General features: G+C 41.1%; 2 protein-coding genes across 2 annotated transcripts in view; both read right to left on the bottom strand.

The window, feature by feature from the left end:
* Window positions 1–15298: 15298 nt before the first annotated feature.
* Window positions 15299–33701, bottom strand: LOC131900443 (zinc finger protein OZF-like). The gene is made up of 4 exons (XM_059251655.1): window positions 33618–33701; window positions 17662–17788; window positions 17403–17463; window positions 15299–16871 (listed from the first exon to the last, which is right to left on the bottom strand). The coding sequence occupies exons 1-4, from the start codon at window positions 33699–33701 to the stop codon at window positions 15647–15649; spliced, it is 1497 nt and encodes a 498-aa protein (XP_059107638.1). The 3' UTR covers window positions 15299–15646.
* Window positions 33702–61852: 28151 nt separating this feature from the next.
* Window positions 61853–72089, bottom strand: part of LOC131900548 (zinc finger protein 431-like) — a 20854-nt gene continuing 10617 nt past the window's right edge. Inside the window, exons 2-4 of the mRNA XM_059251820.1 lie at window positions 64908–65034; window positions 64642–64702; window positions 61853–64074 (exon numbers count right to left, since the gene is read on the bottom strand). Of these exons, the coding sequence (XP_059107803.1) occupies window positions 62517–64074; window positions 64642–64702; window positions 64908–65034 (1746 nt within the window). The 3' untranslated portion in view covers window positions 61853–62516. The remainder of the gene's footprint in view (window positions 64075–64641; window positions 64703–64907; window positions 65035–72089) is intronic.

The raw sequence follows: 72089 nt of genomic DNA, 5'->3' as shown, positions 1-72089 counted from the left end.
TTAGGTATAGAACCCACCCTCATGATGACATGTACTTTGTAAAAACTCTCTATGTAATCACATCTTAAGCATTATTGTGCACTGGGAATTGGATGATTGTTGCCTGGAAACCTTTTCCCAAATTTTACTATGTTTTAAATATGCCAGCAATGACCATTTGCTAATAGTCTCCCCAATATCTGTTCCAGGTTGAAGAAGTCAGTTAACACCGGGTTTTCCTTCTTATCCTGCAGGGACCCCACAACTGGTGCCCAATGTGGGGCACATGACCCTTGGAAAAGGTAAGAAGAGTTTACCATGAATAGAAATAAGAGGTCCTCTCACTGATAAGGGGTTGTGACCTTAAAGTGAGAGAGTGGAGCTAAATATGGGCTTTGGGCAGTTATCTGCGACAAAGCATTTTGTGCAATTATTGAAATATTTCTTAAGATCCAGAGGAATGAAATATTCAGAGCTACAGGTCTACAAACTTTAGAATACATAGGAACTAAAGAGAGCCCATGAAAAGGGGGATAATAGAAAATGGAAAGATCTCCCATGCTCATGGATAGGTAGGATTAACATAGTAAAAATGGCAATCTTACCAAAAGCAATCTACAGATTCAATGCAATCCCCATCAAAATCCCAACACAATTCTTCACAGACCTGGAAAGAACAATACTCAACTTCATATAAAAAAGGAAAAAAACCAGGATAGCCAAAAGAATCCTGTACAATAAAACAACCTCTAGAGGCATCATGATCCCAGACTTCAAGCTCTACTATAGAGCTATAGTAATAAAAACAGCTTGGTACTGGCATAAAAACTGGCATGTGGACCAATGGAACTGAACTGAAGACCCTGACATTAATCCACACACCTATGAACAGAAGATTTTCGACAAAGAAGCCAAAATTATACAATGGGGGGAAAAGTATCTTCAACAAATGGTGCTGGCATAACTGGATGCCAACATGTAGAAGACTGCAAATAGATTCATATTTGTCACTGTGCACAAAACTTAAGTCCAAGTGGATCAAAGATCTCAACATAAATCCAGTTTCTCTGAACCTGATAGAAGAGAAAGTAGGAAGTAGTCTTGAATGCATTGGCACAGGAGATCACTTCCTAAATATAACACCAGTAGCACAGACACTGAGAGAAACAATTAATAAATAGGACCTCTTGAAAATGAGAAGCTTTTGTAGGGCAAAGGACATGGTCAACAAGACAAAACGACGGCCTACAGAAAGGGAAAAGATCTTCACCAACCCCACATCTGACAGAGGGCTGATATAAAGAACATATAAAGAACTCAAGAAATTAGACATCAAAATACCCAACAGTCAATTAAAAAATGGGCTATAGAGCTAAACAGAGAATTCTCAACAGAAGAAACTTAATTGGCTAAAAGACATTTAAGGAATTGCTCAACATCCTTAGTCATCAGGGAAATACAAATCAAAATGACTCTGAGATACCATCTTATACCTGTCAGAATGGCTAAGATCAAAAACACTGAAGACAGCTTATGTTGAAGAGGATGTGGAGCAAGGGGAACAATCCTACACTGTTGGTGGGAATGCAAACTTGTACAGCCACTTTGGAAATCAATATGGTGCTTTCTTAGAAAATTGGGAATCAACCTCCCTCAAGACCCAGCTATACCACTCTTGGGCATATACCCAAGGAACGCTCAATCATACCACAAGGACACATGCTCAACTATGTTCAGAGCAGCATTATTTGTAATAGCCAGAACCTGGAAACAACCTAGATGTCCTTCAACTGAAGAATGGATAAAGAAAATGTGGTACATATACACAATAGAGTACTAATCAGCAGAGAAAAACAATGACATCATGAGGTTTGCAGGCAAATGGATAGAACTAGAAAAAAATCATCCTGAATGAGGTAACCCAGACTCAGAAAGACAAGCATGGTATGTACTCACTCATAAGTGGATACTAGATGTAAAGCAAAGAATAACCAGACTGCAACTCACAATTACAGGGAAGCTACCTAGTAAAGAGGACCCTAAGAAAGACACAGTGATTGCCCAATGACAGAGAAATGGTTGAGATCTACATGAGCAAACTGGGGGTGTCGGGGCAATGGAGGACAAGGGTCGGGGAAAAGAAAGCTTAGGGGAGCAGGAGATCCCAGCTGGATCAGGAGCAGAGTGGGAGAATGGGGAGGGAGATACCACAACGAATGAAGACCCCAGGGGAATAGGAAGAAGCAGAGTGCTAGAGAGGTCCCCAGAATTCCACAAAGATACCTCCTCTGTAGACTACTGGCAATGGTCAAGAGAGTGACTGAGCTGACCTGCTCTGGTGATTGGATGGCCAAACACCCTGGCTGTCATGATAGAACTCTCATCCAGTGTCTGATGGAAGCGGATGCAGAGATCCATGGCCAAGCCCCAGGTGGAGCTCCGGGAGTCCAATCAGCAAGAGAGAGGAAGGATTGTATGAGCAAGAGATATTGAGACCATGATTGGAAAAAGCACAGGGACAAATAGCCAAACTAGTGGAAATGCATGAACTGTCATCCAATGGCTGAGGAGCCCCCAAGGAACTGGACCAGGCCCTCTGGATAAGTGAGACAGTTGATAAGCTTAAACTGTTTGGGAGGCCCCCAGGCAGTGGAACCGGGACCTGCCCTTGGTGCATGGGCTGGCTTTTTGGAGCCCGGGGCCTATGCTGGGACACTTTGCTCAGCCTTGGTGTAGGGAGGAGGAGACTGGGCCTGCCTTGGCTGAGTCTACCAGGCTGGGCTGATGCCCAGGGGAGACCTAGCTTTGGAGGAGGTGGGAATGGGGGGTAGATTTGGGGAGAGAAGATCAGGGAATCCGTGGCTGATATGTAAAATTAAGTTAATTATAAAATAAAAATATTAAGGGGTTGGAGATTTAGCTCAGTGGTAGAGCGTTTGCCTAGCAAGTACAAGGCCCTGGGTTCAGTCCTCAGCTCCGGAAAAAAATAAAAATAAAAATAAATAAAATATTAAATAAAAAATTATGAACTTAAAAATGAAAAAAGTGCTTTCAGAAAAAGAAATAAATATTCCCAGTAACAATCTTGACACAAATAAGTAGCAACTTTGTTTAAAAATAATAAAGTTATTTTAAAAATTAAGCTATTAAAAAAAAAAAAGAAAAGAAAAGAGGGATAATAATATGGCCTAGACCACTGCTGCTTGACAGAGTTCCAGCATTTTGACATCGTGGATCACAATTCTCCAGCACCTTTTGGTTTTCATTTTCAATAATTCTCACTGTGTGTTATGGAAGTTCCCTTATGCTTTTTCCTTTGGTAAATTTTGGGTGGGCTTCGGTGGAGGATGAAGATATATACAATGGGAGCATCTTTAAACAAAATAATTACTTGAAAAAAAAAAAAACCCTGCCACTGTGAAACCATATACCATGATAACTCTGCCTACAAGTTAACATCAAGCTGCTAGAAAAGTTAGATGCTTGATACATAATATTTACTTGATAAATAAGGTATTTTTGATAATCGAGGTCTATAAATAGCTAAGGTCTACTCAGTTCACAGTAATGTTTGTCTAGTTTTGTCCATGCTACCGTTAAGCATTAGCTATTGGATAAACTAGGAAATAATCTCTAATAGAGGGTCTGGTTCCCTGAGAAAGTCCTTTTCCCAAGGTCAGACATTTAAACAAAAGCTGACATTTCCACAAGGGCTGGGAGAAAGTTCCTGCTTGCTATAAAGGGAGCCATTCTCCTTATCTCTGGCAAGAGGAACTGGCTGCCCTTCCATTAACACATGACTGTGGTGTCTATTAACTCCTCATGGTCCATGCTAGCTCCCTCAATCCCTGCTCACAAACCCCAACCCAGCACACAAGCCCCCTTCCTCCTATTCCCATTTAATCCTTTGTGCAATTGTAGAGTATGAAAGTGTAACCTTCTTTAATAAAGCAGCAGCTGTTCAGATTCCCCCTCAGATCCTGTCAGTCTCCTGCCCTCACCTACCCCACACCTCCACTTTTGGACCTGAACCTTGACAGAGCGTCAGGACTCTGGCAATAAAGTCCCGGTCAAATGGTTTTTATGAAGTGGAAAGAGAATTTTTCTGCTGGACACATCTTGGCCTCAAAGGCAGAATGGACTCCAGACCTTTAGGCTTCCAGGCCAGCCATGTAACCTTAGAGATTTGTCCTCTCTCAGGATCTGACTGGAACCCAGATGTCCTCTCCTGACCCTTTAGTTAATGCTTAAATGAATGCTTAATTTCCATGGTAAATAAACTAACAGAGCAAACTTCATAATTTTTAACTGTATCTATCATTGGGTGTACTTCAATAAAAAATGAAATGCAAAGGACATGAGTGCTCCTAAGTATGGTGGAGGAGAAAGTTTATTGTAGTTGTGTGGGAGAGCATAGTCAGAGGGAGGGATATCTGGGAGAGTCCAAAGTGGACAAGACCAGAATGAGCTGGGTCATGTGGGGAGAATGGGAGGAAAAGGGAAGAGATGGGAACCAGGTGGAGCAGTCAGGAGGCCAAAGACACAAAACGGGCAGGAGACCAAAATGTCTGAACTGCATAAGGAAGAGCCTCTGGGGGAAGGATAGCCCAGCCCCTGGGCAGGAGAGTTCAGGGTGGGGGGTTCAGTATGCCAGCCATTCCCTGTAACAGGTAGAGACTAAGGGATTCTGGGAGAAACTAGTTGCTAAGTCCAGACTTGTTACGCTAAACTGACACCTCAGCCATTTGTTTCAGGCTTGAAACTTAACATCCCAGACTTTTGTTGATAATTAATGATAAGGCTAAAGTAATTGTCTTAGTAATGGTTTCTGTTTCTTTGAAGAGAAACCATGACCACAGCACCTCTCATAAAGAAAACCATTTAACTGAGTTCAGAGGTTCAGTCCATTATCATCATTGTGCGCACAGTGCTGGCTACATCTTGATCAGAAGTCAATAGGAAATGGTATCAGACAATGGACTGCATCTTGAGTATAGATGAGATCTCAAGCCTGCTTCCACAGCTATACATTTCCTCCACCAACACCACACCGATTCCAAAAAAGCAATACCTCCTAATAGTGTCACTCCCTTTGGGGTTAATTTCTTTCAAACTACCACAGTTATCACTTATGAATACTTCCTTCTGGCATTGGGGCATCATAAGTGTGGACCCAAAAATCTGGAATGCTGGCGGAATCTGGGAAGAGCAGGCTGTTTCACTCACTGTCCAGGCACTGCCGGACCATCTGTGGCTACAGACATGCAGGCGGCAGTTAGAGCAGTCTGCAGCCCTTAATCGCTTTGGAAATCTGCTGGAAGAGATAAATATTAGCAACAGAAGATAAATCTGAGGAGGTTAGGAGAAAATTTTTTCCTTAGGTCTCCCTTTGAAACATTTAGGCCCATGGCCCTGGTCATCTGAGAAAGCGGCCTCTGGTCCAAAGGGGAAGGGGAAGATTCTACACTCAGGAATAGTCAGGTGGGGAAACAGGTTGTGATTGACAGGAATATATATCTGGAATCCGTTTAACCTGTAAGAGGTGCACCAAAGTCAATGGCATGAAGCTTACAAGATAATTTAAGTTTATAAAAAGAAGTATAAGTTTTAGATAGTTAGCATTACCATTGTTTGTAATCTGTACTGAAATCCACATTGCAGGAAAAGCTGTAGACTTATGCCTTTGTCACAGTAAAAGCTTGAAGATCCAAAAATGATTCTGGGTTAAAAGCATGAACGGTCTTTAAGGCAAGCCTAGAGAGAACAGAAACATTCTGTGGAGCAGAAGGGCAATAGCTCAATTGGTCTTGATTTTAAATATGAAAAAAAGGCAGGGCCTCTTCTCTCTATTTAGAAGACTGGGTGTATATAGATTATTCTGGTGTTTTAGCTCAATAAGAAGAACTTTTAAGTCTATACTTACTAAACAACCAAATGGATTTTAAAATCTCGAGCTTGTGACTATGACATCAGAAGCAAAGCTTTCCCAGAGCTAGATTAATAGCTTATCAGAACTGCATTGATTAATAAGACTTTGAGCTTTCAAGTCTTAACATAAATATAGCATGGTGAGAGACAGAAATTTGAAGCATTATTCATTCTTTTTATATACCTAAAATCAATATCTTATCACAACTTAAACTTTGATGTCCTCAGACCTTACATAAACTTGCACTTACACAACTCAAAACCCCTTTTCTTGGACCTTAAAACATTTCAAAGATCCTCAGAGCTTAAGCTTTAAATGTTACACCTTTTTCTACCCAAACATTCACAAGAAGAAACAGATCATTATAAAGTGATTTTCTTTATTTAAAAAAAAAAAAGGAATGATAAAAAGTTACACTGAAGTCTGTCTTGTGAGTTTTATCTCTAATTTTGGAGGCTGGTAACAAACTAAACCATGTCTAGATCCAGTAGTAGCTCCAGGAAAGTGAGGCCTGTGGCCAGATTTTTACATATGAAGAGAACTGAGAAGGCAGCTGAAGTGTTGGGAAAGCAGCTGGGTGTTTGCTGCTGATAAAGCTACAGTCAGTCAATATCCTCAGAGATCTGAGAAGGATATATAAGTGGAAATATGATCCAAATGGTCTATGTATCAATTAAAATTAGAGTGATGATTGGACCAAGAGGTGAGTGACTCTTCTCTGACCCAGAGAGTACTGCCTCTAGGACCTAGGCCCTGGTACACAATCAGTCCCTGGGAACCCCCACCCATCTCTACCCTAGTTGCTGGCCAACAGAGAAGACTCCTGTGGGCAGGCTCCCCCACCAAAAACCCTCAGGAGACCCAGCAATCTACAAAACCCATGCCCTACCCCAATACCCATCCACCTGCAATACCAGTGGCTTCCTGAGACACAGAATCCACCAGCTCTGACTGGACCAAGAACCCTGATAAGACCAAGAGTGGTTCTCTGAGCCACAGAATCAGCTAACTTGGATTGGACCAAGAGCAGCTCCCTGAGATACAGAATCTGCCAGCTCCAATTAGACCAAGAACTAAGATGGGACCCAGAAGGGCCCTCTGACACACAGACACAGCAAGCACAAATTGGACCAATAGCTCACTCACATACAGGCACCTCTTGCACCTACTGGAGGAATTAAGGGGTAGATGCCAGAGCAAAAATACATGCACTTAGGGACTGACTTGAAATTCCTCCAAAGAGTTAAACATTCACTCAAGCTCTATACCTGCCTGGAGTGACTCTGTTTGAACTGTAAGGCTAATATGATAGTCATCCAAAGAATTGCATTTTTAATGAGGTACTGAATGATAGATTAAAATAGTCTAAAACAAATTAATAAAATTAATGTTGATCCAACAAAACAAAACAAAAAATCCCCAGAGTATGAAGACTGATCTACAGTTAAGATCAGAAGTTGCTTTTGTAGAGGATGTGGATCAATCCACAGCACTCACTTGAAGGCGCATAAACATTCATAACACCAGGTCAGGGGAAACCAAAGCTCCCTTCTGATTTCCGTGGAGACCTGGCACGCATCCATATGTAGAGGCAAGACTCAGGCGCATGATTTAAATTGACTTTTAAATGGTCCTTCTATCCTGGTGATGTCAGCAGCTACAATGGAGGGGAGCCACATGGTGGCTAAAACTATCTTTATTTTTTTTTAATTAGAATTGAATTTAACTTACATATACAGTAAGTGGATCAATTTTTTTAACAAGAGTTGAATCACATATATACTAAGTTGTAGTAAACTAAAACTACTTATGTATAAATTTTCTTAAGCTATAAGCCTTTTGGTATAAGTTTAAAGGTAAATTGTTTTACATATTTTACAGATATTTAACCTTACCCTTTGAACTTACAAATACTGAGATAAGAGTTTATAGCATAGACTTAGGAGATACTTTGAGAACAAAGCACAGAGAAATTGTAGAGATAAAAGAATTTTAAGAGTGTGAAGTAAGCTAGGTGGTGGCGGCCCACGCCTTCAATCCCAGCCCTTGAGAGGCAGATGCTGGTGGGTCTCTGTGAGTTTGAGGCCAGCCTGTCTACAATGTGAGTTCCAGGACAGCCAGGGCTACACAGAGAAACCCTGTCTCCAAAATCCAAAAAGTGTGAAGTAGACAAAGGTAAGAGGTTTTGGAAGTGTAGAGCAAAGCAAAGTCAGATATAAGAGATTGAGGACAAGCTTCTCGTAAACCAAGGAGGAGAGAAAGAGGTCACAAAATGGGACTTCACAAGAGGGAGTTCCTATCATTTCCAAGAGGGAATTCAGAGAGAGACACAGAGAGAAAGAAAGAGACAGGGTGGGGGGAGAAGCCCCGGAGGGCAGAAAGAAGCTCCAGGAAGATGTTGAGAGCTCTGGGACTACAGGCAGGAACTGAGAAATCATAGTAGCCCAATGGGCCTAGTGTAGCTATGGAACTCAGGAAGCTCCTGGGAAGAGAAGATGAAGAAAGTGTCACATTGGTCCAGCCAGACTCAAGGAAGTTTCAGAATTGCAGGGGGAAGTTAAAAGCAAAGGCATTGTCATGGTGACAAGAATTTCAACCTGGGGCATCTCCAAGCAGAATAAAAGACTTGTCTGAGAAAATTTCCAAAAATCACAAATGCATCCCTTCCCATGTGATCAGAGGCCCTGCAGCCTGAGAGGAGCTTCCTGGCTACTGGTGGCTTTTGTAGTAATAACAAAGGGGGCAGCTCCAGAGTGACACTTGGCCAGTAGAGAGAGCAGCTGAGGATTTTTGGAAAAGGGTGAGGAGGTCTTCAGTAGATGTCTATGTGGGTGTATAGAGATACCCCGACAGGCTTAACAGGCCAGAGGCTAGAGATATGAGATGTATGCTCAGGTGGATCACCCAGGGGTAGGTAGAGAGCTCAGGCTAGAGTGAAGTAGGACACTTATGGAGTCGAGGAAGTGGAGAAAAGTTGATGAGTACTCAGAATCTAGAATGTATAATGAAGCTGGGCTGTGGTGGCACAGTCCTTAAATCCCAACACTCAGAGGCAGGCAGCTCTCTGTGACTTCTCGGCCAACCTGGTCTACAAAGCAAGCTCCAGAGAAGCAAGGGTTGTTACACAGAGAAACCCTGTTTTGAAAAACAAACAAACAAATAAAAAGAATTTATAATTAAATTTGGTGGGTGGCAGAGCAAATGGAAAAAAATATTGCTTTTATTTGTTAATAGGTACCTCAGCCATTTGTTAAAATTTGAGATCACACGATTATTATTGGATCCTGGGTCTCTTCCCGTCCTTCCATGCTAAGCTGATGGAATTCCACCTGAAGGAAGGTTCTATATTCAGACCCTTCTCAAGGAACATTCTGATCTTGCCGTGCACCTCTGATTACTAGCTGTGTGACCACGGACCCATAGTTAAGCCTGTGCCCTGGCATCCTCACTTGGTGGTGCAGGCCTGTTCTCTGGGTACTTGGAAGGATGAGGGAGGAGGGTCAGGATTTCAAGGGCTACATTGTCAGTTCAAGCACAGCCTAGGTAACTAAGAAAGACTTTCTCAAAAACATATACATGATCTGTTTTAACAAAAAATTTCATTTGCAAGGTTTTCTTTGTTGTTGGTTTGTTTGTTGAGACAGGATCTCAGTGTGGACCTGTGTGTCACCAAGAGGGCTATATCAATGTTCTTATTTCAGATATGTCTCCTTGGCTAGAGCACTAGCCCAGCATGCACCAGGCCTCTTCAGAAACAGAGCATGGTATTGAAACCTCTTATGCCAGTAATTGGATGTGGACTCAGAAAGGTCATAATTTCAAGGTCGGCCTGGACTTCATGAGCCTGTTTTAAAAATTAACCCCCCAAAACAATTGATTAACAAAAAGATCATGGCTCAGTGGATGTCATGGGATGTTTCCTCAGGTAAAGGTGCTTGTAGCCAAGCCTGGTAAACATGGTTTGGTCCTTAAGACCCACATGGTAGAGGACTGGGTCCCACAGGTTGTCATCTTACTTTTGAACTATACTCTACATGTGCACACACAAAGACAAGTATAATAAATTAAATCGTAAAAGATACACAAAGGGATTCGAGATGGTTCAGCAGTTTAGCACTTCTTGCAGAAAACACAGTTCTGTTTCCAGCATCCACTTGGTGGCTCACATCTGTAACTCTAAAGTTCCAGGGGGTCCAACCACTTCTTCTTGCCTAATGGACAGTGTGCAGACAGGTGCCCATGATTATGTGGAAATACCTTAAGGAGAGCCTAGTGGTAGGAGCCATTCATGTGGAAGGTCTCAGTCTTTTTCTCTCATGCCTGGAACCAAGCTCTACAAGCTGCCTCTGCAGCCAGGTCATATGATCTGGCAGTGTTCTGCCCAAGTGCTCCAGTACTTTCTGGCCTTGTCTCAGGTAAAGAAAGGCTTGGGGTTAGAATCGCAGCACCTCCCCAAATAGATAATCATTTCTGTAAATGTGTATATAATTATATACTTGCAAAGATTTTTTTTATCACATTTTATTTCTTTGCTGTGTATCTGCAGGTGGGTGCACATATGCCACAGTGCATAGGTGGCAGTCAGAGAATAACTTGAGAATTGGTTCTCTCCTTCCATCATGTGGGGAGCAACTTAGGTCACTAGTGTTGGCATCAGGCCACATTAGTGGCTCCTCCATCTTGCTGACTCTAACATTACATGTTGTGAAATAAGGGAGTATAGGTCTGTGGTATGTATCTGAGAGTGGTATATTTATGTGTAGGGCATGTGTGATACATGTGTCAACATGGTTGCCATCTTTGCATGTGTGTTTGGAGAAGTCTTCATGGGTGTTTGGGTTTGTGGGAATCCTGTGTGGCAGAGGTGTTGTAAATGCACAATTGCCTGTGTAAAGCTCTGGCATGTCAGAGTTGGCCTGTCACTGACAGACTTGGCCAAACTTACCAAGCCCATTCCATTTTTGGTGCTACCCACCCAAGCACTTGTAGTTCCCATTCCTTTCTCTGGCCCAGCCTCTGCCCTGCCCACTGCATGAGTCTCCTTGGATGTAGCCCTGCCCAACCTACGCCTGCCAACACTGGCTCCACCCACTTGTAATGAATGACCCTGTCCCAACCTTCCCTCTAAATTCCCCAAACTACAACCCTCATTCAAGTCTCCAACCCTACCCAGCCTGTTTCTTTCCCCAGCCTGTCTCTGTGTCCACAGTAGCAGCCCAACATTCTGGACCCTCTCTCTGGCCCTAACCCTCCCAGGGCCCACCCACATTCCTCAGCCTATATATATATGTCAATACTTGGCAGCAGAGGGAATTGTAATTGGGCAACTTTCCATGTAACTTGTTTGTGCCTTCAGGACATGCTCGACCAAATCACCAATAATATCACTTCCATTTAATAATAGATAGTTGTTTATGTCTTAACTTATGACTTGATGGGTCAGATAACACCCAGCTCCTGATGGGCAGGCAACTCAGGTTGGATGGTAACATGGAGGCCCATCATCAAATGTTCAATTTCCACTAAGGCTGAATAGCAAACCAACTGCTCTCTTCTATTTGTGTGTAGATGGTAAGGAGCCTTGCTCCAACATCCCAAAGGTCTCTTCTTTGATTCAACTATAGAGGACCAGCAAAGGCTCCTATGAGCATCCCTGTAGCTGGAGTTTTCCTGCCTGGCCCACAGTCAGGGCAAATCTCTTTCACCTGCCAGTCCCACAGCCTCTCAGACCCGACCAAGTAAACACAGAGACTTATGTTGCTTTCAAACTGTATGGCCATGGCAGGCTTCTTGCTAACTGTTCCTGTAGCTTAAATTAATCCATTTCCATTAATCTATGCCTTGCCACATGGCTCGTGGCTTACCGGCATCTTCACATGCTGGTTGTCATGGTGGCGGCTGGCAGTGTCTCTCTAACTCAGCCTTCCACTTCCCAGCTTTATTCTCTTCCTTGCCCCGCCTATACTTCCTGCCTAGCCAACGGCCAATCAGTGTTTTATTGATTAATTAGCAACACATTTGCCATACATCCCACAGCACTTCCCCCTTTTTTTTTTTCAAAAAGGAAGGTTTTAACCTTAACAAAGTAAAATTACATCTAATTTGGGAATTTGGGCGTAGCTTCTCTTACTACTTCCTGCTGGAAGGGGGCACTGTATCTTATGGGGAAACAAAGAAAATTTTAGAATTATGGAATAGTCCATGAGGCTGTATCGTCTGAGCCAGATGCCTTCAAACCATTCTGGATGTTGGATCATCTGGGCCATGGTGTCATCGGAGACCTTCAGGGGGTCTTGGCTGGTCAAACCTGATGTATCTTAATCTGGAACAATTCCATAGCCTTTGGCTTTCTGTGGGAACAAAAGCAGAGTCTCCTTTCCAAAGTAACATATCCTTATATTCAAATTTTGAAGTCAAGGTACCTTTAAAATATACATTTTGGCATAACTCAACAGCTTTTACCATCAAATGTTTTTCTGCAGTTAAAAATCCCAAAGACAACACAATCCAGATTCTCTGTGTAATATCCATTTTTACGTGGCTTATTTTTTATACTACCTTTACTGTCTCTTTAATGACTTTATTTTTTAAAACTATGTATTTGTTTCTATAACTCTATATATCACCTTTTTTGTCTCTTTCAAGCCTACGTATATTTTTACACACATTGTAAACTATTACATCTGAATCTGTCTTATTGTGAATCTCTTGCTTTAAACTGCAGCAGTTGTGGCTGCTGGCTCCACCCACCTCAGCTTCCCAACATGGCTACGTTTACCACCAGCTCTGGGAGCTATCGTGGGTCTATGCTTTTACCCAAGCAGCGTGTAGCCCAAAAACCTCTTTTTTTGTTTTGTACCTGCAAAGGCTAAATCCACCACGCAGCTTAATGTGCCACTTGCAGAGGCCTGATTCCCGCCATACTGCAGGTTGAGCACGCACGCCAGGAACCCACCAGTAGCTGAAACCAGCAGCTGCCGCTCATTTGAGAGAGACAATTAGGAAGCTGTTTTTAGCTCCATTTTAGAATCTTTTTTCTCAGTTTTTAGGTGGAAACTCTTGCCACCACGTTGGACGCCATTTGTAGATGTAACCAACCTTCTTATTAAATAAGAAACACAGAACCAATGCAAAGAAGAAAGCCAAGAGGTCAGAGCTAAGAGCTAAAACCTTACCCTTCCTCCTGCAGTGGTCCTACCTCTCAGAACTCACTACCCCTGTGTTAATGTCTTTATATAGTGTTCCTGTTCTGCCTTCTCATTGGTTGTAAACCCAACCACATGACTGCCTCGTCACGGCCTGTCTGTATAGGCCTCCAGGTTTTCCTTGCTTGGTATTGAGATTAAAAGCATGTGTGTCCAATAATGGCTGTATCCCTGAACACACAGAGACTTACCCAGCTCTGCATACCAAGTGCTGGGATTACAAGTATACGCCACCACTGCCCTGCTTTCCTATGGCTTGCTAATAGCTCTGACCCCCGGGCAACTTTATTTATTAACATACAAATAACATTTTAATACAAATAAAATATCACTATACATCCCTATCTACCACTGCCACTTCAAGTACCATGGAGCCTTAGATCATATGATCCAAGTGATAGAGAAGCCTGCACAGCACCCTGAACCTATTGAAGAGCCTTTTCCTGGTTCCAGGACCTACACAAAACTAGCAGCTTTTCAAGTCACATGATACAAGGGCCAGAATAACACACCCAAGAGAGGAATGTGCTATCTCCAGAATCCAAACAGGCACACTAAGTGCTGTGCTCCTTTCTTGGACGGTGGGAGGGTGATATAACTTGTCCTTCACTTTAGAAGGAATATCTCTGCATGTCACACAGCACTAGACTCCTAAGAATCTCAATGAGGTAGAAGGCCCTTGAATTTTAGTTGGATTTATGTTACATTATATGATGGGCATGTGTGTTACTAATGAGGTCAATGTGGCTACTACCTCCTACTCACTTGGTCCATTCAATATGTCATTACTATAGTGTAGCAATGTGATATTTTCTAGAAGATAACACAGACTATAGAGATCCTATTGGCCAGTTATTTTCTGACCTTTATCCTGCAAATAAATCTATTGCAAAAGTTTATTCTCTTGTGCTATAATACCTGTAGGAGATAGTTTAATGGGAGAAATAAGTAAGTTTCAAGGCAGTGAAGAATCCACGTGACACACAAATGCCTCATTTGTTCAGAACTCATTTGTTCAGAAAAATAAACACCTGTAGTTATTTTTGCCTCTCAGGATAATATGTGAAGACAGTACAATGCCATTTCTCCTTCTATAATTTTAAATAGATTGGTGAGTGCACAATTAGATGTTAAACATTTTGACTTTGATGACATTGGACTGGAAATAACAATTGCAGATCCTGGGGCTAGGAAGGAATTCATAAATCAAATTAGCTTTTTCACAGGCTATCCTAAGTCTTCTTCAAAGGAGTGGGTGCTGAGAATTGAACCTGATTCCTCAGGAAAAGCAGACATCTATCCATATTCCTTTTTTGGGCTTTTTTGAGATAGGATCACTCTATACACCGATAGCCATCCTGGAACTCAGTATCTGAGCCAGACTAGCCTGAAACTCAGAGAGATCCACTGTCTTTCTCTTCCAAGTGCTGGGAAGACATGATCCAGGTTAGAAATGTTTTTAAATAACCTGTCTTTGAATCAGACAATGCAAGAATTATACCAGACTTAAGAAGCATCTTTAAAAAAAAAAACAAAAAACAGTAGTTCTAGGAATTTCTCAATGAATTGATTTCAAATGATAAATCATTCCTGCTTCAAAAAAAATTTAACAGTTGCTGGATGGTGGTGGCATACACCTTTAACCCCTGTACTTGGGAAGCACATGAAGGTGGATATCTCTGAGATTGAGATCAGCCTAGTCTACAGAATAAGTTTCAGGACTACTAGGACTATACAGCTAAACCCTGTCTCCCAAAATTACTATGTATAAACAGCAGTGCCATGGTGTCCATGTACCACTCAGAGGACAACTTACATGTGTCTATTCTCTAGTTTCTCTATGTCAGTAGTAGAGATGAAACCAAGGCAGTCAAGTTTGACAATAAGTGCACTAACCTGGTGAGTGAACTCACTGGCCCTGATTTTAGTTTCAAAAATATTTATGTATGTGCTGGTGTGTGGGTGTGAATACAACCAAAGAATAGTAATCAGAAAAGAAAGCTGTGTGAGAAATGTGGGTCTTCCAGAGAATGAATTCTGGTCATCCTGCTTAGCAGTGACCACATTTAACCACTGATATTATTCTCTGGCATTCATTTGTGTATCTGAGAAAATGTAAAGAACAAATATTTAGTCCCCAGAATAAAATAACATAATCCAAACATAAAGGATGACAGCATAAATATTTTCATTTGCAAATAGGTTTTATTATTCAAATTATCCCATATTCTCATATTCTTGAAATACAATACGTCTAAGAGCTTTACCACATTAACTATATCCATAAAGTTTCTCTCCAGTATGACTTCTTTCATGCCTGTAAAGAGGATACTTCTGTACAAAGGCTTTACTACATTGACTACATTTATAGGGTTTCTCTCTAGTATGAATTCTTTCATGCCTGAGAAGAGCACTTTTACGGATAAAGGCTTTGCCATATTGATCACATTCATAGACTTTCTCTCCAGTATGACTTCTTTCATGTATTTGAATACAATTGTTCTGTGCAAAGGCTTTACCACATTGACTACATTCATAGTTTTTCACAAGTATGACCTCTTTCATGTATTTTACAATCATCTTTACGTAAAAAGGCTTTACCACATTGATTGCATTCATAAGGTCTCTCTCCAGTGTGACTTCTTTCATGCCTGTAAAGATGATACTTCTGTGCAAAGGCTTTACTACATTGACTACATTCATAGGGTTTCTCTCCAGTATGAATTCTTTCATGCCTGAGAAGAGCACCTTTATGGATAAAGGCTTTGCCACACTGATTACATTCATAGGGTCTCTCACCAGTATGACCTCTTTCGTGTATTTTACAATCAACTTTACGTAAAAAGGCTTTACCACAATGATTGCATCCATGACGTTTCTCTCCAGTATGACTTCCTTCATGTATTTTAAGATGACTTTTATATGCAAATGTTTTACCACACTGATTACATCCATAGGGTTTCTCTCCAGTATGATTTCTTTCATGCCTGCGAAGAACACTTTTATATGCAAAAGCTTTACCACACTGATTACATCCATAGGGTTTCTCTCCAGTATGACTTCTTTCATGTATTTGAAGCTCAAGTTTACGTACAAAGGCTTTACCACATTGACTGCATCCATAAGGTTTCTCTCCAGTATGACTTCTTTCATGTATTTGAAGGTAATATTTATATCCAAAGGCTTTATCACACTGTTTACATCCATAGGGTTTCTCTCCAGTATGGCTTCTTTCATGCCTGCGAAGAACACTTTTATATGCAAAGGCTTTACCACAGTGATTACAACCATAAGGTTTCTCTCCAGTATGACTTCTTTCATGTATTTGAAGGTAATATTTATGTCCAAAGGCTTTATCACATTGATTATATTCATAGGGTTTCTCTCCAATATGAATTCTTTCATGTCTGAGAAGATACTTCTTCAGTGCAAAGACTTTACCACATTGATTACATTTATGAGGTAACTCCCCAGTAGGAGTTTTTTCATGTATTAGAAGATAACTGGCATGTGCAATGGTGGTCTCACATTGATGATATCCATGCGTTTTCTCTCTAGTATGAGTTGTACATAATTGATTGAGACTGTGACATGGAAAGACTATAATACTTTGATTATATTCATAGTTTTTTACTTCCAAATGAGTTCTTTGGTGTACTTTTAAAGAGGAATCAGATTCAAATGTTTTATCATGTTGCTTACATTCATAAAGATCCTGTTGAGTATTGGTTATTTTTGTATCTTTGAAAATGATATACCTATAAAAAGAAGAAAAACAAACAAAAGGTTTTCAAATAACATTCACATAGTCTAACTTTTTATGCCTTATACAGATGTGGTGTAGGGATTAGGATTTCTCCATAATAGGGTCTTTGACTCTCATAAACTGCTCCTTTCACTAAACAAGGATTTGAGGAAAACTAGTATTAATAGAGAAGACTTGCTTGTAACAAGTCTTGGTCATAAACTAAACTCCTCATCAATGTGTATACCTTTTATAATAATTGATCGGTATGAAACTAAACAGATGGACAGTTCTACAACTTGCCTCTCATATGGCTATGATTAAAATTGTGACATCTATTTTGGAATTGTTTCCTTGTCTTGTTTCTTAAAGAAATGCCTTCAAAACAATTATTAGCTACCTGACATTAGAGTACATGGTATTGTGAGAATTTAATAATCATCACAAAACTGTGCTTATTTACACTGCTGCTTTTCATTACAAGTTCAGGGTACAATAACATTCTTCAGAGGTACATATGCTTCAGCTTGCACATAAAAATTACCTTCCATGTCTTCTAGAACTTTGACAATGTTCTTCAATATTCTGGTTTTTCCATTTGTAGCCTAAAATACAGTACCAGAAATATAATGATGTATTACCAGAAATTAGGCACAATGTAAATTACTATCTTCAGTGGACTTTAGGACAATGGCTAATTATTCATTGGATCCTTCCTCTTCCACAGTCAAAATCACAGAAGAGCACCAACCTCCAAAAAAGGCTTGTCCCCTTAAAAAGTGACAGAAAGCTCACATTCTTACCTATACAAGTGAGGTTCCAGTAGGTTTCCAGCATCACATCTTTGTAGAGACTCTTCTGGGAAGGATCCAGCAAGGCCCACTCTTCAGGAGTGAAGTTTACATGCACATCCTCATAGGTCACTGCATCCTAAAGTATCCCATATATGTACATAATAGAAATGGTGAGACTGACTGCATTGTAAATATACACTTCATTGAGAATATATTCTCATAATTCTGTATCAATGCATTCTATGACATGGGTCATAGCATTTCAAATGCAATCACCAACTCATTATAGAAGGAAACAGAAAAGGAGGATGCCTTCCATTTCTATGACCACCGAATAGAATATGGCATTGCAGGAGAAATGTCTAGTAATATATACAGAGAGACATGCAAACAGTTAGTAACACTATTTAGTATGCATCAGCAAAATTTTATCAAAATTATTAACTTCAAAGAGAATAGACAATATGGGTGTGATGGTGCATACATATAGCCCAAAACTTCAGGAGGCAGAGACACATGAAACTCTGTGATTTCCAAGCCAGTCTGGTCTATGTAGTGATTGCTATGACAGCCAAAGGTACATAATGAGACCCTGTCTCAAACAAACAAAAAATAGAAAGCACTTAGGGGCTCACTCGAAATTCCTCCATAGAATTAGAACATTCATTCCAGTTCTGTACTTGTCCATCATATACTGGAGTGACCCCTTTTAAACTGTAAGGCTAATAATTCCCAGGAATGAAGGCATTTTTAAGAAGTTACTGACTGACAAATCAAAGTAATCAAAAACATTAGTAAAGTAAATGCTGATCCAAAAGTCATAAAAAAAAAAAACCCTAAAGGGATGGAGTATATAAAGATGGGTCAACAAATAAGATTGTTTTTGTTGCTATTGAGGAGGACCAGAATCAATCCCCAGCACTCACTTGGAGGCTCCCAACCATTCCTAACTTCAGGTCAAGAGAATCCAATGCTCTCTTCTGACTTCAGTAAATACCAGGTAGACAAATAGTACATAGCCATGTATATATGCAAAAGATTCACAAATTTTTAAAATGTAAAAACATACACAATGGAAGGGACAGTGTTACTACACCTGCAATTCAGTGATTTAGGAGATCACTATCAGTTTCATGAATGTATGCATTCTTGGTGTAAAAAATGATACCCTCTACCATAGTTAAAAAGTCATGATGAGGGTAAAGTTCAGCATAAGAACAAATGCTTGAAATGCACAAAAATCTATTTTGATGAGCCAAAAATATAAACATGAAAATACCAGGCAAAAAATGGATTAGCAAGGAAAAGCAATTGCTTCCACTTTGCCTTACATTATTTAGAAATGGAGTTTCTAATGGTGGTGATGATGTAGCCACATGAAAAGGAAGAGGACTGCTCAGTTTCAACCACACAAAGAAGTGTGGTGAGGGTATGAACACTCAAAGCCCAACCCCAGAGACTACATTCCTCCTGAAAGGCTCCTCCTCCTCAGGGTTTCATAAGTCACCAATGAAGGCTACACACCAAAGACAAATGCTAAAATACAACATACTATCTGGAAAATTTTTCATTCAACCTTCCACATTTTGACATAGGTTATGACAGGCTCACAGTCAAACCATGATGCAAAATGCATTTAGTCTAATTTCAAAGATCCTCATATTATATAACAGTCCCAACACTGTTTAAATATCCAAAGTTTCTTCTGACACTCAATGTAACATGAATCTTAAAAGGTCTTATAATAAAAAACCCAGAGTGGGGTGAAAGATGAAAGATCAGAGAAGCAGAACAGCCAGACACTAGCTTACCTCTATGAAATCCTCAGCCTCAAGAGAGCAAGTTCCTTTTTCCTCACACTAATATACCTTTCTGTGTCCTGTCATTTTACTTAAAGACAGGTGTCACCACTGCCTGGTTCTGTTTCTTTCATGTAGCCCAGTGTGGCCTTGAACTCACAGAGATCCAGATGGATCTCTGCCTCCCAAGTGATAGGATTAAAGGTGTGTGCCACTACTGTCTGACCTCTATGTCTAATTTAGTGGTTGGCTCTGTCCTCTGATCACCAGGTAAGCTTTATTGGGGTACAGAATAAATCACCACAACTCAAGGCAATTGTTTGACTGTGACATCTTGTAATATCAAAACACAAACTATATCTCTCCAACACACAATGGCACAGAATACACATTTCTCTTTCAAAGTTTTAAGAAAAGATTGGACCAAAACAAGTCCAAAATCTTGCAGGGCAATCCTAAATCCTGCAGCTCTGTGTCAGACAATGGGATTTTATTTTCAAAGTGCTTACATGGCTCTTTCTCTCTGTAACTTCTCATATATCTCTGTCACTTCCACTTCCTACATGCAGTTGTCTCAAAGTTTTGGTATTTCAACATATTGTTACATCAAAATGGAATTGAGGCTTTATCTCATGGCTTCATGCAAGGAAGTCTCTCAGTCTCTCCATTGGGGCCTAGGAGCTCTAGACACAACACTAAGGCTGCAGGTTATTATTATCATTGAGACAAGGTGCCCTATAGCCCCAGGTGACATTGAATGCCATGTATAATCAAGACAGCCCTGAACTTGATCTTCCTTCCTTAATATCCAAGTCCTAGGACTATAGGCACAATCCAAACTCTGGGCTTTTGGGTTGCAGTTTCTTAGTGGTTACAGCAGAACTTCCTCATTCAATGACAGAAAGAAAATAAGGGACATGTGAGAGTTGACTATTCCTAGCAAAAGGAAAAACAGGTGCAATGTGATAATGTGCTTGACAACCAAAGCACTGAAGTATGGTTTAAGCAGTACCAACAGAGAGCTAGGAAAACCAGTGGACTTGGGAGGGGTTGATTTTGCATGGTCAATTATTACAAGGCTTTCAGTTTTGAGAATAAGCAGGTATACAGGAATATGACCTAAATTGCTGTTTAGATCTCTGGTGCTTTACACATGGCACAGTTAAAGAGCACTGCCTGCTCTTCTAGAGGACCCAGGTTTGATTCCCTGAAATCTCATGGTGAGTTCCAGAGGACTGAATGCCCTCTTCTGGCCTTCTCAGACTACAGATATGCACATGATACATGGACACACATGCAGCCAAACAGTCATACATAAAATAGCAAAAAATATTAATTTAAGGAAAAAAATCTGACTGTTGAGTTAAAACACAAATGTTTAGAGAACTAGAGAAATTAGGGGTAATTAGAATCAGAACAGTTTGGGTCAAAGGAATGCCTCAGTGCTTTTCAATACTTGATGCTCCTCCAAAGGACCTGGTTAGGTTCCCAGCACCCACATAGGGGCTCACAAACACCTTTAACGCCACTTCTAGGGGATCTGACTCTTTTCTGTTCTCTCTGGGCACCAGGGATACACACTATCCACAGGCATATAAGCAAGTAAAACATTCATACATAGAAAAATTATAATTAAATCCCATTTAAAAGAATAAAGGGCCTAAAGATGTAGCTTAGCTGGTAGCATACTTGTCTAGCATGCATGAAGCCCTGTAGATATAACCAACTGTCTTTTTTTTTTTTCTTTTTTTTTTTTTTTGGTTTTTCGAGACAGGGTTTCTCTGTGTAGCTTTGCGCCTTTCCTGGAACTCACTTGGTAGCCCAGGCTGGCCTCAAACTCACAGAGATCCGCCTGGCTCTGCCTCCCGAGTGCTGGGATTAAAGGCATGCACCACCACCGCCTGGCTCAACCGTCTTATTAAATAAGAAACACAGAACCAATGCAAAGAAGAAAGCCAAGAGGTCAGAGCTAAGAGCTAAAACCTTACCCTTCCTCCTGCGGTGATCCTACCTCTCTGAAAGAGAGCTACTTCCTGTGTTAATGTCTTTATATATACTTTCTGTTCTGCCTTCTCATTGGTTGTAAACCCAACCATATGACCGCCTCGTCACTGCCTGTCTGTAGACCTCCAGGTCTTCTATGGTTGGTATTGAGATTAAAGGCATGTATATCCAATGCTGGCTGTATCCCTGAACATACAGAGACTTACCTAGCTCTGCCTACCAAGTGCTGGGATTACAAGCGTATGCCACCACCGCCCAGCTTTCCTATGGCTTGCTAATAGCTCTGACCCCCGGGCAACTTTATTTATTAATATACAAATAACATTTTAGTACAAAATAAAATATCACCATGTTTCCCTTTTCTACTTTAATAAAAAGAAAAAAGGAAAAAGCTTATAACTAACGTAAGAAAAACTATATACAAAAGTACAATAACTATATACAATATATACAAGTAATAAATATCTAAACAATGTCTAGTCCATTTGTATTTGACAAATTCAGAGAAAATAATTCCATTATCTATCCTATTTTGGTAAGTCCAAAATGTATCTAATTCACTTTCTATCCTAATTAATCTTCAACTATAACTAACTAATCTTCAACTCCCTCAGAGACCCAAGAAGGAAATAATATTAGCTAACAAAAATAAAAACAGGAAGTACATGCAAGCAACTTCCAAAAAATTGTGAGTTGACAGAAACAGCCAGCTGCTTGGACAGTCATCTGAGGTTTCTCTGCAGTGTTGGGGCATCATCTTCAGCCTATAGGCTTAGCGTATCTGAAAGACTCACTTGTGAAGTAGGATGTACACAAGGTCAACAGTTCAACCTCACATTGGGTGAGAGCAGTCCATGTACCAGAAACACCTGAATTCCACTAGTGTCATGTCATGATTCAGGATTTTAAATTCTGGAAATTGTTAATGTTTTTTGAATTCAGCTGTCCATTCTTCTTGGCCATGTGTGTATGTGGCTTCATCTCAGCATCCCGTTCTTCTCCACATCCCTCTATTAAATGCCATTCAACTATTGAGAGGCATGAGCTTAATTATTCTTCAAGAATAACTGTTTCAGCTACAGTCCCATTGCACATCAGAAGCCATCGGCCCACTGCCCATTAAGCTGCCTTCGAAGAAAAGGGCACTGTACCTTTCCTGGATTGTGAAGGCCACTTCAGGGATGGTGTCATATTGTCCTGGCCTCAGAAGATGCCTTTTGATAAAGCCATAACCACACTTGTTTTGACAAGAATCAGTAGTCCTTTGTTTCATGTCCTGTCTGTCCTGTTTGTCAGTAGTTGATTCGGGGATACTTTGTTGTTCAGTGGCTAACTTTTGCCACAATGAAAGTTAACTCCAATTGCAGTTTTTTCAATGCCCATATTTTCTCTGAAGTAGATTGGTACTGCCAGGAGCTGACATGTCTCATAGTCATAACAAAAAAGAAAAAATTTTCTAAGTTATTAAAACATTTTAAATGCCATATTCTGTAGATCTCTGAAGGGTTTGAAGATGATCTGTCTATCTAAAATATATCTGCTCAATCTTGAAAACATACCTAATATGACTACAAGTTCTATTATAAGGTCTAACTACTAACTTTCATTTCTTTATATCCTAATAGTTGGTAATAATAACATTCAAGGATCAGAAAATTGCATTACATTGTTAAATGAACAGTATAAGTATAATTAGAAGTATACATATAGCATTTTCTAACAATATTGATTTCAATATATATAATTTGTATACAATATAAAACAATCCAATCCAATATAAAGTATTTACATTTTTCTTTTCTTTTCTTTCTTTTTTTTTCAAACAAGAACCGTAAATCTAATCTCCTTTGCTTAGCCCTTTTCCTAACCCTTGACAACAACTTGTAACCAACCCATAAAATATGGTGATATTTTATTTTGTACTAAAATGTTATTTGTATATTAATAAATAAAGTTGCCCGGGGGTCAGAGCTATTAGCAAGCCATAGGAAAGCTGGGCGGTGGTGGCATACGCTTGTAATCCCAGCACTTGGTAGGCAGAGCTAGGTAAGTCTCTGTATGTTCAGGGATACAGCCAGCATTGGATATACATGCCTTTAATCTCAATACCAACCATAGAAGACCTGGAGGTCTACAGACAGGCAGTGACGAGGCGGTCATGTGGTTGGGTTTACAACCAATGAGAAGGCAGAACAGAAAGTATATATAAAGACATTAACACAGGAAGTAGCTCTCTTTCAGAGAGGTAGGATCACCACAGGAGGAAGGGTAAGGTTTTAGCTCTTAGCTCTGACCTCTTGGCTTTTTTCTTTGCATTGGTTCTGTGTTTCTTATTTAATAAGACAGTTGGTTACATGTACATTTGGCGCCCAATGTGGGGCTCGACCCTGAGATTAAGAGTCTCATGCTCTACCGACTGAGCTAGCCGGGCAACTTTATTTATTAATAAACAAATAACATTTTAGTACAAAATAAAATATCACCATAAAGCCCTCAGTTCAATTCTTATTCCCTAAATGGGACAAGGATCAGGATACGTGTAAGCCTAGTTCTTGAAAGGTGGAGGTAGAAGGATCAGGAGTCTAAGATCATTCTTGGGGACATAGGAAATTTGTGGCCAGCCTGGGCTATATGAGACCCTACCACCTCAAGAAACAAGAGCACAAAAAGAACCACATAAGAATATTCCAGGAGAAAGAAGGGCAAAGGGTTTGGGATACATGTCACAGGAGCGTTTTGAAAGGCCACAAATCTTGACTAGGTATTGATTTCATTCATACTCAAAAGAAATGGCAACCTGGGTATGGGAACTGAATTCTGTCTTCTGCAAGCTCCATATGTGTCTGAGACATCAAACACTTGTGTCTGAGACATCTTTTCAGCCAGTGGAAACTGTTTCAGTGCAGTGCCTTCAATTTGTGAATGTTATTACTAGCATAAGACATGTACATGCTTATCTTAGAGGAAGATGACTTTTAGTATGCCTTAGCAATGGCTATATCTAAAGAAAACAGGAATTATTACCTATACATACATTGACTTGATATCTTAATCCCATCACAGGACCAAAATGTATTCTTTTTTCCTAGTGTACTGGATATATTTATGTGATTTATGTGTGTGATATGTGTGTCGGGGCAGGCACAGAGATTGAAGATCAGAGGACAACATTAAGGAGTCAGTTTCTCCTTTCCCCAAGGGTTCCTAGGAGCAAACCAAACTCACCAGGCTTGCATAGCAAGCTCTTTTCCAATGGAGCCAAGTCACCAGCACCATTTGGTTGAATTCTAACTCACAGATGGTCTCACTCTTAAACATACTTCTAATTTTTGTGGGCTTTTGACACAGGATCTCTTTGTAGCTCTAGCTGGCCTGGAACTCATTATTTGGACCAGGGTAGTCTTGAACTTTCTGTACCTGCCTCCAAAATACAAGGATGAAAGGTGTGAGCCCTCATGCTCAGCTAATTAAATGTACTGATTAAAACAAAATATAATACAGAGATATATGGCAATTTTTGAAGAAGAACAAAAATAAAGTGAAAGTGACAGATTAGCTTTAAAATCTTTTAACTCTAGCCAATGGAAAGGCTAACCATCTAGCAAGTAGAACCATTTGGCCTCCTATTGGCCTAGGAAAACTTTCCATTTTATTTCTTAATGACACACTGTAGAATTTGCAAAGAATATGCCCAAGTGAGATCTTGGTCTTATGAGGAAATTGTTTTGTTTTCAGAGACAAGGTCTAGACTGAAACTAATGTGATCCTCCTGCTTCAGCTTTTCAAGTCTTGGGATTACAAGTGTAAGTCTCCATGTCTGGCTGAAGGAAATTCTGTATAAAAGCTGATGCAGTGGCAGACTCTTTGCCTATCATGTGTGAAGCCCACTGGAAAAATAAATAACTAGTGTGGCCTCATTGCCCATCTAGTATGCCCATAAGCATATAAAACACATGTGAGGGTCTTCAAACCAAAATGAATTGAAAGACATGGGGAAGGACACTGCATAGTCAAAGGAATAATTCGACATGATGTTTCAATTACTAACATCTATTTGCTTGTTTGTAAAAGAAACACTACTGTAGCTTAAAAAGAATATTGTCCCACACACACTGAGAGTGGAAGACATCAATACCTCACTCTCACCCATGGACAGGTCATCCAGACAAAAACTAAACAGAGAAAAATACTGGAGATAACAGATATTATAAACCAAACGGACCTAACAGACATTTATATTTCACCCAAACACAAGAAAATACTGCTTCATCTCAGCACTGTAACAGGGCCCCAGACCTCAGCATAACTGACTCCATCACGGAAGTACCATTCAGATTATAAAACTCAGCACATATATAGCACCATCTGCCAAAAACCGAAACAAAGTTCTAATCCGTCTAAGTCCATAGTTATGGGAAAGTCTGTGAATGTACTAACCTTGCTTTTGAGCTTCTGGAGTTCTGCTTCTGGCTAACTGTTCTTGTTAACTGAAGTATGTCAACCCAAAACATGGTTTTTGTGCTAAAAAGCTCATGCTGAGAAAATCTTGATGCTATACTCAGATCCCAAATAGCCAGTGTAGTCCCAGGCCAGCTAATAAAGACTTTCTATTGGCTTAAATCTAGCAGTCCTCTGTGGTAAATACCCACAATATTTCTTGAAGTCTCACTGAGTTTCCAGAGACCAAACCTCAGGACATCAGGGGTTTCAGAGTCCCTTGAGAGGAACAAGAGTTTAATAGTCTGGAGACTGATGGGGGATGGCAACCTAAGATAGTCCATGTCCCCAGGTGTCTTAATTAGGATTTTATTGCTGTGAAGAGACACCATGACCATAGCAACTCTTATAAAGGAAAACAGTTCATTGGGGCTGGCTTACATTTCAGAGGTTTAGTCCATTATCATCAGAGCACGAAGCATGGTGTGATACAAGCAGACATGGTGCTGGAGTGTAGGGCCCTGGTCTCCTCCCATATTGAGTAAAGCCGTTGCCTGCTTGCTGACCTTGACCAGATGTCCTCCCTTTGCTAATTCCCTGCCGGTATCCACCCTCCTGAACACTTAAGGGAAGTTCCTTGTTTGTGTATCCTGCATATTGGGCGTTAACAGCTTAGATGCAAGAATGTAAACATCAATAGCGAACTTCTGCCCTCTGGGGTTCTCCCATTGTGCTGTAAGCCTGTATTTAAGGTTTCCTCCCGCTTTCAATAAACGGCATTCGGCATTCTGCTGAGGCGAATGACCTGCTGTCTTTTGTCTCTGTTTTTCGATCCACAGCTCCTCACTCGAACATTGAAACTGGTATCGGTAATGCGGGCGTTATTGCTACACTGGAGAAGTAGTTGAGAATTCTATATCTTGATTCACAGGCAGCAGCAGGAGATCGAGACACACAGATCTCAAAGTCTGCCTCCACCATGATACAGTTACTCAAACAGGGCCAGACCTCCTACTAGTGCCATTCCTTATGGGCCAAGCATTCAAAGATACAAGTCTATGGAGGTCAATCCTACTCAAATCACTACATTCCCTGGCCCCTATAAGCTGGTAGCCACATAATAATACAGAAATGCATTCAGTCCAACTTCAGACGTCCCCAGCATCTATAACAGTTTTAAACTTGTTTAAAAATCCAAAGTTCAAATTCTCTTCTGAAATGTATAGACTCTCTTAACTATAATCTCTTATAAAATCAAATTTAAAAAGCAGATCACATACTTCCAACATATAATGGTACAGGATATACATTATGATTCCAATACGCAGGAAGGGGAGCACAGTTAGGAAATACTAGACCAAAGCAAGACTAAAAACAAGCTGGGCAAACTCCAAACTCTGAATCTCCATGTCTGATTTCAAAATACTCCTCCCTTCTCGAACTCTTTTCAGCTTTGTTGACCATAACAAACTTCTTTCTTCCTTTTTTTTTTTTTTAAGATTTATTTTATTTATTATGTACACAGGCCAGAAGAGGGCACCAGATCTTATTCCAAATGACTGTGAGCCTCCATGTAGTTGCTGGGAATTGAACTTGGGACCTCTGGAAGAACAGCCAGTGCTCTTAACCACTGAGCCATCTCTCCAGCCCTTCTTTCTTTTGAGTTGGTTCTACTCCCTACTTTTTATACATACCCATTCCAGGTCAGTAAAAGTGTTCCCCACCCAGACAAAACCTACTCAAATAATAGCTTAAAAATCTCTAAGAACTAGCCCCTGATTTGGCATCCTCCCAGGAATGGGGTCCAACAATGAGCTGGCTTTCACAGCCAAATCTCCCAATTAATAGTTAAAGCTGTAGATATAGATTGAAAACTTCACTGTGCATATACACCTTAGCGTTCTGGTCAAGTAAAAAGAATAAACAAGACATAAAACAACAACAACAACAAACTCTCATTGGAGTCTACCTTCCCTTGCTTTGCTTCTGCCAGCTTCGCCCCATGTAGGGAGGGATTTCCCCCTATAAGATTATGTCTGAAAAACCTCCCCCACTGCTTCCCAACAGTTGGCAGAGACCAACAGTTGGCCAAACTCTCTAACCATTATTTTCTCATATCACTACAGGCACTTCAGTCCATAAAGGCTATTCAATGGACTATCCTAGAGACCCAGTTGACCTCCAAGTAAACCATCAGATTTCCTTCATTTCAGTCCAATGATTGAGCTAGTTTTTATACATACCATAGCTGGGTCAAGCAAATAGCCAAAGGGTCACTGGAACTAATCTGGAACAGACCCTACATGGCAATTCTCTCCACTCCTATGGCAGTAAAGATAGCTGGTATTACACCATGGATCCACAACACCCAGCTCAAAAGTGGAAGATAAGGATGCTGCCAAATGGACTGTCTCTGGACTATGAGTCAATTAAAAGTAGGTTTCATTGGGTCCCCAAGTCCTCCCACTCCCTGTCCCTCTAAATTCTCCTGAGTTTTACTTTTGGTATGAATACAGGGTTGTGATCCAACCCCCAATGCCCTTAGGTCTGGACCAGGGAACTAAGAAGGACAAATACAGGGAAGGTAATACCTAAGGTAACTACAGACCTGCAATCCCTATTGATTTTGGCCTTTGCTCATTGATGCCCACTTTAAATGTCTGGTTGTATTAGAGAAAGGAAATTTAAAGATATGGAGATTTATCTTTTGAAATGGAAATGCAGAGTTTGAAATTCTGTGTGTGTACAGTGGCTGGGCCCCCTGGTTGCCAGAAATAAGATAGTTTCAATTGCAAAAACTGGGTTTATGAAACTAAGAAATTTTTTGTAAAGATTTGGGCCTATGGGAAACAGAAAATACTTGTAGAATCAGACCCTATACCACAGGAAGTGACCCTGAATATGGACTTAATCATTCCCAGCCAGAAATCAGCCAAGACTTCTGGTTATACTTAGACACCTTGCCCCCTTACTAACCAGACTGTCAGCCCATTGACAGACAAACCTCACTGTGACTGGGGGCAGCCCAAATTAATGTTCTACTTTATCAGTTAATACATCTGGATAACCATACTACTGAGCCCCTGAGACTGCTTTGTGGGCATGTACCAATGGTTTGACTAAATGTGCCTCTTCTGATGCTTTCCAAACTAAGTAGAACATTTGATCATGACCTGATGGTGTTAAAAGTTTCCATTTCTGAATTAAAACAAGTTAGATTCCCTTACAAAAATGATCTTACAAAATTCAAAAGGCTTAGAAAAACATCTACACTTGTTTCTATGCTGATTTTCAGGAGTAATTTTTAAAAATATTGCCATGGTTAGGGAAATAATTGATACCTGCCTCCATTCTCTTAGTTTCCTCTTGTATAATATTAAAAGGACCAGCCTTAATATTATACTACCCAGGGGCTCAGGAGAGAAAACTACAAATGGTGAGAACTATTTTCAAGAAATAGAATCTCAGCACACCGAGCTCTTTAGTCCATTTGCTTATTCCTCTGAGATAAAATATGTTCTCGTGCCTAGCTCCTTTCTTGCCTGATTTCTCTCTACCTTTATCTACTGTTCCCTCTGAGTTCTATCTTAATTCTCTCATCTTAATTCTGCATCATCTAGGTCCTTATCTCATTCTTACCCAGCTAGTACTTCCCCATCTGGCTCTTCCTCATCTTCCATCTCATCCACACGTTCTCTCTGGTCAAAATCCTCCTTATCCCTCTCCATTCTCCATCCTCAAGTTCTCCTTATACCTCAGTCCTCTCAAGTCTCTGAGGTGTTCAGTTATAAACCAAGCAATAGCGATCCTTTGCCAGAGCAAGGTCACCAGGCTTGAATTCTTTTGGGGTCATAAAGGTAGGTAAGAATTTTCCTCAGGCAGTGGCCATCAGGCTCTCTTTTACAACCCAAAATGGGAGTGGTAAAAGAGGAGCTCAACTGAGTGCTAATGACAGTATATCAGAAAGGGGATCTACGTGCTCAATCTACATTCCTAGAAGTGGTTAGGTAAGAAGTTAGGGGTCCATTAGTAAGGATGTATAAGAAAGGAGGTGCTGTGGGATGGTCTGTATGTCAAATCTGTTGCTCTGATTGGTCAATAAATAAAACACTGATTGGCCAGTGGCCAGGCAGGAAGTATAGGCGGGACTAACAGAAAGGAGAATTGAGAGAACAGGAAGGCAGAGAGAGACTCTGCCAGCCACCGCCAGGACAAGCAGCATGTAAAGATGCCAGTAAGCCACGAGCCATGTGGCAAGGTATAGATTTATAGAAATGGGTTAATTTAAGATATAAGAACAGTTAGCAAGAAGTCTGCCACGGCCATACAGTTTATAAGTAATATAAGCGTCGGAGTGATTATTTTATACGTGGGTTGTGGGACTACGGTGCTTGGTGGGACCTGGGGAGAAGCTCTCCAGCAACAAGGAGGGTCTCACCCTAAATTGCACAAGAAATAAAGCTATCCTCCTGACCTAGGAGACAGGTGTTGTTTCATTTGGCCTTGGATGCTTGACAGGTATTTTAGATAAATACACTGTTAGGAGTTCTATGAAGCATGCATAGCATTACAAGAAAATCACTGTCGGAACCAGCTAATATACATACAAAAGCTAAAATAATCACCAAGACTTCTTAAGCCATGGCTTGACCTTTGGAGAAGTCTGACTTTCCCAAGTAATAGCTTTTGTGATAGTAGCTGAATTCTATTATGTTTTCCTGCGACTTTGTAGCAGTCCCCTGGCTAACTACTCTACTATCATTACTGACTGGGCCTTTAATTATCATTCTGATTGGCTTAATGGTGGGGCCCTGCATTTTAAACTAATACAGGATTATTCCCTGATCTGACTCATTGACTAAATCCAGTGGAGAATTTAACTGGTCCCAGACCTCAGGAGATCCCCAGACCTTAGCACTAGTGACTCCATGATGTAAGTGCTACTCAGGCTGTAAAACAGCATGCAGACAGCACCACTTGCTAAATATAAAAATAAAGGCCTGCCGGGCGGTGGTGGTGCACACCTTTAATCCCAGCACTTGGGAGGCAGAGGCAGGAGGATCTTTGTGAGTTTGAGGCCAGCCTGGTCTACAGAGCGAGATCCAGGAAAGGCATAAAGCTACACAGAGAAACCCTGTCTCAAAAAAACAAACAAAATAATAATAATAATAATAATAATAATAATAAATAAAAAATAAAAATAAAGGCCTAATCCATCAAAGTCCATAGTTATGGGAAGTTTCTAAATGTACTAACCTTACTTTTTAGTCTGTAGTCCTGTTTCTGATTAACTGTGCTTGTTAACTGAAAAGTCAACCCAGAACATGGTTTTTGTGCTTAAAAGCTCATCCTGAAAAAAGGCTCAGGGCTACACTAGGCTACAGAACACCCAGTGTAGTTGCAGGACAGCTAATAAAGACTTTCTGTTATCTTAAACCCAGAAGTCTTCCCTGATGAACATCTACAACAAACACCTCATGGAACTTTCTACAAAATTGATCACATAATGAGATACCAAGCAAGTCTCATCAGATACAAAAAGAAGTGATATAACTCCCTGCATCCTATCAGAGCACAACAGCTTAAAGCTGGATATTAACAGCAGAAATATCAGAAAACTGACAAATTCTTGGAACATGAACACCTTTCTAATGAATGAAAACTGGGGAAAGATAAAATAAATAAAACACTTTCTAGAAATAAACACATGACAGATTAAATGTTTTCTCAAGAAACCAGCCCACTACTCTTTCATTCAGCCTTACTTGATTTCTCAGGACCTGTACAGAATACAGAGAGATAATGTGCCAAAACATTACACAAACAACCTGACTTAGTGACTGCTCTATTACTATGAAGAAATGCAATAACAAAGGCAACTCTTATACTGGAAGGCTTTTAATTTGGGGATTGATTGCAGTGACAGAGGGTTAGTCCATTATCATCTTCAAAGGAAGGTTCAGTGGGCAGGCATGGGACTAAGTGTTAAATCCTAATACAGAGGCAGGCAGCTAGAAAGAAACACTTGCCTTGCACTAGTCTTTTGAAACCTCAAAGCCCACCTACAATGACACATCTATACAAATAAGACACACCTACTCGCACAAGGGAACACCTAATTTTATACAGTTACTCCCTTTAATTGGGAGTCAAGCATTTCAAGATAGGAGCCTGAGGGTGCTGAGGAAATATAAAACATGACAGAATATAACCTAAGAAGAAAAGAAATTAAGGAAGACAGAGAGGGGGAGACAGAAGGAGAGAGAAAGAGGACGAGAGAAAAGAGGACACAAACACAGAGAAAATACTTCCTCCTGGTAGGGAGAACCAACTCCTTTGTCTTGGCAATAGGCTTCATTAGTATAACTTTCCCTACACCATCTACAAAGAGGTTAAACAATTCAAGTCTCCAAACTCAAGTTTCAGTCTCTATCTTTTCTCTGTGTGCATGGCATTAACCCTTGTTTCCCTCCATACCTAGTTCCCTCAGAGAACCTGGGAAACCTTGGATCAGGTCTGTTGAAAGCTGTAAAGGCAGTCTCTTAAGTGTGACTGTTGTACATGATGACATCCAGAAGCTGTATTTCTAACTGGGTAGAAGTGCCACACAAGGCTATAAGGTTTTAAATTTGATTTAACTATATTAACAAGTTGAAATCAAAAAGTCTAAAATGCCAGACAACATAGAGAGTCAGAACTCTCTGATCATATCCCAGACCAGACTCAATTGGGACAAAATGGGGACCAAGCAACACCTTGTGTCTGGGGACTGAGGAGAGAGTGAAAGACCTGGATGACAGCAATTGGCTTCCACAGTACAATCTTTGTGGTAAGACTCAACTGTCTCTGCTCAATATCATGGAAATCTTTCTTCTGTTCCTTAGCTATGTGGGGCCAACCTGCCTATGCCATAGGTACCATCTCCTCCTACATTCACGATAATAGAACAAAGGTGTCTTTTTAAAGGAAAGGGTGTAACTGTGAACATTTAACCTTTGAGAAGTGGGGATTCCACTGGAACTTGTGCCTGATGTAGGATGGGCTTGCCTTAGGAGAGAGCTGGGCTAACCTTGAGGAGAAAGCAAATGTCTCCAATCCCAGGACTCGGGAAGCAGGGGCAGAGGAATCTCTGTGAGTGAATTCGAGGCCAGCCTGTCTACCAAGTGAGTTCCAAGACAGCCAGAGCTGTTACACAAAGAAACCATGTCTCTAGGGCTAGGGAGACTAAAAATTTATGCTACCAACAATAGAAATTGGATTAGAAATGGCTACACAGAGAAACCCTGTCTCAAAAAAAAAAAAAAAGACTGTGCTGTCTGGGAAAGAATAAAGAGATCAACAGAACATGAGAGGAAAACTTAGAAATAAAAACACAATAAATATAGAGTCAAATGAGACACGAGGCCAAGAAATCCAGTAAGTCAGCCCTTACTGTCACAGGCAAATGGACCACCCTGGCATCTACATGCAAATGTGTTAATGACACAGACTTTACGCCCTGCACAGAATTAACTGCAAACGGATCCTACATCTGCATGTTCAGTGCCAAGTGCAGAACTTCTAGAAGACACTAGAGTGACCAGGGCTCTGCAAATGAGCAAATCTGCCTTCCCTGGCCACAGTTTTTACTGAATGAAATGAAAAAATGATCACCATAGGATATTTCCACACAAAGGCTCACACGCCCCCATGCTCTGAGAGGCGCAAACCGCAGCGCTAAATCACTCCCAGGTCCTGCTTTTGCCGGAAAGTTGCAGGGACCTCAGGGGACCAAAGGGAATCACTCCGGACACCGCGTCCTGACGCCATGTCCACAGCCCCGGGGGAACCCACACTGTCTCCCGAGGCTTCTCCCCACGAGGGACGGCAGCCCCTCACTCACCATGGCGGATTCCGAGTTCACCCGCTCTTCTCACGGCTCCCAGCAGCCAGTCGCAGCCCAGCACACAGAACAGGAGACCCGCCCTTAACCGCTGAGCCACAGATCATGCAGCAGGGCTGGTCGGAAGTGCCCACCCCATTCTGATTGGCAGTCCATCTGGAGGTCCTGACTGGCTACTGAGGCCTGAGTGATCTAAACAGCTCTCTTAGGGACAAAGTACTGTGAAGTCAGAGAGCCCAATGATTGGCAACCCTGGCTTTCACCCTAGGCACAGAACTACCCCAGACCTGCAGAGATTGGCATTGCAGCAGAACTTGGGGCTGGACTGCAAAGTCTTCCCTGAACTATTCCTGCACTCAGGAGGACTCTTTTCTGGGGTTTTGCTATGAACTGAGAAAGGACAAAGGAAACCTGCCACTTTCTGGACTAGCAATACCTGGGGCAAGCTGTGCGAAAAGTGCTATGATTTTCACTTTTGTAAAAAGAAAGTTTAATTTAAAAAATTATGCACTCTCTTAAACTGTTATTCTGTAGAAAAGGCCATATCAGTGTAAATACAGGATTTAGAGAAGTAAACCCTACGGGATCAGAGTGAGCTTTTTACTCATCATTACTCTTGGAGTTCACATGGGTCTTGGCCTTTGTCCCAAGTCCACTGTCCACTTTTTGACACCCTGTCTGGAATCTGTGACGGTGCTGAAGCAGCAGCCAGCAGCAGTGGCAATGGCATGAAGAATCCCTGTCCAGCTGCTTTACTGCTGTGCTCCACTGCTCTGTGGAGGAATTTTATCCTGTGTCCTGCCTGCAGGCCTTCCACTGAGGGTTCTTTAAAGCCACACGAACACTTGACTGGCAGGTTCAGTCTGGGTCACTATAGTAGATTTCTGGCTCAGGTGATCTACTTTGCCAGGGCTACTCATTTGTACCTGACCTTGGGAAACAGCAGGTGGAGTCACGTGCTAATGCTGATTGTAGAATGTATGGATGTTGGGGGCACAGAGGTCCTTGTACTCACAGAGAAGCAGTAACAGAACCAGGAAGTTAATCATACATGGGTGTTTGCTCATTGGAGGAGATACAAATCAAATAACTGAATTCCATCCAGAAGACTAAGAGTGGATTTTGTTAATGACCTTTTAGCTATCTGTGAAGCAGAACTCACCCACTTTTTGCTGTAGCAGCAGACCTTACCAATATTCTCCAGAATGATTGTCCATAGTTACAGGACAGTCTCTAAATGCACTAACCTTGCTTTTTACCTCCTACAGTTTCACTTCAGGCCAACTGTTCTTGTTAACTGAAGTATGTCAACCCAAAACATGGTTTTTATGTTGAAAAGCTCATCCTAAAAGAGATGTGGTACTACACTGTGGTCCTGAATATTCAGTATAGTCCCAGCCTGGCTTATAAAGACTTTCTATTGCCTTAAACCTATGCCTGAGCAGTCCTTTTTGGTGAATACAATTCTGGAGATGCCACTGAGTTCCCAAAGACCAGACTGAAGAACACCAGGGGCTCAGAGCCCCTTGGAGGGAAGAGGAGTGCAGTGGTCAGGTGACTACTAAGGGGTACACAAACTGAGATATTCCAGGTTCACAGGTGTAGCGAGCACATACCCCAGTTACAGGGGAGGAATAACCACTCTTGATTCAGACTTGGTATAACACTCATTTATTCACACAGTAAGATTACAAGCAATATTCATCCTGTCTTCCAAATGGAAACAGGAGTACCTCTCCGGGTATACAGGTCCGGACTCGCCACGTCTGTTCCTCTGGATCTTGGGTCAGCCTTCCTCAGGTCAGCCACGTCTGCACTGGGGACAGGATCTCACATCTCTGGCAGAGGAGAGTCGTCTCGCACGAGGGCCTGACGAGCTCTGTTGGTCAGATCTGAGGCTTCATCTTTTATATTCTTTCCTGGCTAGGTTTCTAGTCTTATCCCTACTTCCACACATAGCTTATAGCTTATCACTACTCCATTTGTGGTTTACTTACATCATTCTATTGCTTATCACTCCTGACTAGGGTTGTTCACCCTAGGTCTTACATGTGTTCCTTACAACGGATATCTTTTTTAGGATTTTATTGCTGTGAGACACCATGACAATGTCAACTATTATAAATGAAAACATTTCATTGGGACTCTGTCAGTCTGACCAACAAGTAGGGCAGAGGCAGGACTGGTACAGCCAGTCTCTCCCTGGGGCTGAGCGGGATGATGAGTGGGCCCAGACTGGAGAGAAACACACTGGTCTGGGAGTCTTGTCAATGCATCAGGAGTGAACTTATATAGGTTGGGGTGGGGGAGGATAGCGGGCCAATGAGATGATGCCATCTCAGCAGTTACTAGACAGAAGTGATTCTAGGTCAGGTAGTGCTGAGTCACTTATGCAGAAGTCATGTCCCAGGACAGGTAGCCAAATTCGCTAGGCTCAGGAAGTTAACACTGGGCCTCACGCCCAGGCCTTATGGGGCCCAACAGGACTTCCTTACAGTTTACAGGTTTAGTCCATTATCATCATAGCAAGAAGCATGCTAATATATAGGCAGACAGGGTGCTGGAGAAGGAGCAGAGATTTCTACAAGATCTGCAAGAAGCAACAGGACACTGATATACACAGATCTCAAAGCCCACCTCCACAGTGACTCACTTCCCCCACCAAGCCACATCTACTGGAACAAGGGCCACACCTCCTAATAATGCTAGTTCTTTTTTTAAAATATAATTCTTTATTTTGTGTAAAACCCTTGATTTCCTCAACTCAGCTGTAACTGAGAAGCTTGGCTTTTTGCTTTTCTCAGGTAAACAGTTTCCTGCCCTATTGGGCTCTTTGTGGCTTTTAACCTGCATGATGCCAGAGGGTTTCCCTCAGGGGACTTTGACCCACTGTCTTTTACTAGCTTGAAAAGACAGAGCTTAGAGGAGGATTTTAGGAAATCAAGACCTGCCTCCTGCATTGCAGGGAGGATTTTTAAAGCTTGAAAGAAAGAACTTAGAGAGAAGAGAGAGAGGTTTTGCTGTCTTAAGAGGTTTGTTGTTTTCCCTTAGACCTAATCACAGGTGATTCCCATACCAACATCTTCAGGTGATTCTAATTTTTGTCCTTCTGATAAAGTTAAAGGCTTTAGTTTTTAAGGTTTTTGTTTGTTTGTTTGTTTGTTTGTTTGTTTTTGAGAGCTTTTTAGTTTGATAGAGAAAGATTAAGGCTTTTTAGAGAGATTTTTTTTCCCCAAATTTTCCAAGAAAAGCTTTTAGTTTAAGAGAAAGATTTTTTTTTCCCCAAGAGAGAAAGACCAATTTTTCCCTATCGGTGACTATGGGGGTCCAGCCCCTCGATAGTCCCTCCCAGGGTCTGGGAAGAATCTACAACCAGCTGATAATTAATCTTTGATGAAAAGAAATGAATCTATGTACATGAAACTCCTTAGTTCATACACCTTATTATTCTGTGATAGTTCTCTCTCTACACAGGTTCTATTCTGCTCTCATGTCTAGCTCCTTTCTTGCCTGATTTCTCTCTATATTTATCTACTGTCCCCTCTAGGTTCTATCTTAATTCCTCATCTAGTTCTGTCCTTTCTAGGTTCTCATTTATATAGTTCTTTCCCCTATCATCTCCTCTCCCATCTCCTTCTCTCTCATCTGGGTCTTCCTCATCTTGTTCTTCCCCATCTGACTCTTCCTCATCTTCCATCTCGTTCCTCTAGTACTGTCTTCTAGCCCTTCAGCCTAGTTCTTCCCCATCTCAGTTTGTTCCTCTCAAGTTCTTACCCATCTAGTTCTTCCATTTTGTTTTCTCTTCTCCATCCCATGCCCCGGAAGTCCCGGTATAAGAAGGGAGGGTCCAAGCTAAATTGTGTAAAGCTATTACTTAATGTCCATCTGACCTAGGTAGTGTCTCCTTGTGGAATTTACCTTAAGTCAGGAGACTTGCATGTGGGCTGTTATCACTGTTAGTCCTTGAAAGTGGCTAAGGGAGCTATCTGATTCCAGAGAAAGCCTTTCCTGAGGCTGTTTTCCAAATACTTAGAATATGTATGTCCAGAGAGTGATCAGTCCACACTGTTAGCCCTTCTTGGGGAAAAGTTAATTGGGAAAACTATGAAGGCACACATGATTTTCATAACAGAATACAACTGATATATAATAAGCCAAATAATACCAAAAGCTCCTTGGAATTTGCTTCCTCTGGAGGAATTCCCTAATTGATAGGGATTCACAATATGCCCCCATGTCTGGCGGACCTAGACACTTCCGCCTAGCCATTTCCAGGTCAAAACATCTCACATGACCATGACCCCGTGGCTTTGCATGGTTGTGTAAAGCGGGCAGTACAACCATGTAATCTACACGCATGCATGGAGTAGCCATATGAGCCTGTGTGCTCAGGCACGGCCCAGCCTTTATAAGCTGGCACCATATTCCTGGCTTCATCTCTTTATTCACGTCTTTCCCACAGGCCTGAGCATATCTGTCTCTTTCTCTTATCTTAATAAAACTCTTGTTAGTGGATTCTGTCGTGTTTCATGACATTTCCTCGCAGGGTAAGAGTGCCACAAATAACTAACATCTGGTGCTGTGACAAAACGGGTGCTTTCGGGTGTTCTGCACCTGGAAACCCGTAAACTGGGGACTCTGCTCCGTATGCGACAGACCACTGTCCATTCGCCTGACCGCACAAACCTACATGCAACACAGCTTCTTCGATTGGTAAGCCCCCACTTTTAGGCCAGTGTAAATGGTTTCCTGAATCTGTGGCAATGTTTAATGTCTGACATCTCACTGAGCATTCTTGAAACCAGGGGAACCCCCAACCACGGTCTTTACTGGCTAAGGTCCGCCCCTATCTCAGGTCTAAATTTCTAGCCATCTCCCACGTCTACAGCTTGAGATATTCCTCATGGTTGGACCACCACTGTTGGGTGCATCCTGGGGCTGTGTGGGAGCAACACGTTTTTCTGGCTTGATGAAGCCGTAGACGCTGTTCTGGATTCCTGAGGAATCCTTGCTTCACACAGCTGCAGGGGGGAGTGGGGGTCAGACACAGGACTGCTTTTCGGCTGACAAGCTGTCTAGCAGTCTGTGCCTGGAAAAGATCTGTCCTTGGACTTAGGGATGCCTGGGACCTTGGCTCCAGATCACGTTTGTTTTTTTATTTTTTTATTTTCTGCCTCTCTGCCACAGATACAGGAAATAAGGCTTCCAACCCCATCAGTCCTACCTCTCCCTTAGGCTGTCTTCTTGAAGCTTTGAAACCTCTCAGCTTAATGCCTTACTTAAAGATTCCTAAGCTTATCTGTCTCTGTACTAAGAGATGGCCCAAATATGCTTTAGAAAATAATAGAAAATGGCCACTGAGCGGCTCCTTAGATCCCGATATTTTACGGGAGTTATCTAATTTCTGCCAGCGAACAGGCAAATGGAAAGAGTTGCCCTATATCATAGCTTTCTTCTTTCTCAGTGCTGAACCATCTCTTCTGGATTCCTTTTCTCCTGCACATATGCTCCTAGCTATGCCTAAACCAGAGGATTTTCTGACTCCAGAATCTCTGACTCTAGATCCTGCTAACGAACTTCCACCTATCTGACCTTCCACTCCCACCCCTACTCCTAGGGCGACTGTTCCTTCAGCTCCTCTTCCGGATTCTTCTTCCTCTAAAGCTGATTCTTCCTTGGCAGCAGCTGTTTCTTCCTTGACAGTGGCCGTTTCCAAAGGCCTTGCCCTGGCTCCAACCTTCACTCCTCCTACCACCCATTCTTGAACTGCTAAAGTGACTGATTCCAGCCATCCAAACCCCTCCACTGTTCTTCCTTTGCGAGAGGTGGCTGGTGTGGATGGACTGATTAAGGTTCATGTTCCATATTCTCTCGCAGAATTCTCTCAGATAGAAACTAAGCTGGGTTCTTATACTTCTAATTCTGCTTCCTTTATTAAACAGTTTCAATATATAACTCAATCTTATAGTCTCACCTTTCATGATATATACATGAAACTTTCTAATAATTTACTTCCCAAGGAGCGCAGGCAGGTTTGGGAAGAGGCTAGGACTCACGCAGATGAGGTTCACCATACTAACCCCTCACATCCTCCAGGAGCCAAGGCGATTCCTGACCAAGAGCCACACTGGGACTATAACACCCAGGGTGGCTCTCTAGCCAGAGATAAGTTTATTACCTGTCTCCTGACAGGCCTCTGTAAGGCTGTCCTAAAACCAGTAAACTATGAAAAACTAAAAATGATAATTTAAGATAAGGACAAAAATTTATCTCACTTCTTAGAGTGCCTCACCAAGGTTCTACTTCAGTTCACTAGCTTAGACCCAGACAGCCCTGAGGGCAGGCAGCTCCTAATGACCCACTTTGTCTCACAGAGCTTTCCTGACATTAGGGATAAACTTAAACATTTAGAGAACGGCCCTCTGACCCCACAGGCAGATGTGCTAGCAATAGCATTTAAGGTGTACCATGGGAGGGATGAGAAGGCCCAGAAAAGGAGCTGCCAGATGCTGGCAAACACTATGACTGGGTCCCCAAAAGCCATTTAGTCCCTGTTTCAAGTGCGGGAAAGAAGGCCATTGGGCCTAGGTTTGCACCACAGGCCCACAAAGGGCACCGATAGGGCCTTGTCCAAAATGTTGCCAAAGGGGTCACTGGTCAGCTGACTGTCCTAATGTCCCAAGCGACATAGGAATGCCAGACGAAGACCACCCTCCAGCTGACTTTCTAGGCTTGGCCTACAGCGACAACTGATGCTACCCAGTTTCGACCCCAGCCACTCCCATCTCACACAGGGAACCAAGGGTAGTAATATAAGTAAATGGGTGCCCTATCTCATTCCTTTTGGACACTGGAGCTACCTACTCTGTCCTGAGAGAGTTTTGGGGGCCTACCTCTCCTTCTCATCTCCCTATTGTCAGGGTTGGGGGACAGCCTTACCTACCTCATCAGACACCACCACTTAATTGCATTTTCAGAAGCATTCCTCTTACACACACATTCTTAGTGGTGCCTGTAGATGTAACAACCTTCTTATTAAATAAGAAACATAGAACCAATGCAAAGAAGAAAGCTAAGAGGTCAGAGCTAAGAGCTAAAACCTTACCCTTACTCCTGCAGTGGTCCTACCTCTCCGAACCAGAGCTACCCCTGTGTTAAAGTCTTTATATAGAGTTCCTGTTCTGCCTTCTCATTGGTTGTAAACCTAACCACATGACCGCCTCGTCATGGCCTGTCTGTATAGGCCTCCAGGTTTTCCATGCTTGGTATTGAGATTAAAGGCATGTGTATCCAATAATGGCTGTATCCCTGAACACACAGAGACTTACCCAGCTCTGCCTACCAAGTGCTGGGATTACAAGTGTACGCCACCACTGCCCTGCTTTCCTATGGCTTGCTAATAGCTCTGACCCCCGGGCAACTTTATTTATTAACATACAAATAACATTTTAATACAAATAAAATATCACCATAAGGGAGGGCCTACATCTAAGGGGAAATACCTGACATTCTAAACAATCCCTATACCCCTAGACAAATGTCAACCAATCAGGGTCCTGAACCCTAGAAATCTCCTTACCCCAACCTCTGCTATGATAAAAGCCCCATGCTGGGGGGCATACTTACCTGGAGGACCTTCCTGGGGGTCCGACAGCATTCAATGTTTCAGCAAAAGAGAATGAGTCATGGTATGCAGCCCAAAGACCCCTTGGGAATCTGATATGAGAAATATATTTCAGGCTACAGATGTAGGAAATGGTGAGGGATTGGAAAGGAAAAACTCACCAATCTGGGCAGCTAGTGTGTTGTTCGTAGCAGTTCAGTAGCTGGGCAAATGAAAAAAGTGGGCAGTCATATGTAGATCAAAGAAACCTCAGTACAGGATCCCAAATGCAGAGTTCTGGGAGTGCCTGCTTCATCACAGTACCGGTATTGGTTTTAATAAGCAGCACTGTTACCATGCAAGTAAGTCATGAGGCACAATAAAACCCAGTATCAGAGCTTTTTTAGGAGGAGAGGGGACAGAAGAGAGTGTGGCCAGGCCTGTTGGAAAGACATGTGAGGATGAGGGAGAGTGGAGAGGAGGAGAAGAAAAGGGGGGAGGAGTCTGTGATCCGCTTTCTTATGGATTCCCCTGCATGTGCGCATATGGGCTTTTAGAGCTATGCCATGCATGTGCAGATTGCATAATCACACTGCACACAAATTACACAATCACGCAGTGCATGGATTATGTAGGACATAAGGCCCCTTGCTTGGCTACTGAACTGCACATGTGTAGTCACATAGCTGGAGGAGTGGCTGGAATTCCAACAGTCTAGATGTTAGACCAGGGAGCAGACAAAAGCCCAGCAGCATTCCTGGAGCACCTTCAGGAGGCCTTCAGAAGGTATGTCTTATGATCCTGAACCCCAGGAAAATGCCACTGGGATCCTGGCTTTCATTAACCAGTCAGCTCCAGAGGCTGGAACGCCTCAGAAAAAAGCATTAGGGATTTAGTAGAGGTGGCTGAGAAAGTGGATAATGGAAGAGATAGTGAGGAGAAAAAGGAAATCAAAAGGAAGCAATGCAAGAATCGATTCCTCGCTGTTGTGCTGCTGGCCACTACTGCAGAACTGGAAGAGTGTCAAAGCCGACTGCAGCGGCAGTCAGCTGGGAAGGAAGATAAAAAACCAAGAGCTAACAAAGAAAGGCCTCAGCCGGGAAAGAATCAATGTGCATACTGTAAAGAGGAAGGGCACTGGGCCAAAGAATGCCCTCCAAAGGCAGCTAAAGGCAATACTATAGTCCTTAGCCAGTGGGATATGGACAGTGATTAGGGGAGATGGAGTTTGGCCCCCTCCCCGAGCCCAGGGTATCCCTAAGAGTGGAGGGGAGACCAGTTGACTTCATGGTGGACATGGGAGCTCAGGACTTAGTGCTACTGAGGGCTGATGGACCCATGACAGACAAAGAGACTTGGCTTCAGGGTGCCACCAGAGTCAAACCTTATTCATGGACTACCCGAAGAAGAGTGGATTTAGGAACAGGCCAAGTAACCCACTTATTCCTGGTAATTCCTAAATGCCCATACCCCTTGTTAGGCCATGATTTACTGACCAAAATGAAAGCCCAGATATATTTCCCTGATGAAGAAGCTAATTTGCTTAATGAAAAGGGAAGACCCATTTCTGTACTGGTGACCAGTAGTTTGACTGAACAGTACAGGCTGCATCAGGTAGCTCCTGAGGCTGATACCCAGCTGGAGAAATGGTTATGGGAGTTCCCACTGCCCTGGGCCAAAAATGAGAGGAATGGGGCTGGTGACACATCACCCCTTGTCTATGTGGAAACTAAACCAGGGGCAGACCCAGTCGAGATCTGTCAGTACCCCATTCCCCTAGAGGCCAAGAAGGGCATCACACCACACATCAGGAGGCTACTGAACTTAGGTGTCCTCAGGCCTGTGCAGTCGGCCTGGAGCACACCCCTGTTGCTCATCAAGAAGCCTCATACCAATGATTACAGACCAGTCCAGGACTTGTGGGAGGTTAGCAAGAGGGTGATTGACACATACTCCCACAGTGCCTAACCCGTGCAGCCTACTCAGTTCATTGCCCCCCAAACCAGCAATGGTATGCTGTCCTGGACCTAAAAGATGCCTTTTTCAGTCTGCTACTGGCACCCTAGACAAAGGTTAGCCAGTTAGGGTCCTGAACCCTGGAAATCCCCTCACCTCAACCTCCGGGATGATAAAAAAAAAAAAAAAAAAAAAAAGCAGTTTGGGCTCGGTGCTCTGTTCTCATCACTGTGTCATAAAGAGAGTCTGTAGATGTAACAGTCATATTAAATAAGAAACACAGAGCCAAATGCAGAGTTAAAAGCCCAAGAGGTCAGAGCAGTAGCTAAGAGCTGAGACTAAAACCGCCTTCTTACCACCCACTGCCGCTGCTGTCCTTCCCCTGAGAAAGAGAGCTACTTCCTGTGCATCTGTCTTTTTATTGACTTCCTGTTCTGCCTTCTCATTGGTTGTAAACCCAACCACATGACCTCCTCGTCACTGCCTGTCTATACAGACCTCCAGGTCTTCTATGGTTGGTATTGAGATTAAAGGCGTGTGTCTCCATGCTGGTGGTGTCCTTGAACACACAGAGATCTGCCTGTCATGTGATCAGGATTAAGGGCATGTGCTACCACTACCAGACTTCTGTTATGGCTTGCTATTAGCTCTGACCCCCAGGCAACTTTATTTATTAACATACAAATAAAATCACATTTCAGCACAAATAAAATATCACCATAAGAGTCCAAGCTCAAAGCTTGAAAATGAAGGCTCTTTACTTTTACATATGGGATTCAGTCTCCATGGTAGTCTTTTAGTGGTCCCCATGATCTGGGCATAACACTAGGTGTGACACAGAATTATACTCTGTATTGAGGACACTGTTGCTTGGAGACCACTGTTAGATTTAGGCAAACCTGGGATATAAACAAAACTCTATCTCAAAAAAGCAAATGGCTAACACATTAGTATCAGTCTTTGTCCTGGAGTCCACTTGGATCTATGGCACCCTGGCCTTTGACCCAAGTCCACCCCCTTTTTGACACCCTGTCTGGAATCTGTGATGGTGCTGAAGCAGCAGCCAGCAGCAGTGGCAATGGCATGAAGAATCCCTGTCCAGCTGCTTTACTGCTGTGCTCCACTGCTCTGTGGAGGATTTTATCCTGTGTCCTGCCTGCAGGCCTTCCACTGAGGATTCTTTAAAGCCACACAAACACTTGACTGACATGTTCAGTCTGGCTCACCATATGATTTCTGGCTCAGTAATCTACTTTCTCGGGGCTACTCATTTCTACCTGAAAATGGAAAATAGCAAGTGGAATCACATGCACATGCTAATAACAGAATAGCTGTATGTTGGGGGCACAGAGGTCCTTGTACTCACAGAGAAGGAGAAACAAGACCAGGAATGTTAATCTCCCAGGGGTGTCTGCTCAGTGGAGGAGATACTAATCAAATAACTGAATTCCATCCAAAAGGCTGAAAATGGATTTTGTTAATGACCTGGTGAATTTTTTGCTATCTTTGGATCAGTCCTCACCCATCTTTTGCTACAGAGGCAGACCTCATCAATATTTTCCAGAATGATCATAGCAGAGTCTTCCTTCCCTAGTCCACTAAGCATTTGATGGAAGATGTCACATGTACTCTATGATTTGCTGACCTCTATGCTCTCTTGGTCAGAGATCACACTAGACTTTAGGCCTTTTAGCTACAGAAGCCACCCTATGGTCACATGTACTTTGTTAATATCTTTATGTTATCACACTTTAAGCTTTATTGTGCACCTGGAACTGTACTTATTGTTGCCTGGAAACCTTTTTCCAAATTATGCTGTGTTTTGAATATGCTGACAATGATCCTTTTGGTAATAGTCTCCCTGAAGTCTATTCCAAGTTGACTAAGTAAATGTGCTTGGATTTTCATTCTCATCCTGCAGGAACCACCACAACTGGAACCCAGGGTGGGGCAGAGGCTCCTTTGAGAAGGTAAGAATTTCCTTTAAATAGAAATTACTGGTACTTATAAACAGACATTATCTGTCCCAACCTTTTGCTCTCAAATAACTGACACAGAGGCTTAATATTATTTATAAAGGCTCAGATGATGGCTCAGGCTTGCTACTAGCTACTTTTACTCTTAAATTAACCAATGTTGATTTATCTATGTTTAGCCATGTGGTTTGGTAACTTTTCTCAGAACAATATTCCCATCTTGCTCTTTTGCCAGCAATTGAATCCATCATTCTTCCCATCAGATTTAGTCTGGTCACTCCAACTATAGTTCCTGCCTGGCTCCTGGCCAATCAGCATTTTATTAAACCAATTTGAGTGACAAATCTTTAGAGTGTACAAGAAGATTATTCCACGGCAGGTCTTCTCACTGATAAGGGGTTGTGGCCTTAAAGGGCAAGAGAGGGACTAAATATGGGCTCTTCTTGGTTATCTGCAACAAAGCATTTTGTACAGTTATTGAAATATTCATTAAGATCCAGAGGGACAAAATATTCAGATCTACAAACCTACAAACTTTAGAATGCATAGGAACTAAAGCAAAGAGAGCCCATGAAAAGGGGGATAATAATGTGGCCTAGACTGCATGGCAATCCTACTGTTGGACAAATTTTCAGCATTTCAACATGTGGATCACAATTCTCCAGCACTTTCTTACCTTTATTTTTAATAATTCTCACTGTGTGTTATGGGAGTTCTCTTAAGCCTTTTCCTTTGTGAAATTCTGTGTGGACTTCAGCATAGGATGAAGATATATACAATGGGAGCCTCTTTAAACAAAATAATTCTTTGGAAAAGCTCACTGCCACTGTGGAACCATATACAATGATAACTCTGCCTACTCCCACACAGTTAACACCCATCTGCTAGAAAATTTAGCTAAGTCAAACAGATGCTTGACAAATAAGGTCTATTTGAATATAAGATGTTTGGTGAATAGTATATATTTGACAATCAAGATAAGTAACATATGCTTGATAAATAAGGTCTATTTAAAAATAAGATTTGTTTGATGATTAAGATACATTTGATAACCAAGATTTATAAATTCCTAAAGTCTACTCAGGTTCACATTAATATTTATGTAGCATTGTATTCGCTAACATTAAGCTTTAGCTATTTGGATAAACTAAACTATATTTTATAATGGAATGTCTGGTCCCTTGAGAAAGTTCCTTACTCAAGGTCAGTCATTTAAACAAAAACCTCCATTTCCACAAGGGTTTGGAGAAAGTTTCTGCTTGCTAAAGAGGAAACCATTCTTCTTGTCTCTGAGAAGAGAAACTTGGGGCCCGTCCATTAACGTAAGTCTGTGGTGTCTATTAACTTGTCAATGCTAACTCCCTCAATCCCTGCTCACAAGGCTCACCCCAGCTTACAAGCCCCCTTCCTCACAGTCCCATTTACTCCTTTGTGCAATGGTAGAGTATGAAATGTGTAGCCTTCTGTTATAAAGCAGCAGCCATCCTAATTCACCCTCAGATCCTGTCAGTCTCCTTCCTCTCTAACTCCACACCTCCTCTTTTGGACCTGAACTCCACTAGAGCTGGACTCTGGGAAGAAAGGCCATGTCAAATAGTTTTTTTTAATTGGAAAGAGAGAGAATTTTCTGCAGGACATCTCATGGCAAAGCAGACAGAATGGACTCCTAGCCTTTCTGCCCAGGGCCCACCAGAGCTGACAGGGCTCCACTGCTGTAGTATGAGCTAGCTCAGATGGTCCAGAACTTTCTTGCTGTATGTTCCCTTAGCTTTTGTTTAAATGTTTTCTGTTGTCATTGTTGTTGTTGTTCCTTTCCCTCATACTGGGAATAACTCAGTTTTAAAGACCCATGATGAGAGATTATTTTTCTTTTCCCCCAATAGCAGGAATAACTCAATATCAATCATCCCTTCATGGGAGGAAAAAATGAAAAGAAGCTCAACTTATAGAACAAAACAATCACAACCCAGGACTTAAAGTACAAAGCCAATGCTGTTTAAATTTTCAGAGGCATTAGTCATTCATTACATGAAGAATGTTCTCTTCTCCTGATCCTTTTAGTTAATCCCTAAATGAATACTTAATTTCCATAGTAAATAAACTAACAGAGCAAAATTCATTATTTTGAACTGTATCATTGGGTATACTTGAATTAAAAAAATAAAAAGGACAGGAAAGGTCATGACTGCTCCTAGGCATTGTGGAGGAGCAAGTTTATCCTAAGTATGTGGGAGAGCATAGTCAGAGGCAGGGATATCTGAGTGTCCACAGTGGACATTAGCAGACTGACCTGGGTCATGTGAGGAGAGTCGGGGAAAGGAAAGAGGGGAACCATGTAGAGCAGTCAGGAGGCAAAAGGTCCAAAAGGATTGTGTGACTAAATGTATGAATTATATAGGAAAGACCCTCTGGGGGAAGTGTAGCCTAGTCCCTGGGCTGGAGAGTTCAGGGTAGAGGGCAGAGTATCCCAGCCATACACTGTAATAGGTAGGGACTGAAAAATAATGGGAGAACATGGTGACTGGTGCAGCTGTGATATGCTAAATAGATCCCTCAGCCATTTTTCCCAGGCTTGAATCTTAACATCCCAGCCTCCTGTTGATAATAAATGATGATAAGGGGTGACATAATTGTCATACTTAGGGCTTCTGTTTCTGTGAAGAGACACCATGACCTTCCCACCTGTCATAAAGGAAAACATTTAATTGAGGTGGTTGCCTAGAGGTTCAGAGGTTCAGTCCATTATCATCATGGTGGCAAGCATGACATTGTTCAGGCACACATGGTGCTGTCTAAATCTTGATCAAAAGGAACAGGAAATGGTCTCAGACACTGGACTGTATCTTGAGCACATGAGACCTCAAGGCTACCTCCACAGTGATACATTTTCTCTAACAAGACCACACCTACTCCAACAAAGCCATAACTCTTAATGGTACCACTCTTTGGGGGCCATTCTCTTTTGAACTACCACAGTAATCATCTATGATTAGCTTCTCCTGGTATTGGGGCATTGTAGGTGGTAACATGAAAAGATGGAATGTTGGCCAAATCTGAGAAGAACAGGCTGTATTACCCTGCCCCAAATCTAACTCTGGGGTACCTTTTCCAGCAAGTTATATCTTTCCTAGGGCAAAATGGTTTTGGACAACAGAAAAAAACATTATCTTTAAATTAAAAATAAATTCTCTTTGAAATTTAGAAACTAAATATACCTTAGTATGTGTAAATAAATATACTTATATTCTCATTTCTCTTTATGTATAAATTCAAGTTTTAAGTGTATTTATTTTTAGATCACTATGGACACTCTGTTGCTGGATTTGTCTTGGGTGACCAGCTCACAAAAACTGGCATAGAGGCCTATTATTAATTATGAAAGTTAGGCCTATAGCTTAGGCTTGTTTCTAACTAGCTCTTATAATTTATATTAACTTATTTTTGTCCATCTTGTTCATTTTGTTCTACATCTTGTTGCCACATGACTCATGATTTTTACCTCTTCTCCTGCATGTCTTCCTCCCTCTCTGTCTGACTGGAGACCCCACCTTTCTTCTTTCTGGGACCTCTCTGTCCCCAGAAGTCCTGCCTAACTCCTTCCTGCCCAGCTGAGGACCACTCAGCTTTTTATTAAACCAATTACAGTGACACATCTTCACACAGAGTAAAGGAATATTCTGCAACAACATTCACCTTGAATTTCAATCTTCCTTTTGCAAGCGGCTTTTCCATTTAAATCACCTTAATTCTCATGAGCCAACTTCCACCTCCCGATTGTTGCAATTAAAGGCATATGCCTCGCAAGTGCTGGGATTTAAGGTGTGAGCCACTACCTCACTATGGATTCCTTAGAATAGTTAGAATAATAGTTATTCTCAGAGGGATTTCTAGGTTTAATTTGGTTCTACATTTTCATTCTTTTTTAGTGTAATTTATCATTTTTGGTGATTTAATCTGAATTTGTTCCCTGGCAAATTTTAATATTCTAGTCTTAATTAAACATGATGCCAATTTGCCCACTATTTCATTATTTTCAGACATTTCATCTGTCTTTACTGTATGAGATATATAAAATTTCAAGTCTTTGCTATGTTTTGCTTGGTGCTGCCATTTCCATTTATGCCTCCCATGACCAGATATCTTTGCCATTTATCTGCCAGTAAGTGGTTTTCCATTTTGATTACCATATAACTATGCCACTGCATGTGCACCATGAATTAGAAATGTTCCTTTTGCCTTCCTTAGCTGTTTGTCTTATATTCCTGATTTATGAGCCATCATAATGCCTTAGATAATTATGCCTTAGATAAATAATGTGACCATTCTGTTGGTCCCTGCAGTTCAATAGTTGCCTCTCTTGGAGGAGGGGTGAGCACATTAGGCAACTGAGCTATTTCCTCAGTGAAGGAAGGCACAGACCCTTTTGCTACCACACCCCAGTCACTAAGGAATTCTGATATGTACCAGTTCCACCGTAATACCTCTCCTTCCATGATAAAGACTCTGCATTTGAAGAGATCCAATCCATCATTGTAAGGGGTGACCAGATGACCATAGGATAGTTGGCCTTCACTATCAGGTTCTCCAAGCCTCACAAAATGTCCAGATTTGTTTCTCAAAAAGAGGATATTTATTTTCCTTACATGGGAAGTATTTGCAATAGAACCTAAAAGGTGGATTTCTTTTTGTTTTATGAAGAGTACCTAGTTGCCAATTCACCAATGATAGCCACAACTAGGGTATCATCTGGCTAAAGAATGGTCACCATTGCATGCACAGAGAAGAGCTTAAAGGAATCCGTGAAAACTGATCTTTGTTTCTGCCCCCACTGGAAATTAGCTGCCTTTCTAGTAATTTCTAGTAATTCTGTAGAGGGTTTATTACAATAACCTGTAAATATTGTTATCTGATTTCTGTCGTGTGCAAACAACAATTTGGAGCTGTATCTGACTTTTGTCCCTGGGTGGTGGGATTAAAGGCATGAACCATCACCATATTTAGAATGTAGATCTGTCTGTTTCTGCAGGGATGAGAGGCATGGGCTATCACTGTTCTGCTCCAGTATCTTAGCTCCAAATCACTCTAACTCTTAGAGATTTAGAAAACAAGTTGAATTTAAAAATCTAAATCTTTTAACTGTAATTTTTAACAGAAAACAATAATAATATCCATTTTATTTAAGAAGAACATTCAAAAGCTGATGTCCAAAATGGCATGGGCCACATGACAATCTATAGTTGAATATTCTAACATGGAATTAAGACATATGGTATAAGAAAGCCCCCCCTTTTTTTCCATTTCATGCCAGTAAGGCAAGTGTGCCTTTGGTAAATTATCATTCCATAGTATCATTTTTTATTTTTTCTTGCCTGATAAAATGACAGGCATTCCTTAGTCTTTATAAGTTAGTTTGGACTGAATGACCAAGCTGTCTGATGAACTATCACCTATCCTTATTCAGCAAGTTCTTCCTGTTTAAATATAATCTTTATCAGTCTCAATGGTATCTACCACTTTTCTTCTCCTGTGAAAACAAAGGCAAAATCTCTCGCCCAATGGAACACATATTCCAGTTTCCATTCTAGGTTTGTGGGGCATTTATCCACCAACCCCACAATTCCCCAGAGTTTTCTTGAATGCGAGCAGCAGGAAATATTAGAAGGATTTAGATTGTGGAGATAAACAGATAGAAAATATAGGATAGCCTCAAGAAGGCCTGGAATCTATTCCAAAGGGCCCTGACTGTCTCTGCCCCAAGGTATTTATAGAGACACCAAGGGGTGGAGCAAAAGACTTCCCCCCAACACAGCCAAGTGCAGACCATCTCAGACACCTGCACTCATGCCTGTGGTCCTAATCATCTTCTCTATGTGGACCTGCTGAATAAAGCCACAAGGAACCTGAGAATGGGCTCCCACAGGTCCCCCTTTCTTAATATATAAAAAAAGACTCATTATTAATAGCATACAGCAATCTGCACAGCTGTAATACCTCCTAGTATGGGAGTAGAGGATGATAAAGATGGCATTTCTCTTTTGAATTAGGTCCAATGTGACTACAGCAGTCTTTTTTTTTTTTTTTTTTTTTTTTTTTTTTTTTTTTTTTTTTTTTTTTTTGGTTTTTCGAGACAGGGTTTCTCTGTGTAGCTTTGCGCCTTTCCTGGAACTCACTTGGTAGTCCAGGCTGGCCTCGAACTCACAGAGATCCGCCTGGCTCTGCCTCCCGAGTGCTGGGATTAAAGGCGTGCGCCACCACCGCCCGGCCCTACAGCAGTCTTTAGCTGCATCCAACTCTTTCTAAACCAAAAACTCTCAATGTAATTGCAAACTTAAAGAATCCCTTATTTCATCATTACCAGTAACAAATTAACATAAATATTGCTATACATAGTCACAATTCTCTCAATCTTACAACTGAAAGCAAACTCTTAACCATTTGAATTAACATAAATGGTGCTATATATAATTAACAATTTTCTCATTCTTACAACTTTAACTCTTAATTGAATCATTTGAATTTTCTTGCTAACAGAACATAGGAAAAACTTCTGATATATTCATATCAAACTTAAATATTTCCTTAACTCCACAAAACCAGGGTGCATAAATATCAATAGGTTAAATATAATTTCTGCAAACATACATTCAATGTTAATTCACTCATAACTCCTCCTTTTCTTCATAACTTTTCTTTATAACAAAATCTCAAACCTAGTTAGAGGAACCCAAACTTACACAATTCCTACAAACCCATATTGAAATGCAGTATTCTCAATATAACCATTAACACTTTGAAAACTTTTAGCAAAACATCCAAAAGCAGTTTCTTAATAAAACTCTTTACACTTAGCTGGGCGTTGGTGGCACACGCCTTTAATCCCAGCACTCGGGAAGCAGAGGCAGGCGGATCTCTGTGAGTTCGAGGCCAGCCTGGGCTACCAAGTGAGTTCCAGGAAAGGCGCAAAGCTACACAGAGAAACCCTGTTAAGGGGGGGGGGGGGACTCTTTACACTTTAAAAGTAGTCTCTTAGTATACCCCATTTGCATTTCTCACTAACAAAACATGACATTAGTCCACTCAAACAACAAGAAAATATTTTTTAAATTAAATACACTAAGGAATATTATTTTTCCCTTTTCTTTATAATTTTTTAAAACAAAATCTCAAGCCTAGTTAGAAAACTCAAATTTTTCCATTTAAACAGTACACAAAACCAGTTCCATAAGTAATTCCATGTTTATATAAACAGTTCCATAAAACAATTCATGAATCACCAGTTAATAAAGCATATATGCATACACAAAACTGCATCTTTAGGTAGAAACAATAAATTTCTTCATTTAAACAGTCCCATTTTTTAACCCAATTCCAGAAAACAGTTTCTACGTCATTACCATAAATAAACTCAAAATTGTCCCATTGCAATGAAATCTCTATTGTTCATTTCATTTCTTAAGTCCCAAAATTCAAATAACGTATTCTGGTATGAGACTTCCAAATATGAAGAAATCCATAACAAAAATCTTTTTGTAGTTTTATCTCATTTTCTTAAGTTCAAAAAGTTCAAAAAATAAATAAATTCTGATATCAGACTTCAACTTCCAAATATGAAGAGATGTTTTACAACCAAAACTTTTTGCAGTTAACAGTTTTTGTTCAAACAAGCGTCTCTGCAACTTTTGTTCTCCTGAACAGAGATCTTTTTAGTTACAGTAGTATTCTAAACCACACCGTTTTTGATGTTAGTTCAGGTTTTTCTGTGTTGGGTTTATTTTCCAGCTGAGGATGCCTTGTTGTGATTCTGGCATCCGTCATCCTTAGCTTCTTAGTGGCTTCTGGAGCTTTTGAAACCATTCAGACTGCCTACTTTGCAGTCTACTAGGACACTTCCTTCTGTGTCTCAGGTTCTTTCACCATATACATTAAGCATAGATTCACACTCAATATTTATACTTTTTATAAACTCACATATAACATATTAACATCTACTTATTTATACTTCTTAAGGAAACTACAGAACTACTTTAGCAAATATATTTCTTATTTACTTCTTATTTTCATCTTTTACAACTAGAATCTTTACTTATTTATTTCTTTTTTTTTCTTTTTGGTTTTTTTTTTTTTTTGAGACAGGGTTTCTCTGTGTAGCTTTGTGCCTTTCCTGGCACTCTCTTTGTAGACCAGACTGGCCTCGAACTCACAGAGATTCTCCTGCCTCTGCCTCCCGAGTGCTGGGATTAAAGGCATGCGCCACCACTGCCTGGCTTACTTATTTACTTCTTATATTTTTATTTAAACTTACATTTACAAATTCTTATTTAAACTTACATTTACAACTAGCATCTTCTTACAAGCTTATTACTACATGTCTTAAGACTGCATTAGATACTTCTTGCAAGCTTATATTCTTAAAGGAACTCTATAGATCTATTTTACAAACTTATATAGGGCTACCATTAGCATATATCTAACTTAGCAAACACCTAAAGATTTCTTAACACAGATCTAACAAGACAGAATAATTTCTACAAACTCACATATCTTTTCATCTTTTTCTACTTCTTACTGTTAATTATTATAACTATCTCTATTAGAAAGATTCTCTTAACTAGACAGGAAGTATGTACATCATTTCTAAAGTTTAGAGTTTATAGTCAGCTTTGCTATACAACACTGGGGTTTAGTGAGTCTTGTCATTATAGAGTTGTGAAACTTGTTGCTAGGGGACTGTAACATTCTTGGGATGAAGCCACACCCCAAAGTTGCGGAGTTCTCTCAGCCATTCCAGAACCAGCAGAGATGAGCTGTCAGTGGTAAACGGTTTTTAGCTAGAGGCTGTTCCTTCACCCAAATTCATAATAGCTCCCCTAAGTGCTTCAATTCAGACAAACGTTTCTATTGCAGCAGTACTTTTGGTTTGTTCTATCGAAAAACTTCACTTCATGCTGAGGGTGAAATTACCGTATTTAGCTGCTGTAAAGCTCTTCACCAAATACTGCACAGATATTAGGTGATATAAAGTATTTTTCTAAAGGAGCTAGTAAAGCCAAAAGCAGCACAGCTCCAAATGCTATTTCCTCACTGTTTGCGTTAACCAGTGACAAAACCTCAGAAACATTAATCGGGCCACTTTCATTCTGGTTCCTTTATAGGAACGTCATTGGAGCTGACCTTCCTTAGTTCCACGCTCCTTACCAAACACTCTGGGAACCTCAGAGCTTCATTCTCCTCTTGTGAAAAAACACACATATATCCTCGACCCCATATTAACACAGGATTGGGACCCTTCCATAATTCCGAGTAGGGATCTTTCCATTTTATTTGAGCAAAAGTCGCTTGGGTGCCACTGTGCCAAAATCTATCTGTGGCAGACTGCTTGCAGACATCCATATTCAAAAAGTTCAGAACAGAAAGAGCATGATTTAATGTAATTGAGGGTAAATTTTTTCCTTTTATTTTTATTTTTTGAAGTTGTACTTTAAGACTGCTATGAGCCCTTTCTACAATACTTTGTCCCTGAGGATTATAAGAAATACCTGTTTTATGTATGATTTTCCATTGGGTACAAAATTGCTGAAATGCCTTACTACTATATCCAGAACCATTATCAGTCTTTTTTTTTTTTTTTTTTTTTTTTTTGGTTTTTCGAGACAGGGTTTCTCTGTGTAGCTTTGCACCTTTCCTGGAACTCACTTGGTAGCCCAGGCTGGCCTCGAACTCACAGAGATCCGCCTGGCTCTGCCTCCCGAGTGCTGGGATTAAAGGCATGCGCCACCACCGCCCGGCCCATTATCAGTCTTAATAATTTTTGGTATACCCATATATGAAAAACACTTCAAGCAGTACATAATTACATATTTTGTAGCTTCCCCAGATTGTGCACTAGCCATTAAAAATCCTGAATAAGTGTCAATGGTCACCTGTACATATCTTAATTTGCCAAATTCTGCAATATGAGTAACATCCATTTGCCATAGATGATTGGTAAGAAGACCTGGAGGGTTTATCCCTAAGTGAGGGACAGGAAAATATTTTGGACATACCCTACATCATTTAACTATTTGACGAGCTGCTTCTTTGGTGAGATTGAATTGCTTTCTTAAGCTTTTGCTATTTTGATGACGAAGAGCATGTTGAGCCATTTCAACTTGAGATAATGCTACTTACTATCTTTGTTAACTTATCAGCCATTGCATTACCCTAGCTAAAGGACCAGGAAGATTGGAGTGAGCTCTAATATTGCCCACAAAGCACAACAGCTTTCTTTTGTGAATAGCATCTTGAATTTGTTGAAACATTTTGACTTGGTTGTTGTTCCAATATTTTCACCGAAACTGTTACTATTCAAAGGAGTCAAGAATATAGATGTTCTTTCATGAAACATATCTTTCATTAGCTTATTTTGAGAAAAAGCATTTTCAGGATTAGTATTTTTACTTCATTAGCTTCAACTCTTGATGTTATTATTAGCAGCTGTAATATTTAGCATTGATTTCTTATAAGGAACTTTCAGGTGAAGCAACTATTTTTTTAAGACAAATTTTTCTGAAGTTTGTTTCTCATCTATAAAGCAGTCATTTCTTTTTGAATGCCTGTTTCCTTGTCTCCTTAATAGATTTGCAAAGTACTCATTCATTGCCGGCTGTTTGTTCAAAAGGCAAAGAACTTTATTTTCCCATATATTTCTTCATATCTAAAACAATGTTCAGTTTATGGACTGCTTTCTTAAGGATTTTAAAGTGGTTTGTTTGCTCTTATAGGTAGCTTTTTGTCTGGTCGGAGTTCTCAAGAGGTAAGATTAAGCTTTCTAACATTGCGTTGAAAAGAAACTTCATTCTGAGCTGAAAAAGCAGTTTTTGGACAGTATCGCCATCTTTAGCTGAAAAACTACATTTCCCAGAATGCATTCTCTTCATCAGCTCGCTGTTACATGCTAGCTTTCACACTTCATTTCCCATAGTTCTTTTTATGTCTGGTAGTCAACTTCTGGTACTTTTACCGGACTTGCTTATGAAGATTTTGCTTTTGCAACAAGAGATTTGAATCAAGCGTTTTAAGTTTTCAACTACGGGAGATTGGGAGATTTCTGTTTTCTCCTCAGCTGACTTCAACAGGTGTCTGATTCAGGCCCAAACTGCACCTGCCTACTTAGCGTGAATTGAGGCGGGCATTCCTTTTACCAATTTCCCTCGGGGCTTATGTTTGCCTTAGCTAGTCAATAAAAAACAAAAGCATTTACAACAGAACTTTTCCATAGCTCCTTCAGAGAGATTTTCTCCCACTGAGTTTTATCTCATTTTGCTTGTCCCGCCCCTCCCCCTATCCCTCCCCCAGATGCAGAGCTTCAGATATCTCAGGCTGCTCTGTACCTCTGCTAGCTGCCTTTGGAGATAGGGGCTTTTTTTCTCCCCCCGAATCTGCCTCAAATTCTAGCAGCTTTTTCAGGTCATGCATTTTCTAGGGAAGATTAAGTCCCTTCTCTGTTTCTTCAGAGTCTTTCTCCCAGACAGTTCCCAGTTTGGTCTCAATTTATCCCCTCTACCCCAGAAACATTTTCCAATGCCACAGTGACAACTGTTTTGTTTCTGAAGGTAGGGGCTTTAGTCCGTTTCTGTTTTGGGGGTCTGTGAGGTTTGTGTTCATAAATCAAGCTTAGCAAGGGAGAATTTTGCCATCTCTAAGCTCGCATTAGGACAGACATTTTCCCCTCAGGCCTTTCACCTGGCCCAGTCCCCCAGGGGGTTGCATTTGTTTGTCCTGCTCTCAGATAGAGCTTATCCACCTGAGGCAATCAACACCTCAGGGCTGCACTCCCTCACCTCACCGGAAGTCAGTTGAAACAAAGCTTTTCTCAAAAAGATGCTTTCTCTGATGGAAAAGAACTTTTCTCTTTGTTAGTTCTCCATTCTGCCCTGGCTGGGCTCTTTCCCCAGACAGTGTTCTGACTTGGCAGGACGACTGCTTCAGACACAGTTCAACTTTATTTCTTCCCCAGAAAGGTCTTTTCTCTGATAGGAAAGCTTTTTCTCAGATTTCTTTTTGCAGCTGTGGACCTATCAACCCAGGAAAGCTGACAAGTGTGCCTTTCCCACCAGCTTTAGCTTTGTTTGTTCATTAGCAATCACCTGGGTCCTGTACCTTCCTGCCTCAGCTCTGTGCTCCAGTAAGTTTACAACTGCAGGAATCCTAGTATCCCCGAAATGCACTCCAACTCAGAGACGCTGGCCAGTCACCTCTGGGTTTTTGGTCAGAAGCAAGGATAGGATGCTTCAGGGGATCTTTGTGTTAGGAAGATTAGAAGCACCTTTTCATTGACACTCACTCAAACAAAACCCTTGATGCCTCAGCTCAGCTGTAACTGAGAAGCTTGGCTATTTGCTTTTCTCAGGTAAACAGTTTCCTGCCTATTGGGCTCTTTGTGGCTTTTAACCCACACTCGCCAGAGGGTTTCCCTCAGGGGACTTTGACCCACTGTCTTTTACTAGCTTGAAAAGACAGAGCTTAGAAGAGGTTTTTAGGAAATCAAGACCTGCCTCCTGCATTGCAGGGAGGATTTTTAAAGCTTGAAAGAAAGAACTTAGAGAGGTTTTTCTGCCTTAAGAGGTTTGTTGTTTTCCCTTAGAGCTAATCACAGGTGATTCCCATACTAACATCTTCAGGTGATTCTAATTTTAAAGTTAAAGGCCTAATCATCCTCTCTATGGGGATCTGCTAGGTAAAGCCACAAGGAACCTGAGAACGGCCTCCCACATAGGTTAATACATTCTTAAAATATAAAAGCTGATTTAATGCAGCAGTATTTTTATACTATACAATGTCTCTCTGCACCTATCCTGTGTTTTCAATAGCATTAAAAAAATGGTTTTTGTTTTTTGACATAGGGTTTCTCTGTGTAGGTTTGGAGCCTGACCTTGAATTTGCTCTGTAAACCAGGTTGGCTTTGAACTCACAGAGCCTGCCTCTGCCTCCCAAGTGCTGGGACTAAAGGCATGCACCACCACTACCCAGTGCATTTAAAAAATTTCAATTCATAAAGCATTGTGTAATCTAACTCTGGAAGTCTTGATGCTGACAGGGAACAATTGGATCAAATTTGATATTGGGGCCTCCAGCAGGCCCACTCAGGACATTTGTCATTTCCCAATGACAAATAGTTACTTTGTCTGTCCCTTGATAATCTGCATTCATCAGTTCAATGCTGGCCTTGGCCATACCTTCTCCACAACCCAGAAGGCTGGGACTTTCCTTTTTAATATCTGTAGTAAAAACCATAGACTTTTCTATGAAGGGGCTTTACTCCTGAGCCACAACATTCCCTGCATTCTTTAAATATTGCACTGTACTCGTGTTTGTTGCCATAATTGAGTTTTGGGTCTAGAAGCTCCAACTGGCTATTGAGCAAATCTGCCCCATTTCTGCCATCACCCCATGTTCTACACTGGTTATGGTTCTACCCATTCACAGTGAGCTTATACTCCTGGGTAGATACTTGTGATGTAGGTGGCATATTGGAAGTTGTAACATGTGAGGTGTTGCAGAGTAATGGGAATCACAGGAAGAGTGTAGGGAGACATGATGTGATAGGGCTGGCTGAGCACCATTGGTAATGTCCCACGCTGATCTCCCAGTCTGGGAGGAGTCCTGGTCATCACCCTGCAGGCTGGAGAAGTTGGTCAACCAGGCTTCAGCTTGCAGAGGTGAATGATGGAGAATGAATGGCTTAGCTGTGTCCTCAACAGCACTGAGCCTGTATCAACTGAATCTATAGCAAGACACAACCACACACCTCTGCACCTAAATCAAAACCCCACCTTCAGTGGTCATAAATGGCAGAAGTAGGGACATGTCCCTGAGGCACCATGTCCAGGCTGGATCCAGCAAGCTATCCCTCTCTGTACAGAAACTGTTTTCTCTATGTCCCATCACCTGACTGTGCTCCACAGAGCCTGTAGTAACTAGATTCTCAGCAGCAAGACTCTCATTTGGCTTCTCAGTGCCTCCTCCTCCAAGAGCTAGCCAGGATAGCCTGCTGTACCTCAAAGCCTCCTTTAGCAGAAAGGCTTTTTGGCAAATGTTGTACACTGGAGGGGGCAGGGGTTTCAGGAGCAGCCACCCTGAACCAGGGAGAAACCAGGGCCCCAGATTCAGGACTCAAGATGACCCAATTCAGAACTTGTATTTGTATATCCCAAGTGCTAAAAATATTCCTGATATTTTCTCAATATTTGGGGAGGAGAAAATCCAAAGAAGTAATTATTTTGTGACCCTTGAAGGGATTCCAGATCATACTTTGATATTCATCAAATCTTGGCATCCAGATTGGACTCTGGAGGAGGGGAATATTCAGCTTCTAGGGATTTGAATTGGATCTCAGGTAAAACAAAGTGCAAAAGGGCTTGAATGTATAGGGCCAGAGTGACAAATAGGAAAATTAAAGCAATATGTGGCTAATACAGTTAGGAATTTATGGGGATGTGATCCCTTGCAATGAAAAACACATGTTATAATGACTCAAGGCCCTGTCTACTACACAGAAATCAGACACTGTTTGGCCTGCAGGTCAGCAAAGACTTTTGTGTATTTGGCCATTCATAGACAGCCACCATGCCTCCCCTCCCTGTTCTTATGGTCCCTGTTGGTACATCTTGGGGAACTCTAGGGTCTGGAGTTGCCTTGCCATGCACAATAACCCATAAAGTCAACTTGGAGTATAATATCAATTTATGGGATGCCCAGCTTTGACCTGTGACCTCCATACATGCACATTCACACAAAGAGCACACACAAAATGATACAACTGAGGGCATGTGAGACAATTCTGGGGGTAAAGAAACTTGCTGCCAAGCCTGTTTTTCTACCTGAGATCCTTCCCTGGGATCCACATGATTAAAGGAGAAAATGGGTTCACATAAGTTGTCCTCAGGCCTCCACACATGCATACCCTCACCCCTACATTAACAAATACATGCCATCTTAAAAACTTTATAAGGGTACACATGGGAAACTGGGTTCAAATCCTGGCTTATGATTCATTTACTGCCTTGTGACTTTGTGAGAGTGGCTTCACTTCCCTGTGCCTGTTATTCAGAGAGATGTAAGTACAGCACACTTGTTACCATGGTTACAATAATCAGTTGGTGCATCAATACTCAGAACTCCATTAGTCCGGATTCTCCTACTTTTCTCTATGCCTGAGCTTCTCATGTGAGAAGTGGAAGGATTTTTACAATACTTTGCCACCTGGGAGGTTTTTGAGTTTTGTGTAATCTCAGCTTAGTGTGCTCCACCAGTGAGCAGGAGGGAAGCCTCCTTTTCATCATTCTCCTTGTCCTTGTCCAGGGACTCCTGGGCACAGCTCTGGCCCTGGCATGCTCACTCACCCTCTATATGAGGCCACTGAAGTTGCAGCTGAACCATGCATGTTAGGGTGGGCCTAGGTAGTGTATATCTCTCTCTTCATAAACAATGCCTCGCACTGCATTTGTGGCTGTAGCCCACATAAGACTCTCAGGACACTTCAATCCCAAAGAGGATTAGATCCTGGGCCTCTTCTCCATCCTTCCACACTGAACTGATGGCATTCCATTTCAAGGAAGGTTATGGATTCCAACCTGAGGAATATTCTGATATTCCTCATAACCTAGGAACATTCTGATCTTGAAACGTACCTCTGGCTACTAGCTGTGTGTCCACAAATGCATAGTTAAGCCTCTCAGTGCTCTGGCTTGCTCAATCAGAAGTCCAGCCATGTTCTCCATGTACTTAGGCAACTGAGGTCAATGGACAAGATTCAAGGGCTATAGTGTGAGTTCCAGACTAGACTAGACAACTGAGATAAACTCTGTCTCTAAACACACACACAATTTCTTTTAACAAAGGTTTTTATTTGTTTGCAATTTTTGTTTTGGGGACAGGGTTACATGTGGACCAGTGCATAAACAACTCGGCTACATCAATGTTTTCATCTCAGATGGCTCTCATTGCTCAGCATATACAATACTTCTGCATAAACAGGGAATGGTAGTGAAACCTATCATCCCAGTAACTGGAGGTGGAAGGAGAAAGGTCATGAGTTGAAAGACAGCCTGAACTTGATGAGCCTGTTTTAAAGACAAAACCCAAAAACAATAATTAACATAAACATTATCAGGGCTCAGTGGATGTTGTAGCATGGCTCAGCAGGTAAAGGTGCCTGCAGTCAAAATTGATGTGCTTTGGTCCATAGGACCCAAACGGTAGAAACGGAGGACTGGGTTGCACAGGCTATCTATCATCAGATTTCAAACTATACTATGCATGTGCACTCACAAAGGCAACAATAATAAAATAAATCTTAAAAGAAATAGAAAGGGATGAGAGATGGTTTAGCAGTTTAGTACCTGGCGTGGACTCCTAGATAACCATTTCTGCTTGACAAAGTTCCAGCATTTCCACATTGCAGATTTTAATTCTCCAGCATCTTTTTACTTTCCATTTAAATAATTCTCACTATGTTATGAAGTTTCCTTATTCCTTTTGCTGCGGAAATTTTTTGTAGGCTACAATAGAGGAAGGGGATATATACAACGGCAGTCTCTTTAAACAAAATTGTTGGAAAAAATTCCCATCACCATGGAACCATACAGTGTGATAACTATGCCTACTCCCAGACAAGAAGCCCCATTGTGTTCCCCTGATTACACCAAAAGTAGAGAACTTAATGATTTACTAACTGGATACACCTCATTCCAAGGATGAAAGTACACTATGAAAGGAAACAATGTGCTCACATCCAGAAAGGCATTTAAAAACTTGAAGTAATTGCTTTTGCCTAAAGAAAAATCTCGTGATGAGGTTGATGGCTGCTTTCATCATGGAATCATTAAATCTCCTTTCAATCTTGCTTGAGTCTAAACTAATGTTCAGTTATAGAGTATAAAAGGTATAATTGTTTTTCAATAAAGCAGCAAGTAAGCTAATTCAACCTCAAATCATGGCAGTCTCCTTCCTTTCTCAATCATTTGGGGACCTGGACCCCTATAGAGCTAGACAAAACAAGTACCTCTTGTAGAAAACACACTTCAGTTTCCAGCACTCACATGGCAGGTCACATCTGAAATTACCACACTGATTACATCCATATGGTACTGTCCAGTATGAATTTTATCATGACTAAGAAGATGACTTCGTTGTAAAGGCTTCATTACATTAATTATATTCATAGGGTTTCACTCCAGTATGAATTTTAATCGAGTATGAATTCTTTCATGACGGAGAAGACTACACTTCTGTATAAAGGCTTTACCACACTGATTACATTCATAGGGTTTCTCTCCTGTATGAATTCTTTCATGACTGCGAAGACTACTCTTTCCTGAAAAAGCTTTACCACATTCATTACATTCATAGGGTTTCTCTCCACTATGACTTCTTTCATGACTGTGAAGACTACTCTTCTCAACAAAGGCTTTACCACATTGATTACATTCATAGGGTTTCTCTCTAGTATGAATTCTTTCATGACTGAGAAGATAATTCTTCCATGCAAAGGCTTTACAACATTGACTACATTTATAGGGTTTCTCTCCAGTATGAATTCTTTCATGACTATGAAGACTATTCTTCCGTGCAAAGGTTTTACCACATTGATTACATTCATAGGGTTTCACTCCAGCATGGATTCTTAAATGCCTGAGAAGATACTTCTTCAGTGCAAATGCTTTATCACATTGATTACATTCATAGGGTTTCTCTCCACTATGACTTCTTTCATGATTGTGAAGACTACTCTTCTGTGCAAAAGCTTTACCACATTCATTACATTCATAGGGTTTCTCTCCAGTATGAATTCTTTCATGACTAAGAAGATTATCCTTCATTGCAAAGGCTTTACCACACTGATTACATTCATAGGGTTTCTCTCTGGTATGAATTCTTTCATGACTCAGAAGACTACTCTTCTGTGCAAAGGCTTTACCACATTCATTACATTCATAGGATTTTTCTCCATTATGATTTTTTAGATGAGAGAGAAGATGACTGTTATATGCAAAAGTTTCACCACATTGATTACATTCATAAGCTTTCTCTCCAGTATAACCTCTACTTTGAATTTGAACACAAGTGGGACATGCAAAGGCTTTATCACATTTCTGATATTCATACCTTTTCTCCCTAGTTTGAATTCTATGCACTTGATGAAGACTGTGACATTCAAAGGCTTTATAACTTTGATTATACTCATAGGGTTTTCCTTCCAAATGAGTTCTTTGGTGTACTTTTAAAGAGCAATCATATCTAAAGGCTTTATCCTGTTGATTACATTCATAGAGAGCCTCTTCATTATTGGTTGTTTGGTGTGTTTGACCATGCCTGTCAAGCCTAAAACCTTTAGTAGATGACTCACATTTATTATTTTCTCTTCCCACATGAGCTTTTTCACATCTTTGAAGAGAACTTGAAGAATTCAGGGTCTGACCACACTGATTACATTCATAACATTTTCTTATACTGTGAGACACACTACATGTGCACAGTGAACCAGTAGAGAGAGATGAATTTCCATATTCCTGGTACTCATAAGGTTTTTCTCCAATATGAGTTTGTTGAAGAATTCCCACTGAAGTTGGAAAACCAATTAATTGTAAACTTGTATCACAGTCATCATGTCTTCTCATAGTGGGGACTACCACATATCTTCCAGTTGTTCTAAGAGAGACAGAACTACAATGCTTTCCATACCCCTTATGCTCACATGGCTTGTATCGACAGTGACAGATGATATACCTGGTAAAGGACGATAACGAACAAAGGATTTTCAGGTTGCATTCACATAGTTGAACATGTGTGTGTGTGTGTGTGTGTGTGTGTGTGTGTGTGTGTCACACAGATGTGGAATAGGGATGTATGTTTCTACACTAAGACAATGTCCTGGTCTCTCATAAATTGCTCCTCTCATTAAACTATGCTAGATCACACACTAAAATGACATGAGGAACACTAGCTTTAATATGGAAGCTTTGCTTATAAAAGGTTTTGGACATACATTAATCCCCTCATCAATGTATATACCTTATATGATAATTGAATGGCATGACAGTAAGTTGATGGACAGTTCTAAAACATGCCTCACACATGGCTATGATAGAAGCTGTGACATTCATTATGTCTTGTTTTAAAGGAATGCTTTGCAAACACTGATCAGCTATTTGACTTTGGAGTACATGGTGTGCTGTGAATTTAATAATCATCACAAAGCTATGCTTATTTACACAGTTGCTTTTCATTAAAAGTTCGGGGCACATTAACATTTCTTCAAACATACATACATATCAGCTTGTACATGAAAATTACCTTCCATTTCTTCTAGAGCTCTGACAATGTTCTTCAATATTACAGTCTTCCCATTTGTAACCTAAAATAAAATGCCAGAAAATGTATGTAATATATTACTGGAAATTAGGCCAACTTAAAATTACTATTTTTCATGAATCTAGTATCATGCCTGATTTATTCACCAGATTCTTCCCCTTTCATATTCAAAATCACAGAAGAGCACCAATCTCCAAGAAAAGCTTCTTCCCTTAAGTTAAAAACTGACAGAAAGCTCACATTCTTACCTATACAAGTGAGGTTCCAGTAGGTTTCCAGCATCACATCTTTGTAGAGACTCTTCTGGGAAGAATCCAGCAAAGCCCACTCTTCAGGAGTGAAGTTCACATGTACATCCTCATAGGTCACTGCATCCTAAAGTATCCCATATATGTACATAATAGAAATAGTGAGACTGACTTCATTGTAAAGGTACACTTCATTGAGAATATGTTTACATAATTCTGTGTGCTTGATACATTCTATGACATGGGTCAGTAAATATCAAATGCAGTCACCAACTCATTTTAAAAAGAAACATCAAAAGAGAATGACACCTTCCATTCATGTGTCCACTAAAGAGAATACGGCACAGCAGGAGAAATGCCTAGGAATACATACAGAGAGACATGCAAACAGAGTAACACTATTTAGTATACATCAGCAGAATTTTATCAAAATTATTAACTTCAAGAAAGGATGGGCAATAAGGGTGCATTGGTGCACAACTCTAATACCAAGCCTCGGGAGGCAGAGACAGGTGAAACCCTGTGATTTCCAAGCCTGCCTGGTCTATGTAGAAATTGCCAGGACAGCCAAATGTACATAGTGAGACCCTGTCTCTAACAAAAAAACAGAAATCACTCAGGCCTCACTCAAAATTCCTCCATAGAATTAAACATTTACACCAGTTCTGCACTTGTCTATCATAAGCTGGAGTGACCCCTATTGAACTGTAAGGCTAATAATTCCCAGGAAGGAAAGCATTTTTAAGAAGTTACTGGCTGACAGATCAATGAGTTCTCAAGAACATTAGTAAAGTAAATACTGATCCTAAAACAGTAAAACAAACACCAATAACAAAAGGGAGAGAGTATGTGAAGATGGGTCAACAGATAAGATCACCTTTTGTGTCCAGCTGTGGTGGTGCCCACCTTTAATCCCAGTACTTGGGAGGCAGAGACAGGCGGATCTCTGTGAGTTCAAGCCTGGTCTACAAAACAAGTTCCAGGGCAACTAGGTCTGTTATACAGAGAAACCTTGTCTTGAAAAAATCAAGAAAAAAAAATCAACAATTGCTTTTGAAGAAGTCTGAGACCAGTTCCCAATACTCACTGGAGATTAGAGACTATTCCTAATTCCAGGCTCCAGGTCAAGAGAGTCCAATGCTCTCTTCTGGCATCACTAAATGCCAGGAAGACAAGTGGCACACACACACACACACACACACACACACACACACACACACACACACAAAAAAAATTTCAGACATTTGCAAACATAAAAATATAAAAACATACACAAAGGGAGGGACAATATTACACACCCGAAATTCCGTGATTCAGAAGATCATTATTAATTTCATGAATGCATTCTTATTCTGAAAAATGACAAACCTGCCAATGTTCAAAAGTCATGAACTGGGCAAAGTTAAGCACAAGAGCAAATGCTTGACATGTACAAAAACATGATTAGATCCACCAAAAACATAAACATAAAAATATCAGGCAAAAAATATGGACTTGCAAGGAAAAGCAATTGCTTCTATGTTACCTTACATTATTTAAGAATGGAGTCTTTACTGATGGTGACGGTATGCCTATATGAGAAGGAAGGGGGCTACTCACTTTCAATAAAACAAAGAAATGTGGTGAGACTATATTTCTCCAGAAAGGCTCCTCATACTAAGGGTTTTATAAGTCACGAATGCAGGCCCACACCAAAGACAAATGCTCAAATTCAGCACACTACCTGGAATATTTTTCATTTAACCCTCAACATTTTGACACAGGTCATGACAGGCTCACAGTGAAATCATGATGCAAAATGTATTTAGTCTGATTTCAAAGATCCCCATATTATGTGGTAGTCCCAATACTGTTTGATTGTCCACAGTTTCTTCTGACACATAAGGCAATCTTTGACTATGACCTAATGTAATATCAAAACACGAATCATATCAACCCAACATACAATTGCACAGAATATACATTTCCCTTTAAAGGAATTAAGGAGAGATTGGACCAAGGCAAGTCTGAAACCATGAAAGGCAAACACCAATTCCTGCAGCTCTGTGTCAGGTACCTGGGGCTTTAGTTTCAAAGAGCTTACAAGGTTCTTTCTGCAAGTTCTCATACATCTCTCTCTTTGGCTACTTCTACTTCCTACATGCAGCTATTAATGGCATGTGTCTCAAAAATTGGGTATCTCAACATATTGTTACCTCAAAAACAAAAATGAAGCTGATGCTTTATTTCACGGCTTCATGCAAGGAAGTCTGACAGTCTCTTCACTGGTGCCCACAACCTCTAGCCTCAACACTAAGGTTGTAGGTTATTATTGTCTTTAAGGCAGGGTATCCTGCAGCCCCAGGTGACCTTGACTGCCACTTGTAATCTAGATGGCCCTGAACTTGATATTCCTGCCTTAATTTCCAAGTGCCAATTTATAGGCACAATCCACCACTCTGGGCTTTAGAGATGTAGTTTTTGTTTGCTTGTTTGTTTCTTTTTTAAACTAAATTTTTTTTAATTCATTTTACATAGCAATCACAGAACCCCCTCTCTCCCCTCTTCCCCTGTAGCTTGAGTTTTCCTGCCTGGCCCACAGTCAGGACAAATCTCTCTCACCTGCCAGTCCCACAGACGCTCAAACCCAACCAAGTAAACACAGAGACTTATATTGGTTACAAACTGTATGGCTGTGGCAGGCTTCTTGCTAACTGTTCTTACAGCTTAAATTAATCCATTTCCATTAGTCTGTACCTTGCCACATGGCTCGTGGCTTACCGGCATCTTCACATGCTGTTTCTCATCATGGCGGCTGGCAGTGTCTCTCTGACTCAGCCTTCCACTTCCCAGCTTTATTCTCCTCCTTGTCCCGCCTATACTTCCCGCCTAGCCAATGGCCAATCAGTGTTTTATTTATTGACTAATCAGCAACACATTTGCCATACAGAACATCCCACAGCACTCTCCCCTCAGGTTTCCCCTTCAACTCACCCCTCCATTCCCTCCTTCAAAAAAATAAGGTCTCCCATGAGGGGTCAGTAGAGCCTGGTACATTTAGTTGAGGCAGGTCCAAGCCTCTTTCCTGGCATCAAGGCTGTGCAAGGTGTCCTACCATAGGTAATACGCTCCAAAAAGCCAGCTCATGCACCAGGGATGGATCCTGATCCTGCTGCCAGGAGATCCCTTAACAGATCAAGCTACACAATTGTCTTGATTATGCAGAGGGCCTAGTCTAATCCCATGAAGGCTTTACAGCTGTTGGGCTAAAGTTCATGAGTTCCCACTAGCTTGGTTTGGTTGTCACTGTAGGTTTCCCCATCATAATCTTGATGCCTCTTCCTCATAGAATCCCTCTCCCCTCTCTTTGACTGGACTCTTGGAACTCAGCCTGGTGCTTGGCTATGGATCTCTGCATCTGCTTCCAGCAGTTACTGGATGATGATGGGTGTATGATGACAGTTAGGGTGGGAGAGTAATGAAAGAGTTACTTTGATAGAGGGAAACATTATGGGGATAGGGAGAAGCCTGGTATTAGGGAAGTTCCCAGGAATCCACAAGGATGACCCCAGATTAGACTACTAGCAATAGTGGTGAGGGTGCCTGAACTGGCTTAACCCAGTAATCAGATTGGTGAATACCTGAACTGTCATCATAGAGCCTTCATCCAGTAACTAATGGGGGCAGATGTAGGGCTGGAGTTTTTAAAGTGGTTAGAGCAGGGCTTCCTCATTCAGTGACACAAAGGAAATAAGGGATACATGAAAGTTGACCATTCCTGGCAAAGGGAAAAACAGGTGCAAAGGCCCTGAGGTGATAATGTGCTTGACAACCCAAGCACTGAAGCATGGTTACAACAGTGTCAACAGAGAACCAGGAAAAACAGTGGACTTGGGAGGAGTTTATTTTGCAAGGAACTTTACTGTCAGGACTTCGGTTTTCAAAATAAATAATGTGTATAGCAACATGACCTAAATTGTTGTTTAGATCTCTGGCACTTCACAGATGGCTTAGTGGTTATAGAGCACTCCCACCTTTCCAGAAGATCCAGGTTTGATTCATTTCAACCTCATGGAGACTCAATGATCAGAACTCCAGTTCCAGAAGATTCAGTGCCCTCTTCTGGCATTCTGAGACTGCAGACATTCACATGGTACATGGACATACATACAGGAAAAGCACCCATACCTATACCATCAATAATTTTTTAAAAAATGAAATAAAATAAAAGGCCTGACTGCTGACTTGAAACAAAAATGGTTGGAGAACTAGAGATCTGGGGGATCAGTAGAATCAGATCACTTAGGGGCATTGCATGGCTCAGTGGTTACCAGCACTTGATGCTCCTCCACAGGGTCTGGGTTTGTTTCCCAGCATGCACAGCATACAGGTGGCTCAGAACCACCTGTAACTCCAGTTCAAGGTGATCAAACTCTTTTCTGGCCTACATGGCACCAGGAATACATTCTGTACACAGGCATATAAGCAGGAAAAACATTCATAGATAGCAAAATTATAATTTAAATCCTATTAAAAAGAAAGAGACCATAGGATCTGAGGATGTAGCTTGGTTGGAAGCATACTTGCCTAGCATGCATGAATCCCTCAGTTCAATTCCTAATCTATAAAGAGGACAAGGATAGTGTGGTAGTTAGTAAGAAAATGTCCCCTAAAGGGAGTGACACTATTAGGAGGTGTGGCATTATTAGACTAGGTGTGATGTTGTTGTAGAAAGTGTGTCACTGTGGATGTGGGCATTGAGGTGTCATATATACTCAAATTTCCGCTAACTTCCTGTTCCCTGCAAGATGTAGGATTCTCAGTTAATTCTCCAGCACCATGTCAGCCTGCATGCTGCCATGTCCTACGTGATGATAATGGAATAAACTTCTGTCTTGTGGGTGAGCCACCCCAATTAAATGTTTTCCTTTATAAGAATTACCATGGTAATGGTGGCTCTTCACAGCAATAAAAACCCTAACTAAGACAGATCAGAATGCCTGTCATCCCAGCACTTGAGAGGTGGAGGTAGAAAGATCAGAAGTGCAAAGTCATTCGTGGGTAAATGGAGTTTTTGGACAACCTGTGCTATGAGACCCTGCCTCAAGAAACAAGAACACAAAAGGAATTGCCAAGAATATCCCAGGAAAAATTAGAGCAAAGCACTTGGGATACATGTCACAAAAGAGTTACGAAAGGCCACAAGTCTGGAATAGGCATTGATTTCCTTCATAGTAAAAACAAAACAAAACAAAAACAAAAACAAAAAACAAAAACAAACAAACAAAAACTGTCATCCTGGACTTGGGAACTGACCTCTGTCTTCAGGAATCTCCATATGCACACTTACAGCTTAGTCATCTTTCCAGCCTCTGTAAACTGTTTAAATACAACTACACTGTAGCTTCAGTTTCTGAATGCTATTACCAGCAAAACACATGTACATGTTTACCTTAGAGTAAGAATACTTACAGAATGTCCCAGCAATGGCTATACCTAAAGGAATCAGGAATTTCCTTCCACAAGCAAGAGTCCATAGGATCAAATGAACAGTCCTTCCTTGCCACATTACACCCACCACATCCCTATATAATTATGTATGACTCTGAAAAGAAAATATTGAGTATGAGGACAAAGACTGCAGCCTGCAGAACAGCGCTCTCACAAAATTAAGTCTTTAGTAAAAAGGTGTTTGTTAGATAGGCATGGAGACCTGACACCTGTGATCTCACCAGCTGGGAGGTGAAAGCAAGAGAATCCAAAGTTCAAGGCCAATCTTAGGCCAGTGAGAGCCTATCTCACAAAAAAACAAAACCTGTCTCTAAGTGACACAACATAAAGGTTCCAATTGATTAAAATGAGCTCTAGGAGAAATAGAGAAGTAGTGCCACATTAAAGCACTTCATTTTTATTCTATGAATTATCTATTTAATAAAACCCATTCATATAATGAGTTCCAAAAGAGAGGAAAGAGGCATAGTAAAAAAAATACTGGACCAAAGCACCCCTGATCATGCCTAGTCTCAGCAGCTTTCCTTAGAAATGAAAGGAGATTCCATGAACCCTTTCTTCTAACCTTGACTCTAAGGCCACAACCATGTGGCTGAAGCTTGTATTGTGCTTGACTCCTGCTCACATTCAGTTTTGGTCCCTATGTGAAAGTGGGAGGGGGTGAGCCTCTAGTCCAGGCCCAAACACCATGGACATCCATAATAAATATACACAAAGTAGGAACAAATAGTCCCCCCCAAATGAGCATTCCCTCCACTTTGTGCCTGCTCTAAACAGTTCTAGGGAAAGAAAAGTTCTCCTGGGCTGAGCCCCAAGAAAAAGAGAAAGTTCCACTACTTTCTCTTTCATAATTTGTCTCCTTTTCAACCAGTGATCTCTAAAGCCCACCCTTCTCTTTGAAAAAAGTGAAAATGCTGCCCCTGGGCTGGACAAGGGAATTGCTGCCAGGCAACGCAGCCAGGAAAGAACAGATATTCCCTTCTGTCTAACACTGACCAACGGCACTTTACAGAATTTCACTAAGTACTTTTTAGAAAGATTAAAGATAGTAGCTAAAAAGATTTTCTTGTCACCCAGTCACGCATGGTATTAGAAAAATGTTATAAATTTTTTTAAAAATTAAAGGTAAAAGTAGGTCCCAGTTGCTGGAGGTAGTTCAAAAGGTGTTTGCTAACAACAAAAAAACTGATTGGGACAAGAACTTCTGCACAAACTGAAAGCCACCTTCACCTTCTCTGATAATGAAACACAGACTTACAGATACACAGCAAAATTTTGGTATCTTACCCTCTGTCAGAAGAATATCTCCTAGCTGAATATTATGCCTCCAATCAAAAGATAAATTAATACCAAATGACTCTGGAAACAAATATGTAGTGGGTAATTGTTCCAGGTGTGACTTTAAAGCACAGCCCCTAGTGTGACAACAAGTAATTGCCATACCTACCTATGACCTGCCCCTGGTGCATGGCTGAGACAGATCCCTTTAAGACCCAAGATGCATATGTGCTCGTCTCTTTGCTACCTTGGATGCTGGTGCACATCAGGGCAGAGTTCTTTAGAGAACAGCAAAAAAATTACTTACACCATTAAAGGTGAGATCAGGTCCTTTAAAAGAATGGATTCAATATACTAATGATGTTGAGTCTCTTGACTACAATAATGAGGCTTGGATAGGACAGGCAATTTCCA

This window comes from Peromyscus eremicus, unplaced genomic scaffold (genome assembly GCF_949786415.1).
Source record: "Peromyscus eremicus unplaced genomic scaffold, PerEre_H2_v1 PerEre#2#chr22_unloc_1, whole genome shotgun sequence".
In the NCBI taxonomy this organism is placed as follows: domain Eukaryota; kingdom Metazoa; phylum Chordata; class Mammalia; order Rodentia; family Cricetidae; genus Peromyscus; species Peromyscus eremicus.
The sequence above is the reverse complement of the archived record's forward strand: the minus strand, read 5'-3'. Positions and strand labels throughout refer to the sequence as shown.

Bases quoted from the DNA above. Each gene is read 5' to 3' on its own strand.
- LOC131900443 (XM_059251655.1), bottom strand. From the start codon at position 33,701: ATGGCGTCAGGACGCGGTGTCCGGAGTGATTCCCTTTGGTCCCCTGAG. The intron at 17,464-17,661 runs GTAAGAATGTGA...ACTGTATTTTAG, and splicing joins CTGGAACCTCACTTGTATAG to GCTACAAATGGAAAAACCAG. The intron at 16,872-17,402 runs GTAATTTTTATG...TTCTTTTTATAG, and splicing joins AGTTCTAGAAGACATGGAAG to GTATATCATTTTCAAAGATA.